Here is a 65162-nt window from a genome sequence, read left to right as displayed (position 1 = left end):
CCAGCTCCAGGACCAGCTCCAGGACCAGCTCCAGTCCGGCTTCAGGGCCAGTGGATCCCTGAGCAGCTCAGAAGACTCAGAGGACGAGGGACCGGCTGCCTGCTGCACACAGCTCCTGGTCTTCGTGTGACGGTCTGCGGTCTGACTCCAGGTCTGAGTCCGGGGGCTCAGAGGCAGGAGGGAGGCGGAGCACGGTGCATGCTAATGCCGCCGTCACGCCGTCCTCGGAGCGCCGGCTGTGTGAATGAGAACACTGTGTGCCGATCTGCCGGGCGCCGCTCGCACCGTGACCTTTCTCCACGGCATTCAATAACAGCTCTGTTGTCACGGCAACCGTCTCCGGCCGCTTTCTGAAATATCCATCAGTGCCGTCAGCAAACGGTGGGCACAGCCTGCAGCTTCTTCCTCCTCACTGCAGTATTTCTGCCTGAAATCACAGCAGGAGGTCAGAGGTCATCAAAAGGAATTTCACTAGTCCTGCTTTATCACGAACCACTGAAGGAAAACAGAAAATCATCATTTCTGATTGGAGATCAGGAGAAATTCTGTTAAACAGCTGGAGATCCGGAGATCAGGAGTCGTCCTCTAGACGCCGTAGAAGACAGGAGTCGTCCTCTAGACGCTGTAGAAGACAGGAGTCGTCCTCTAGACGCTGTAGAAGACAGGAGTCGTCCTCTAGATGTGACTCTGTCCTCCAGCCATGTGTCCTCAGACTCTCAATGTTCTAGATTCTTGATGGGATTTTACCTTCTAGAACATTCGTCCATCTCCTGTATCCGCCTGCCTCGGGTCTGGAGGTCTGGATCATGTCTCCGGAGGCAGCTCGGACCTGGACATGTCCCCAGTCCACCACAGGGCTGAAACAGAGACCAAGTCGTCCTCCTGAAGGTACTGAGGGCGTCTGGCAGTGAAGACTGTCCGCCGTGCGTCCTGTTGAGACGGAGAGGAGACGATAGACTTTGATCATGATGAGAATCAGCTTTGTCTGACATAGTGACTGCTCCAGCAGTCTGGACTGGACCAGGACCTGCTGACAATCAGACGATGATGAATCCAAGAAGCCCAGAGCTGGGACCGGGTTTGGACAGAAGCCCAGACGGTTCTGATGAGGGAAGTGTGAGCTTCTATCGAGGTTGGACCGACTGGATTTCTTTTTTTTAAGTTCCTGCTGTCCTGCCGGAGCAGCGAGCCGCCGAGGCTGAATCTGGACTCGTCTGCAGCTCCGTTAAAACAGAGGAGTGAGACACCGGGCCTCGTCCCTCAGTCAGCTGGTCGTCTCTCTGATGAGCCAGTCCAGCTCAGGGAACCGGTCTCCTTACGTGGACTAAGAGGACCAGGGTTTTGACGCAACGCAGCCAAAGCTGCATTTTAACAGCTTCTGACAGCCGGACAGACGGCGAGGGAGGAGGACAGGAGGACAGGAGGACAGGAGGACAGGAGGACAGGAGGACAGGAGGAGCATGGAACCACTACCAACACTCACACACTCACACACACACACACCTGGATTACCTGTCATCCAGCCTGCACTGATGGCAGCCATCAGGAGTCTTCTCTCCGTCAGTCTGCCCTCATGCTGTTTTCCCATCAACCCCCTGCCGGGGTTTGGACCTGCTGCAGTTTATTTGTTTAAATTAGACACATTTCTATCTTCCTCCATTTTTGAAAATGGATCCTCGAAATCCTCGAAAACATCAGTTTTCTTCAAAAGGCCAAAAAACTCCAACATGCAGGTCAAAACTTTCAGAAAGGATCAGCTGAAAGGAAGAAGACATTATTCTGCTCAGCAATCAAGGAACAACAGCATCCATCCATCATCCATCCATCCATCATCCATCCATCATCCATCCATCCGTCTGTCCATGTATACATCTATACATCCATCATCCATCCATGTATACGTTTATCCATCTACCATCCATTCATCCATCTATCATCCATTCATCCATCTATCCATTCATCATGTATCATCCATCCATCCTTCATTCTTCTTTCCTGTGTGTCTGCCTCACTGAACCAAACAGCAGCGCAGCTTCTGCAGTGTGATCGTCTTTCCTCTGTATTTCCTCTGAATAGGTATTTTCTTGCCTGGGTTGGTTGGACAGGTGTAAACATGGAGCTCTGTCCATGAAGATCACATGACTCACTTCTCAATGAAGAATTTCTGAATTCCCTACTAAAGCTGGACTGTGGAGCTCAGAAGCCAAACCAAAACATCTGAATGTCAAGCCAGCGTGGTTTTGGTCGTCATGATTAATTTTTAGTTTCAAATGGCAGCCGTTTAATCGAGTGCTGCCTGGTCTCCTTACTTTAAGTTCATTCCAGCCGTCCCGTCCCATCTGTGTCTCCACTGATTCATTTTCCCGGCATAAAAGTGCTGTTAAACACATGGTGGTACAGGAAACGGTAGAAATGCTCATTTTGTTGGAGGAGAGCAGTTCAGTTCTAAATGAACTGTCCTCTATTTGTCTCTCTCTATCCTCTAATGCAGGGCTATTCAGATAACTTTTCACAGGTGCCAGTTCACGAAACTTAGGAAAAATAAGTGTCCACCGTGACTTCTTCTCCTGTATGTGGATTTGTAGCAGATACATGTTTACAGCACACTGCCCCCTGCAGGTTCAGGGTGGTCGAGCTGCAGGGAGTGCATAAAGCACTCGGGTTCTCTAATGGGGATATTACAAGAGGGCAGGAAGTCTCCTCTGGGTCTGGCTCTGCAGGAAGTCTCCTGAGTCTGGTTCTGCAGGAAGTCTCCTCTGAGTCTGGTTCTGCAGGAAGTCTCCTCTGAGTCTGGTTCTGCAGGAAGTCTCCTGAGTCTGGTTCTGCAGGAAGTCTCCTCTGAGTCTGGTTCTACAGGAAGTCTCCTCTGAGTCTGGTTCTGCAGGAAGTCTCCTGAGTCTGGTTCTGCAGGAAGTCTCCTCTGAGTCTGGTTCTGCAGGAAGTCTCCTCTGAGTCTGGTTCTGCAGGAAGTCTCCTCTGAGTCTGGTTCTACAGGAAGTCTCCTCTGAGTCTGGTTCTGCAGGAAGTCTCCTGAGTCTGGTTCTGCAGGAAGTCTCCTCTGAGTCTGGTTCTGCAGGAAGTCTCCTCTGGGTCTGGTTCTGCAGGAAGTCTCCTCTGGGTCTGGTTCTGCAGGAAGTCTCCTGAGTCTGGTTCTGCAGGAAGTCTCCTCTGAGTCTGGTTCTGCAGGAAGTCTCCTCTGGATCTGGTTCTGCAGGAAGTCTCCTCTGGGTCTGGTTCTGCAGGAAGTCTCCTGAGTCTGGTTCTGCAGGAAGTCTCCTCTGAGTCTGGTTCTGCAGGAAGTCTCCTGAGTCTGGTTCTGCAGGAAGTCTCCTCTGAGTCTGGTTCTGCAGGAAGTCTCCTGAGTCTGGTTCTGCAGGAAGTCTCCTCTGGATCTGGTTCTTCAGGAAGTCTCCTGAGTCTGGTTCTGCAGGAAGTCTCCTGAGTCTGGTTCTGCAGGAAGTCTCCTCTGGATCTGGTTCTTCAGGAAGTCTCCTGAGTCTGGTTCTGCAGGAAGTCTCCTGAGTCTGGTTCTGCAGGAAGTCTCCTCTGGATCTGGTTCTGCAGGAAGTCTCCTCTGAGTCTGGTTCTCATGTTCCTTCCTGTTAGGAGAGTTTGTCCTCTTCTCCCTGCTGGTTAATTGTATCTCTCTTTAAATCCGTCTTCAGAGGACTGTGTTGGATTCAGTTCTATAAAAATCAGATTGAATTTAAATCGGCGGGGGTCCTGTTCCGTCCTTCGTTCCCGTCTCTCCTGCTGCTGCTCAGATTTGCTTCGGATCTTCTTTTCTTGTTTTTGAACAGCGTCTGCGGCTCGAACCCTCTCATCTGCAGCCATATGCTGAGTAATACTCGATGCAGGGTAGGAAGTCTCTCCGGTTGGCTTCTGCTCTGCCTCCTCGCAGTGAACCCGTTCATCTCTTCCCTATCAGTATCTCCTGAGACGAGAGCTCCGGATCGGCCGTCCATGGTCTCAGCTACAAAACACAGCTGGTGGAGTCGGCACTGAACATCAAACATGAACTCTTGTGCCATTTCCAGTCAGTTACTGATAAAACGTGAGGAGAACATCCAACAGGTGACTTTACAGCAGGATTAAAATGTAAACGTCAGACCTTCTCCCAGTGAAACAGAGCTGCTCGTTTCTGAATCCTCTGAGGCTATCACTGAAGCTGTAGAGCAAAGTGAGCTTTGGTTCCTCCCACTCCGAAGACCTGATCGGTCCTCCATCAAGACTCCATCATCCTCCCAACCAGCTCCTGCTGGAATCGCTCTGCAGCTGTGGAACTGAAGCCACACAGGAGTGTTTCAGGATGAAACACAGCTGGAGCCACTAGAGAGCTGTTTTCATCTTTCAGGACACGTCGACACCGATCGTGGAGTCTGAGGACGCAGAGCCAGAAGAAACACCGCCGGCAAGAAAACACAACCGGAGGTTAGAAATAGTGCACAGTTTATCTGGAGTGAGATTCTAATGGCGGCTGAAGCTCGTCTGACAGAGTAGCTGTGAACTCACCACCAACGGCTGACTCTTTTAGAATGGGCAGCAACAGGGTCAGTTCTCGTCAGTTCTCAATGCATTGTGGGCCGCGGTGGCCAAGCTGGACTGAGTTCTGAAGGCTCGGTGCCACCAAAACCTGTCACGGTCCAGCATATCTCCAGCTCTCCCTCGTCACACACGGGGGATCTATCTGATCTGATCTGATCAGCTGTAATCTGAGAATGAAGCTCCTCCTGCAGAGAGCACTGATAAAAGAGAGGTCACTGTCCCAGAATGCACTGCAACATGACATCACCCTTTAGAGCCGTGATCGCTGGCGTCCAAACCCAAAACCCAGACGTCGGAATGTTGGTGAGCGACGGAGGCATGCACCCGCCGACTGGCGGGGGGGGGGGGCGTCAATTCGGGGTGCGTGCATCTGCTCGAGGGCCCGAGGTAATGCGTCCGTGCGTGCAATGGAATCCTCTCGCGGGCCGGATTGGACGGTTCGGCGGGCCACATTTGGCCCGCGGGCCGCTAATTGCCGACCCCTGTTATAGAGCATCATGAGTTTCCTGAGTTGTCTTGTATTTCCTCTGTGTGGCTTTGCTATAAGACAGAGTGAAAGTAAAACTACTTGAGTAATCTTTGGGCCTTTTTACTGATGAACAACACACAGTAAAACTGAAGCTTCCAGACATGCTGAATCAGCAGTGGCTCCATGAGTGCATCAAACAAGCGAACATCCATGAATAAATCCGGATAATCATGTGTGTGCAGGATTTTACTGTTCTTCATGAAACCGTTCATCTTCTTGTGATGAAGAAACAAACAGTCAAAGTCGAGTCCAAGGACACATTCAGCAGCTTCCAGAAGTCATTTCACGAGGCTGAGCAGTTTCCATGGCGATGGCCTGCCTCTCGTCCCTCACGCTGTGGCCCATCGCTGTGTTTGGTTCACTGTGTTCAAACAGACCGCAGCAGCAGCGCTTCCTGTAATGCTTCTAATTTTCAGCCCGCTGTGACGACTGGAGGTGTTGGTGTTGAAGCAGCCTCCATGCAGCCCGGCAGTACGGCGGCGTCCTGGATTCCTCTGGAGCTACGCTCACTCTCACACAGCTTCAGGCTGGTTCCTGGTTCCTGGTTCCTGGTTCCTGGTTCCTGGTTCCTGGTTCCTGGGCATGGCGGGGTCTGAGGCCCGGGTCTCAGTCAGCTGTCTCGCTCTTCAGCTCCACTCCAGGTCGGACCGCTGGCCTCAGAATGCAGGTGGAGCGTTCACAAACAGCCCTGACCCCCTTCCTGAGACCGACCGCCACACTGCAGTCCAGCAGCCAGAACATCCAGAGTCCAGCAGGAGAAACCAGTCTTCACACAACGCTTTAGTTCACTGACACACAACACGTCAGGTCAGTTCAGAAAACTATTCAGAAATCCTGAAATAAAACCGTCAAACTGCCAACAAGGAGCTCGTTCATCGGTTTGTTCTGAGTGTGTGTGTGTGTGTTCTGTTTGAAGTCTTTTTTTTTTGTGATCAATTTTTTATTCACTTTTGCATATTTTTACAATGATACATTGATTTACATTGCTTGTATTTTTATCCCCGTCCCCCCCTCCCTCCTCCCCTTTTCCCAACCAGACACCCTCACACCCACCCCATGGGACATTAGAAGACTGTAAATGATGGCAAAATAATAAAAATAAAACAAGTAATAATAATAATAAAAAAAACAAAACTAAAGAGAAAAAAAAACTAAAAAAATGTAGGGAAAAAAAAAAAGAAAATTAAGAGTTATGGCAGATTATTAACAGAACATTTGAGAGAAAAGGGTAGTCCCAGCCCACCCACCCCTGGCTGTCCAGGCATTGGAACAATAACAATAACCTTTTCACATAGATACAAAAAACCTAATACTGCTAATTTCCTCCGTCATTGACATCCACAGAAACAGCTCTTCATACATAGAATTAAGTACATCACAATAGGAAACAAAAAGATATTATGGCAGTGTGTAGTATGTAGCAAATTGCTTGTGGAATGCAGAGGTTACAATAGTGCCTCAACAGCAGAGTTAATTCTAGACACTACATTAGACCAGCATAAAATATTTGAGCTTTTGGCTCCATGAATCCGAGCTGCTGATAGTTCCAGTTGTGCGATTTCTTTGAATGACCGGAGCCACTGCCCCACACTCAGAGGTTGTCTTGTTTTCCAGCGGCATGCAAGCATCTTTTTAGCAGCTGTAAGACCAGCTAGAACATGACGGCGTTGATTAATGGTTAGTTTCAGATTTGTTGTGTCATTAAGTAAGAGAAGCCTCTGTGTGTGGGGTATATGGATTTCCATGATCTTTGATAAAACATTAGCAACATTTCTCCAAAGATCATAAACCTCTGGACATTGCCACACCATGTGGAGGAAAGTGCCAATGGTATTGTCCGTGCAGAAATCACAATAAGGACTGTCTTTCACCTTCATCATGTGTAATCTCTTAGGATATAAATAAGACCTGTGAATAATTTTATAGTGAATCATTTGGTGGTTTGGGTTTCTGGATGACAGAGAAATATTAGACCAAATACTTGTCCAGTCCCACTCAGTTTGATCTTTTAGCTCTGATTTCCAGAGTTGCTGAATGGGCAGATGCTTGTATGATTCATTAGTTATAGTTTTATATAGATCAGACACAATACCATAGCGTTTTTCTCCACTTAAAATGGTGTGGAGGGGATGGTCTTCAAGAGCACATCCCCATGGGACGCCATGGGCACACATAGCTGCTCTGAGCTGCAAATAGAAAAAGAAGGATGTAGCAGGTAAATCATAGGCTTTCTGAATATCCTGAAATTCTCTTAATCCACTTTGATCAATTATGTTGTGTAGCGTAAAAACACCTTGGCGTTCCCATGGGGAAAAAGCTATTGGTTTCTTGTCTATTGTTAACAGTTCGTTATGAAAAATTGGAGATTGCATAAAATATTTGTCGTTAACTTTCATAAACCGATTAACTTTGTGCCAAACCATCAAGACATGGGCAATAATAGGGCCATATTTGCATTTTGCTGCCTTGGTGGGTATATTAGAATACAAGAAATACTGCAGATCATAGGGCTTTAGTAAGGTCTCTTCTATTGGTCTCCATGATACTGGAATAGAGGGTTTGAACCATAGAGTAAATGCACGTAATGTAAAGCACCATGAATACCATTCAAAATTAGGAAGACTGACGCCACCTGATGATTTGAAGCGATGTAATGTTGAAGCTTTAATTCTTGGCTTCCTTTTATTCCAGAGATAAATGCTGACAATAGAGTGTAATTTCTTCCAGAATCCTTTTGGGGGAGTCAGAGGCAACATAGAGCTTAAGAAGTTTATGCGAGGTAAAATATTCATTTTTATGACTGAAAAGCGAGACTGAAAGGATGTTGGAAGGGAGCACCAACGATTAGAGTCATTTGTAATAGAGTTTAGAGTTTTGTTAAAATTATTCTTTGCCACTGCGTCTATAGTGGGATATATGGAGATCCCAAGATATTTAAAGCTTTTGACAACTGGGATTTGTGAGGGTGGCAGATTGGCTGTGGTGTCACTCAAGGACATCAGAGCTGACTTCATCCAATTCACTTTATATCCAGAGATTTTCTGTTTGAAGTCTTGTGGATTTACATGCTGCACATCTTCAGGCTGCTTCCTTATTCTTGCTTTAATCAATACAGTGAAACCAGGAGGGACCAGGGACCGAAGCCTTTCCTCCTCCAGGTGCTCTGATCATCCAGCGTCTCAGTCTCTTGTGTTGATCGTTATCCAGCAGATCGGCACATGGAGAGAACTGCTGCCAAAACTCAACAGGGAGCCGAAAACTCTCAAGGACAAGAGGGAACACCGACAGAACAGCCTGCAGCAGTTTACTGTTCTACCTGAACACCACTCTGCGGGTCAGGTTGGGTGGGGAGGGGTGGGGTTGGATAGGGTCGGTCAGGTCAGCTCAGCTCAGGTTGCATTGGGTCAGATTGGGTCTGGTGGGGTTGGGTGGGGTCATGTTGGGTCAGACCGGGTTGTGGTGGATGGGGTAGAGTCAGGTTGGGTGGGGTTGGTCTGGTCAGGTCTGGTGGGGTTGGGTGGGGTCATGTTGGGTTGGGTGGGGTCAGTCAGGTCAGGTTGGGTCAATATGGCTCACCTTTCTGAGCCTCCCCTCATGATCCAGGTCAACCTCTGGTCCTGGTCGATGACTCAAATCACAAAGTTCAGTGTGTCCCTCATCCTGCTCAGCCTGAACCAGCCCGACTCTTCTCAACTTCGGTCTTCTTCCTTCAGCACCTTCCCAACAGTAAAACGTGTTTCTCTGATTATCAAACATGTATCTAGATGACCAGCGCCATGCAGACAGCCAGGGGACTCAGACGGGACTGGGACAGGACTGGGACAGGACTGGGACCGGTCTGTCCACCCTGCTGCCCTGCCTGCTGACCTTTATCCGCCCTCTCTGGACTCACGTCTCCCCCCCTCCTGGCCTCCGGTCGATATTCCGGATTGCTCTGGACCTCGGGGGACGCGCTTTTGCTGGAACGAAGTGTGTGTGAGTGTGTGTGGGCTCTCACATGTTCAGAGTCTGCTCCGGTGTTTGGACGGGTAATTAAAACTTCAGTCTGAGATTTACAGCCAGACTCCCAAACACTGACAGAGCTGCTTTTAATTAAAAGAAGATGTAGTGCAGTGCTGGCGCCCCCAGCTCTCTCTGAGAACATCCCTCCTTCAATACGTCCTTCACTCCGTGTTTTCATTCTGACGGGAAGATGTATTCCATGCATGTGAGCGTGCATGTGTGTGTGCTCAAACATCCTCAATGAGCACGCCACAGATCCTGAAAAAGTCCGAGACAGTCAGGGACAGACGGGTTCTGTCCACTGTGTGTCGCAGCGTCCCTGTCCTCCCTGCCTCTGTCCAGGCTGAGCCGCCTCCCTCTCCACTCTGTGAACATTGATTTATTTTAATTTTCCACAGAAGAGATTAGTGTGAGTGTGTTTCCTGTCGGGGTGGCCTCTGATATGAGAGGATGAATTATTCATTCCGGCGTCTTCCGTGGATTTTCCTTCAGCGCCACGCCGACCGGAACAGCAGCAAGCAGAGACTAAGACCCATTCTCTAAACCGATCTTTATTCAGAAGAAACAGAAACTCCCCTCTCAGTTCCTTGGTGGTTAAATAAAAGAGTTTGCCGCCGGGGGACACGGACCAGAGGGTGAGAAACACACGTCCTGATCCGAGCGGCGGAAGTTTGTGGACATGGTCTAAAATCCTCCTGGAGAAACCCGGCTGCTCCCCAGATCCCGAGCCGCTCTGATGGAGTCCATGTGGACCAGGAGGTCAGCAGCAGTCCTCGTGGGGGGGTCGTGGGGGGGGGGGGGTCCTGACGCTCAGCGGTTCAGATGAAGACCAGACCACGAGACTCAGACCAGCTTCAGACTCTGCTGACACTCTAGAGTCAGACTGTTGGCATTTTTAACACCACAGTGGAGCTCAGAGCCGCTGAAGGCAGCTTCACGAAAATCCCCGTCTCAGTGGAGACGCTGGAAAAGTTGCTCCTGATCCTGGTCCTGGTCCTGGTCCTGGTCCTGGTCAGGCCCAGCAGACGGACAGTCAGGACAGTGTCCCCCTCCTGATGTCAGGACTCTGTCTCTTCCTCACTAGACTGACCAGTTAAACCTGGACCCTCTTGTTGTGGACCGGATGAGTCTGAACCGGTCTTGATCTTGGACTCTGTTGCTGTAGCAGCCAAGCTGTGAGCCAAACGAGTCCTCTTCCTGTTTCACCAAACAAGCTTCAGCGAGAAACCTTCTGAGGATTCATCCTCTCATTGGCTCAGAGAAACGACCCGGCATGTCCCAGAGCTCACCAGATGTTCTGTAACACATCCGTCAGAGTTGTGGAGGACCCAGACAGAAGACCAGGACGTGTTGGTGTTGTGCTGGACGGCGAGCAGAGGACGTCGTTATTTCATCTCCCTGCTGAGGATTCAGAGCAGCAGCTGGCCTCAGGACCGATTCCTGCATCTGACCCCGGTTTAGAGCAGGACGTCTGACAAAAGAACAGGTTTCCTTCCCTGTGTGTGTGTGTGTGTGTGTGTGTGTGTGTGTGTGTGTGTGTGTGTGTGTGTGTGTGTGTACTCCCCAGCCGCCTCTCCTCTGGTTTATGTCTCCTGATGTCTCTTCATGATTCTCCTCTCGGTGACGGTCTGGATTAAAAAGCAAAGTCAGGGATGGACATTCAGGGACAGTCCAACACAGGACGCCTTCAGACTGTCTCCAGGTCTGCAGGTTCAAACAGATGACGTTACTTCAGCTGTGCAGCACGAGCTCCTGGTGTGTGGAAAATGTGTGTGTGCATGTGTTCTGGCTGCGTCAGCCGCTATGAAACCAGAAGTTAACGCACGTCAAATTAACATTAAGAAGTTCTAACAAATTCTCATTTTGTTCATTTTTTCTCCATAAGGAGGTCAGCAGCCATTCACCGCATGACAAGAACAGAAACTCTTCCCAGCAGGAAGCCACTGCCATCTGAAGCGCTGTCCTTGGTGCTGAAGATGACCGTGGGTCTATACTCCAAAACTCACTGCCTCTGAGATGACGAATAGATTAAAAAAACATCAACAGATGAACACAAGTCACACAAACAGCAAGTGACGAACACATGAACAACAAAAATGCATAATGTTGCCTTTTTTTCTACAACGAATAAATGATCTCATCTTAACGAGCAGCTCAGAGAAATGCAGTAGATTCTGCAATTTTCGATATGATCACCACCACTTCAGTAATGTACACTACCGGTCAAACGTTTTAGAACACCCCAATTTTTCCAGTTATTTATTGCAATTCAAGTCACTCAAGTCCAATCAGTAGCTTGAAATGATCCAACGGTAAGAGGTGAACTACCAGAGGAGAAAATAAAAAGTAAAGTTACCCAAAACTGAAAAACAGAGTAAATTTCAGAACAATAACACAAAATGGGTTAACGATTGATAGCTGTCCTGCAGCAGCGGAGGGAGACCAAGCCTTAAAAAGCTGGTGCTACTAATTCCTACAGGTGTTCCAAGTTTACTTGATTACTAACAAGCCCCTCTGTCAGCATAGAAGCAGTGTTAGAACACAGTGTGGTACCAGACCCTCGTGAGCATCAGTTGAACAGTGTTGTACTGCAGAAAGTAGGGTGTTGCCACAGAAATGGCAAGAAAAAGGCAATTAACAGTGAAGAGAGACAGACCATCATGACACTGAAAAATGTAGGTCTTTCCTACAGAGAAACTGCAAAGAGAGTCAAGGTGTCAGTGAGGACAGTTTCCTTCACCGTCAACAGGAAGTCAGAAACTGGGGCAAACTTTGACAGGAAGAGGTCTGGCAGACCCAAAGCCACAACTGAATCAGAGGACAAGTTTCTGAGAGTCAACAGTTTGTGATAGGCGGCTCACAGCTTCAAGCACAGCTTCACAGTGGTCGTAGTAAGAAAGTCTCTGTTTCTACTGTGAAGAGAAGACTTGGAGCTTCGGGTTCGACTGGACGAGCTGCAGCAAGAAAACCACTGCTAAGACGTCAGAATAAGACAAAGAGGCTTTTCTGGGCCAAGAAGCACTGCCACTGGACTACTGAAGACTGGAAAAAGGTATTATGGACGGATGAATCAAAATTTGAAATCTTGGGTTCATCAAGAAGAATCTTTGTACGGCGGAGAGCAGGTGAAGGAAGCTTCCACAGTGTGTGGCTTCAACTGTCACACATGGAGGAGGAAGTGTGATGGTCTGGGGTTGTGTTGCTGGATCCAGGGTTGGTGACTTGTTCAGAGTGAGAGGCTCCCTGAACCAGAACGGCTCCCGCAGCATCCTGCAGCGCCATGCAGTACCCTCTGGGATGCAAGATAATGACCCTCTTCTGAGGAGACGTGCTGAGCTGCTAGCTGACGGGACTTCAGTTTCAGGCGCCACAGTGTTGTTGTTTTTACCTTTGTCATCCTCGGAAACATTTAATTTAGATTTTTTGAAAACACTGCCTGTGAAAAAATCTGCTATTCTCTTCTGCTGCTGCCTGCCATTGGTGTCGTTTGATTGCGAAGAAGCTGCTTCCGGGTGAGGGAGGAGTCTCAACAAACAATTTAATTTCTTTTGAAATAGATTTTTCCACATATCCCCGGCAGCACCCCCCTTCCCGCGTGAGTGCATCAGCCGCTGTGAAACCAGCAGCTAGCACACATCAGCTGCTATGAAGTAAATGTTTCAGGTGGTCTGGATGAGCGCATGCTCCGGTCTGTAGAGGATTAGAGGACCTCCGTCCTGTCTGTAGAGGATTAGAGGACCTCCATCCTGTCTGTAGAGGATTAGAGGACCTCCTTCCTGTCTGTAGAGGATTAGAGGACCTCCTTCCTGTCTGTAGAGGATTAGAGGACCTCCATCCTGTCTGTAGAGGATTAGAGGACCTCCATCCTGTCTGTAGAGGATTAGAGGACCTCCATCCTGTCTGTAGAGGATTAGAGGACCTCCTTCCTGTCTGTAGAGGATTAGAGGACCTCCTTCCTGTCTGTAGAGGATTAGAGGACCTCCTTCCTGTCTGTAGAGGATTAGAGGACCTCCTTCCTGTCTGTAGAGGATTAGAGGACCTCCTTCCTGTCTGTAGAGGATTAGAGGACCTCCATCCTGTCTGTAGAGGATTAGAGGACCTCCATCCTGTCTGTAGAGGATTAGAGGACCTCCATCCTGTCTGTAGAGGATTAGAGGACCTCCTTCCTGTCTGTAGAGGATTAGAGGACCTCCTTCCTGTCTGTAGAGGATTAGAGGACCTCCATCCTGTCTGTAGAGGATTAGAGGACCTCCATCCTGTCTGTAGAGGATTAGAGGACCTCCATCCTGTCTGTAGAGGATTAGAGGACCTCCTTCCTGTCTGTAGAGGATTAGAGGACCTCCTTCCTGTCTGTAGAGGATTAGAGGACCTCCTTCCTGTCTGTAGAGGATTAGAGGACCTCCTTCCTGTCTGTGGAGCAGTTCCAGTCAGTCTTCCCCTAAGGAGTCAGCAGACTGGGAGGAGCCTTCTGAATTGACGGATATGTCAACATGTCCTCATCAGATCAGTCCTGCGGCTCCGGGGACAGGTCTGCAGCTCTGGGACAGGTCTGGGGACAGGTATCTGGGGACAGGTCTCTGGGGACAGGTCTCTGGGGACAGGTCTGGGGACAGGTCTCTGGGGACAGGTCTGCAGCTCTGGGGACAGGTCTGGGGACAGGTATCTGGGGACAGGTCTCTGGGGACAGGTCTGGGGACAGGTCTCTGGGGACAGGTCTCTGGGGACAGGTCTGCAGCTCTGGGACAGGTCTGGGGACAGGTATCTGGGGACAGGTCTGGGGACAGGTCTCTGGGGACAGGTCTCTGGGGACAGGTCTGGGGACAGGTCTCTGGGGACAGGTCTCTGGGGACAGGTCTCTGGGGACAGGTCTGGGGACAGGTCTCTGGGGACAGGTCTCTGGGGACAGGTCTCTGGGGACAGGTCTGGGGACAGGTCTGCAGCTCTGGGGACAGGTCTGGGGACAGGTCTGGGGACAGGTCTCTGGGGACAGGTCTGGGGACAGGTCTGGGGACAGGTCTCTGGGGACAGGTCTGCAGCTCTGGGGACAGGTCTGGGGACAGGTCTGGGGACAGGTCTCTGGGGACAGGTCTCTGGGGACAGGTCTCTGGGGACAGGTCTCTGGGGACAGGTCTGCAGCTCTGGGGACAGGTCTCTGGGGACAGGTCTGGGGACAGTCCTGCGGCTCAGTCTGCTGGCACAGCAGCCAGTCTCTTGAAGAGACTCTTATCGTGACGTCTGAGAGGACAGGAAGGACACTTGAGACTGATCCAGCGGCTCGCTGCCGCTCAGCTGACAAATGTTGACTTTCCAGAGTCTCCTCTTGGTGAGAGAAGCCGGATTAAATTCAAATAAAGAGCGCTCAGGTGAATAAAGAGGGTTTCCCTGAAAAGCTGCTGCTTCACCTGGAGCCTTGCCAAACGGGGAGAAAGAAAGAAAGAAAGTCAAACTCTCCAAGTTAAAGAGAATTAAAGAGTGAACAGCTCCAATGACAGCTAAGTTCTCTCTTCTGATCTGTAGTTTTAACATGCATATACTGATTTTGACTCACAATAATATTAGGTAATAATATTCTCTTCTACTCAGACAGCACAAAGGGTTTAGGATTTTACTCATTTCAAATCTTTTGTTTTGGATTTGAAGAGAGGCTCTTTCTGTATTTTTGTTGAGGTTGCTGCTGCCCTGAAGGAAGGTACGATCAGATTCTGAACCTGGTCAACACACCGATCATCTGATCTCTCAACCTTCTTATCAGCCCCAGACCAAAACAAAAGTCTCTTTTATCAGAACTGAATACAGAATCCAGCTCCGTTTGCTGCTGTTCATCTGCAGCTGCAGACTCTCAGCTGATTTAATCTGGATGAAAACTTTACAGCGACTTTAACTTTTATTGTCATGCTTGAATTTCAGCCTCAGTTTTGAAACGTGTGACTTTCACGAAGTTAAAGGTGCAATAAGTAATTCATTCAATTTAAGATAACTGAAACCGTTCCTATTGGTCAGCTGGTATTGCAGAAACATTCCTGGTGACCAGTGGTTCCCAGAGGGAGTGCTCATCAGGAGTCCGTGCAGCTTGACTTGAAATGTCTGCAACTGTGACCAAATTCAAGGTCTTTATGTAGCTCCATTTGTAGATGTGATGGAGAGCAGCTCCGAACTGAGAACAGCTCCAGCACCTTTAAACCACAGTCCGTCTTTATCTGGTTGCTAGTGTTTGGCTGCTGTCCTCTCACGGCTCCGCCTGGAGGAAAAGGAGAGAGTCTGAATCCATGAGCGCAGACTCGGGCTCATTGCTCTGTTGCCTCTGGGAACTCTTCATCGCTGCGTTCAGCTGCTGTCAAAGAAATGCAAAGCTCAGACTCCAGGCAAGACAGAAAACAAGAGGAAACGTGATACTCCTGTATTCCACTTCATCAACAAAGCATCAGACTGGTCCTTCGAGTTGCTGCGATCGGAGATCAGTTGCTCCAACGGAGACTCCGTCCTCAGCAGTTTAAGCTGCGATGTGTGTCTGCAGAGTGAAACTCAGAAGCCTGTGAACATTTCCTTTATTGACATGTTAAATCTAATGAAGACTTCGCAGCAGCAGCTCAGCACTCCATTACCACACGTCTGTGGTCGTATCAGGTCAGAGTTCAGCTCAATCCAAAGGTCACCGATTGAATTATTTTACCACAGTTCAATCAAACACTCATTATTTATGCACATGAAGAGAGTCTGGTGCCTGAAAGCTCTCGTCCAGTCAACAGACCAGGAGATGGAGCTCTGGTGTGACGGTGGTGAGTTCTGCAGCTCCAGAGGTTCCTGCAAAAACCGCTGAACCATACTCTGAAATGACTAACAGCATCCTGACAACAGCTGTGGTCAACAGAGCAGGATCTGAAATGGAGTCTGACAGAACATCCTGCTGTACTGACCCATCAAAACCTGAACTCAAGGCAATACTCACCTCAGAGGTCAGGTCTGGACCCTCAGAGTCAGGTCTGGACCCTCAGAGTTCAGGTCTGGACCCTCAGAGTCAGATCTGGACCCTCAGAGGTCAGGTCTGGACCCTCAGAGTTCAGGTCTGGACCCTCAGAGGTCAGGTCTGGACCCTCAGAGTTCAGGTCTGGACCCTCAGAGTTCAGATCTGGACCCTCAGAGGTCAGTTCCCAGTGTGTTTCTTACTTGTGCAGCAGAACCGACAGCAAAACTCTTTCTCTCTCTCTGACCTTGACCTTGACCTTGGAGCAGCAGTTCCAGTCGGTGCACCGGGGCTTGAACCCCCCCCCCCCCCCCCCCCACAGACGACAGCACTGTAACTGCTAAGCTGCTCCACCAGTCTGGGTCAATGATGGATGGATTTCACATTAAGAGCGTTTTCTCGGCTTCCGCTCATGAGTTTGTTTTCCCTTCATCCACAGAACACGGCAGGATCAGTAACTGAAGCTGTGAAGTGGTTATTCATGTGAAACCAGCTTTGTCTCCTAAAACAAATTTGCTTTGGAGATCGGGTGTGGAGGCTGGTTTCTCCGCTGCAGCAGTGGAACCTGAAAGCAGCTGCAGCTCACGGTGAGCGGAGGTCCAGCTATCCGGCGTCTGATGTCAGGAAGACAAACAGCACGTCTGAGGAATCCCTCCTGTTTATCAGCTCATGATGGGATGACCTTGGCGCCACTCCGGAAACGTTCCCAGAGTGAAACGAAAGGCGGCCGGCGGCGGCAAATAGAGACGGACGAGGCTGGGAGGGGCTCGTTACTCCGGTCGCTCTGGCATTATCCCAGCGTCGCAGAATCACACGCCGCTTCGTCTTCCTTGGCCTGGCCGATCGTCTCCATTCATCAGCGCACCGGCGGCAAAATGAGACGACAAAACACAGATGAAAAATAACCGCAAACAAAGCGTTTCCTGGAAGACACGACGCTGTGTCTGCAGAGCCGAGCATAGGAACTCAGACTGGAACACCCCCACCGGCTCAGAACAGAAGCAGGAGAGAAAGAATCTACGGAGAGAAACTCCGAGCAGCTGTGTGGACACGAGAGCAGAACAGGAAGTGGACGTGCCGAGGCCCCATGCGCCCTTCAGACTGAACGATGCTGCTGTGGTTCAGGGATGGTGACCCCCCCGCTGAGCGATGGTTCCACTGGCGCTCTTTCAGGAGGGGACCCCAGGACGGCGGCGGCGGCGGCGGCGGCGGCGGCGGCGGCGGCGGCGGCGGCGGCGGCGTTACACCAGCAGCCTGCAGATGAAGCACAGGGAGTCGGAGTCATGGCGGCCCTCATGGAGCTGGCCTGGGCTCTCATAGAGCCTCCAGCATGTGGGTCTCTGCTGTACAGAGGTGGGGCTCGTTAGCGGTCCTGGAAAACCTTCACTCCATCCATCAGTTCAGACTCATGACACACACTGCTTTATCTGAAAGAATGCTGGCAGATGAATGGATGAATATCAGCAGCAGCAGCAGTGACGGCCGGTGCTGCACACCGTCAGGACAGCCGCTGCTCTGCTCTCTGGCACACAGTGAACCGCAGCAGTAAACCTGCTGCTTTCTTTAATCTGGGTTTCTTCTGGTTTACAGAGACCGTCGGTGTGAGTAGACCAGTATCCAGACAGAGTGTGTATCGGTGTGTGTGGCGTACGGCCTCCTGCCTTGCTCTGAAGCCCCTCAGAAGGATCAGCTCCCTCCACCTCAGCAGAGTAAAGCAGCCTCTGAGTGATGAAGACTCTGCCGGGTGGAGGGCCGGCTCAGAGGGGGGCTTCACCCCCGTGCTGATGGCTTCGTCCGGGCCGGGCCGAGGCGGGTCTGGAGAGGACGGGCAGATTCCAGCCTCATCAGCTGCACAGTGAGCCACTACCGTCCAGACCCCTTCAGAACCAGAGACACTGGCTCAATGAGGCGATTCAACGATGTCTTCTGATAAACAGAATCCTCTTCCTGATGGACCGTCCCCCCTGCTCCCGGGTGCCTGGACCTGGACCAGCACTGGGACTGGAACTCCTCAACTCTCAGGTTTAAATATCTACGTCATCTGCCTGAGTGTGAAGTTCACCTTTGGAGGGGATGGTGGTAGATCCTGCAGAACCCTCCAGGTCCAGAACTCTGGTAGATCCTGCAGAACCCTCCAGGTCCAGAACTCTGGTAGATCCTGCAGAACCCTCCAGGTCCAGAACTCTGGTAGATCCTGCAGAACCCTCCAGGTCCAGGCCTCCAGCAGCAGGATGCTTTCTCCTCCAGGACAGCCTGTCCTCCTGCGGCCTCCGTGGCGAGACGTTCACCAGGAAGCCGCTGGCGTCTGACCGCAGCCGGCAGGCTTCCGGAAGCGTCTTGCTGCCTGTTCCATCATGAGGGGGAGTCCAGGCCTTCCGGCTGGAGGCCCAGGCCTCACTGACACTCACTGACGAAGCTGGTGCCAAATTACCTGCATGCAAACCTGAAAAACTGCATGATGTTATTCAGAAAACTCTCCTGAACGACAGGAGGATCGGTTTGTTCCAGGAATCCTCTGTCAGGTTTTCCTGTCATGTGTTCATCATGTGTTCATCATGCGTTCATCATGCGTTCATCATGCGTTCATCATGTGTTCGCCATGGTGTATTCATGAATGTGTGTTGCTCTGTGGCCTGGCACTGAGATTAACAGGGACGTGATGTGAAACGCTCTCTGGCAGAAGCAGCTGCTGTTAGCTGACTCCTCTGAGGGGAACCAGCAGAAACCTTTGAGTCTTTTGGGAACCATTTCTTGCTAATCCGTGTTTTCAAAGCGAGCCAAGCGGAGCAGTTATTGTTGGATAGAGAAGGAAAAACAAAGGGATCAATAGCCCTCAGTCTGCAGCAGAAATAAAATCCTCAACACCAAACGGCAACGATTTTACAGCAGAAAGCAGCTCTGCTAATGAAGAGTCTCACGTCTGTTTCCTCTGCCTCTCCGGAACAGAAAGCCTCCTTCATTTGCTGGCTTGATGGTCTCATTGATTACTGCGGCGCCGGCTGGTCAGGAGGCCTTCACCCTCAGACCCGAACCTGCTGCTGGGATAAACCAGGACCCCACAGGAGCAGGTCAGACATGAAGGACTGGCAGGCTTCAGACACTGAGAACCCAGTGATGACCAGAGACAGGCCTTCTTCTAATGTGCTAACTTGATTGGTTACGCCCAGTAGGAGGGGCTTAACAAAGACAGGGCAGCCATGTTGGCTTGTCTCTGCAGCTGGTCTGTTGGACGGAGTGGGTCAGCAAGTCAAAGTACAAATGCAGGTCCTGAGAGGGCTGGTCTGAGTGGAGAACCGGGCTGGAGAACCCGGCTGGAGAACCCGGCTGGAGAACCCGGCTGGAGAACCCGACTGGAGACGCCGACTGTCTCTGTGGCGTTCTGCTGGCGTTCTGCTGGTGTTCTGCTGGTGTTCTGCTGGCGTTCTGCTGGTGTTCTGCTGGCGTTCTGCTGGTGTTCTGCTGGTGTTCTGCTGGCGTTCTGCTGGCGTTCTGCAGACGTTCTGCTGGCGTTCTGCAGGCGTTCTGCTGGCGTTCTGCTGGCGTTCTGCTGGCGTTCTGCAGACGTTCTGCTGGCGTTCTGCAGGCGTTCTGCTGGCGTTCTGCTGGCGTTCTGCTGGCGTTCTGCTGGCGTTCTGCTGGTGTTCTGCTGGCGTTCTGCTGGAGGAAGGAGCTGAGGTGGGCTCCAGCCAGACGGAGGACCTGGTCTGGATCCGTCAACACGTTGTTCTTTCTCTGTGTCGTCTGGAGGAAGGAGCTGGAAGACCTCAGGGAACATCTCAACCTCAGCTGAGTCTGGAAATACTTTCTCTTTCTTCATTTCTCGACTTTTCCAGTATTTTCGTTTCACCCCTGGGATTTTAGAGCAGTGAGATGAACAGTCTATCTCGGTTACAACAGACTATATTTGTTTGAAAGAACACTGTCCGTCTCCTTTTGGTGCTCAGTCCTGGATGAATCCGGGTTAGAACATTCATTCAGTGTGTTTTAAAGACACTTTAAAAAGATTCAATCCTTCATTTTCTCATACAAACACCAAGCTGATAGATATATTTGGAATTGATTAATTCAGAATAAACCAATCCTCAAGTAAAAACGCCATGAGACTTCTGGAGAATCCCCTTGGTTTTCATCACGATTATTCAGAGAAACAAATCTGACTCCAGATCACATCTAGAATTCAGTGAAGTGAACATTAATGTCCAAACAAACTGCTTCTGGTAAAAACATCATGGAACATATTGTGACTCGTTTACTCGTTAACATTGTAAGTGAAGGAAAAACCTGCTGCTCCGGTGTTTTACTGTCAGAATTTTGTGAAACACTGAAGACCATGCAGCTCTCCTGTCGGTCCACTAGTTGGTGCTAGAACACAGACATTGACATGGACAGAACGCCAAGCTGGATTGTTGTTACTGTCAACTCTAAAAATATGTAGTCCAGGAGAATCTGGACTGGAACCAGGACCAGGACCAGGAGCAGGAGCAGGACCAGGAGCAGGACCAGGAGCAGGAGCAGGACCAGGAGCAGGACCAGGAGCAGGACCAGGACCAGGAGCAGGACCAGGACCAGGAGCAGGAGCAGGACCAGGAGCAGGACCAGGACCAGGACCAGGACCAGGAGCAGGACCAGGACCAGGACCAGGAGCAGGACCAGGACCAGGAGCAGGAGCAGGACCAGGAGCAGGACCAGGACCAGGACCAGGACCAGGAGCAGGACCAGGACCAGGACCAGGACCAGGACCAGGACCAGGACCAGGAGCAGAGGTTCAGGACCAACAGCAGAGCGTTGACTGTCTACGAGTGAAGCCTGAGTGGTTTTAAAAAGTTGTTCTCAGACTCAGAGCAGCAAATCCCTAGAATTCAACAGTTTTGCATTTTCATTTCAGAATGTTCTGTGAGCAGGGCTTTAGAAGTATTTTAATAATTCTCTCTTCCTCTTTGCTCATGAGCTTTGAAAGTTACCAACCCAATCTGAGTTCATCTTGGATTTGTAGTGTGAGAGAAGTGTGAATGAATGAATGAATGAATGGATGAGAGAGGTGTTTCCTCATCTGGAAAACAGATGTGACTCTACCTGAACCCAGGACCGGTCGGTGGTCCTCTGTCCTCCTCCTGTCCTCACTGGGTCCAGCATTCAGCTCCCTGACTGGAGGTCAGCTGCAGGTGTTCCACATGATGGCCTGAAATGCCGGAGTGCTGGAGGAGGATGAGGAAGAGTCTTCGGATTAAGAAACTCATCTTGCAAAGTTTTCCTTGAAGCGAGCATCCTTTCCCCAAAACAGAAAGGCAACAATAAAACAGGCATCCAGCAGACACGGCTGGAGCTCAAGGTTCCCTCAAACACAAAGAAAGTGTCTGTTAATATGAGACAAAAACTGTTTCTGATTCAGTTTCAGGGTTTTTGATTGATGTCAAATTACAGCCGTCAAATTTGGGAACCATGCAGGAGGATTCTGGGAAACTTCAAATTCCAGCTCATGGTGACTGACGGCTGGTGGAAAATGAGGATCAGCGTTCAGACCTCCACCCTGGACACCATGAGGCCGCTCTGCTGCTGCTGCTGCTGCCGGGACCAGAAACACCACTGACACCCTGAAAGCAGCAGAAGCTCAGAGACGCTCACCCCCTGCGGTGCGCCGGACTCCGCCCTGATCCTCCATGGGCCAGGCTTCACCTGAGGAGCACACCTCTCATCTCAGCAGGACTCGCCCGGTGAACAGAGGCTCAAGGAAAGCTGGAACCCATCCTACTGTTCCATCCTGCACTTTGATACTGACTGAATAATAAACGACGGAGAGCCGGACTCGGCGACGCTGCTGATTCCTCTGATATGAGAGGATGAACCGCCTCCGGCGCCGCGTCTTCACAGCAACGCCGGTTTATCAGCGAGGACTGTTATCGTGACGGCGTCTGGAAGAGGCGTCCTTATCTCTCGCTCCACATTGGTGAATCAGGGAGCGTCGCTCTGAAGGGCCTCACCCTCCTCTGGGCTGCTGCCGGAGTCCAGGGAGGAGACAGAGTCTCCATGTCCCCTCAGCTGCTGCATCCTCTCTGCACTGAGCTGCTGTCTCTCCAGGTCCGGGTCCGGGTCCAGGTCCTGGTCCAGGTCCAGGTCCTGGCCTGAATGCACATGTTGTGATTGTTCATATCCTCAGCAGCAGCTTCCTGGTGGGCAGAAGAACAGAATCCTTCAGATGTCTTCGGTCACACGGCGCCGTTTCTTCCTCAAGGAACAAAGAAACAATTTAGAAAAAAAAAATCTACTATTCCTTCCTGTGTCCTGCTTGAAAATGGGATTCAGTGTTTCTGCTGTGGATTATGAGGCTCTGGGCACAGCGGGCCAACCGCCACTGAACAGCAGGTCTGAGCTCTGGAGGTCTGGAGGTCTACTGGACTGGAGTCCTCCTGGTCTGGAGGTCTGGGGGACTGAAGGTCTCCTGGTCCTGGTCACAACTATGGATAACTAATTAATCAATAAGGAATTTTGACTTAAAGTTAATAATCTCTGGCATTCCATCCATCCTCCCCCCTCCCTCCTCCATGCTCAGGGTTTCAGGGTGTAGTGCTCAGCAGGTGACCAGTCCGTCACTGATGGCCGTAACTTCATCAGATTAGCAGCATCAGACTGATCTATGTGATAGATCTATGTGATCGATAGCCTGAGTGAACGGTCGCCACGGTAACGCTCCACCGGTCAGCGTGCTCTACACCCAGAGACATGTTGCACCACAACAGCGATATGAACAGATAAAAGACACAAAACAAGAGAAAAGAGAGAGAGATGAAAATAGCAGAAACTGTTTAAATGGCTGAAACTGTTCAATCCTGTTGATCCAGAAATGTTCCTGAATGTACTGATAAGTTTCAAACCGTTCCAGTAAACATGGTTGATTTTCTTTTCATAGGTTTCATTTTTTTAGTGATGGGATGGTATCATATTTTCTTCCTCCAGATGCATCAATCTGCTCATAAAGAGAAGAAAACGAGTCATTATTGCCTGAGTTAGCAGATGATCAAATCAAGACAATCTGTGTTTTTATTTCCATCCTGAAGTTTCTTTGCCCTGTAATGAGAGTGGAGTCAGCTGGATGTGGACTGAAGGTCAGGGAGCTCTGCTGGAGGGGAGTTTGACTCTATTCACACTGCCTTTGTTTCCCTGCTTCTTGTTGGTATTCAGCTCTTTGAACGTCCAGTCCTTCAGCAGCCTGGTGATACACTCCTCTCCTGTGTGAGCGGAGCTTTCTTCATCACTACGCACTCCATGAATGAATAAAAGATGAGCAACTTTCAGAGTTTGTTTAGTTTCCTCAACAGACTGAAAAAAAAAGATCTAAAACTGTCCCAAATTAGAAAAGGTGCCGCAGCACCAGGAGCTATCAGTGTTACAGCAAGATACAAGCTACGAGCTCCAGCGAGCAGGAGCTGAGAGGAAAACCCCTGAAGAGACCTTCAAATGACTGACAGGCTGGAAACATGGTGGAGTTCACACATCAGGCTGGCTGTTGGAAATGTCTCATCACAATAACAGCAGATGAAACTGATCATTAATACCGCCTGTACTCTGCACGATCTTTTAAAAATGTCTGATATTTTATTAAAAAGAATAGAGACAAACTCGCCAGACGTCCCATCCACTTTTACACAAGCTAGGTTTTAGTAGAAGTTCAGTCCAACATGCTGCAGAGGGCCTGTGAGCAGCTGGCACACACTTTACCTTCAGTCCAGAAGTTTATTATGAACTTGATGCTCTTTATTATTGCTGTTGATGCTGTTTTGATTCAGAACTGATGTCTAGCTGTTGATCACACCTCGACCCGACAGTATTTCTCAGTGTGAGTCAGTTCCAGTGTTTTGCTCTTCCTCCTCTCCATCAGGTAAATGAGGGACTGAGCGTCCAGATGTTTGACAGTCAGTCCTTCCAGTTTCAGCTGAGCAGCTTCACCACTCCCACATGAAGACGTCCAGTCAGTGGAATCTGATTGGCCCTCAGAGGAGCCGCTGTACTGCTGCTTGTTTGAGGCTGAGGTGGAGGCCGGTTCCCATTAACGGCCTCCAGCTGTGGACGAGCTGAGCCGGCTGCAGTTTTCTGTCCACCGGCTGTTTGACAGCGGCCGAGGCAGAGGCCAGCTTTGTGGCGTGCTGAGCTGGGATGTGTGAGGAGCAGCTCAGAATCCACAGGCTGCCGCCCACCACCGCGCACAACAAACACAAGAAATCAGCGCTGAATTCTAAACACCTGTGAAAACTGATGCTCCAACTCCACAGCATCACCTGCTGAGTGCTGAGCTGAGTGCAACGGTCTCAGTCCTCAGGGGCGACCGCCAAACCGTCAGCTCATCAGTTCACCAACGCTCCGCTCTCTGCCACCCTGGAAATGAAATGCTAATGAAGGCGTAGCTATCGCAGCGAGCCCATCCTAAAGGGCAGCTCCCTGAACTGATCCAGTCCAGATTGGTCTTTAGGGGCTGCAGCCTTAAAATGTGATTGGCTGAGCATGTTGGGACGACACCTCGGTCCAGAGTCTGCCTGCCTTCCAGTGGTTTACATCTAGAGTTCAGCTCATCGGTTCACCTCACATTTCTGCTGAGTTCCATCAGAACACTGTGATGAAGACCGGATCAGGCTCAGGATTCAGCTGGAGGAAACTGAGAGTCTGACTGGTCAGAGTCAGTTTTGTTTAAACTTAAGCTGCTCTACATCTCCTCTATAGTGGCTCTACAGCTCCTCTATAGTGGCTCTACATCTCCTCTATAGTGACTCTACATCTCCTCTATAGTGGCTCTACAGCTGCTCTATAGTGACTCTACAGCTGCTCTATAGTGACTCTACATCTCCTCTATAGTGGCTCTACAGCTCCTCTATAGTGGCTCTACATCTCCTCTATAGTGGCTCTACAGCTCCTCTATAGTGACTCTACAGCTCCTCTATAGTGACTCTACATCTCCTCTATAGTGACTCTACAGCTCCTCTATAGTGACTCTACAGCTCCTCTATAGTGGCTCTACAGCTCCTCTATAGTGACTCTACAGCTCCTCTATAGTGACTCTACATCTCCTCTATAGTGACTCTACATCTCCTCTATAGTGGCTCTACAGCTCCTCTATAGTGACTCTACAGCTGCTCTATAGTGACTCTACATCTCCTCTATAGTGACTCTACATCTCCTCTATAGTGGCTCTACAGCTCCTCTATAGTGACTCTACATCTCCTCTATAGTGACTCTACATCTCCTCTATAGTGACTCTACATCTCCTCTATAGTGACTCTACAGCTGCTCTATAGTGACTCTACATCTCCTCTATAGTGGCTCTACAGCTCCTCTATAGTGACTCTACATCTCCTCTATAGTGACTCTACATCTCCTCTATAGTGGCTCTACAGCTCCTCTATAGTGACTCTACATCTCCTCTATAGTGACTCTACATCTCCTCTATAGTGACTCTACAGCTCCTCTATAGTGGCTCTACAGCTCCTCTATAGTGACTCTACAGCTCCTCTATAGTGGCTCTACAGCTCCTCTATAGTGACTCTACAGCTGCTCTATAGTGACTCTACATCTCCTCTATAGTGACTCTACATCTCCTCTATAGTGACTCTACATCTCCTCTATAGTGGCTCTACAGCTCCTCTATAGTGACTCTACATCTCCTCTATAGTGACTCTACATCTCCTCTATAGTGACTCTACATCTCCTCTATAGTGACTCTACATCTCCTCTATAGTGACTCTACATCTCCTCTATAGTGACTCTACAGCTCCTCTATAGTGGCTCTACAGCTCCTCTATAGTGACTCTACATCTCCTCTATAGTGACTCTACATCTCCTCTATAGTGACTCTACATCTCCTCTATAGTGACTCTACATCTCCTCTATAGTGACTCTACATCTCCTCTATAGTGACTCTACAGCTCCTCTATAGTGACTCTACAGCTCCTCTATAGCGACTCTACAGCTCCTCTATAGTGACTCTACAGCTCCTCTATAGTGACTCTACAGCTGCTCTATAGTGACTCTACAGCTCCTCTATAGTGACTCTACAGCTCCTCTATAGTGGTTCTAATACAGAGGAGCCATAGAGTCATGATTTGTCTGGAAAATTATTCTTAAAGAAATGTTAAAACATTGCATTATGGAAAGAGGTGGGCTCATTTGCTCAGTGAGTCGTTGCTTTTCGGTGTCGGTAGAAGAACCAGAGAACCCTTCCAGAGGATCCAGATCAGGAAGCATCTGAGCCCCACTGTGAGGAGGCGGGGTTCAGAGGAGTGGATGGAGAGAGTGCCTCTGGCAGAGCTCCTGTCTCATTCATCCAGAATCTTCACCTCTCAGCGCGGCTGCAGCTCAGAGGGAACCGGGAAGCGTCACCTGGCCTGGTGGCGGAGCTGCGTGGCAGACTCCTCTGCTGGCAGACTCTCAGGCTCTAACTCAGCAGCCCTCCTGCTCTCCTCATTGTCGCACCTTCTATTTTACATTTCATGGGCTTTTATGCCTCATTTCCATATCGGGCTGTCAGCACCCAGCTGTGACAATATTCCCATAATTCTGCCGTATTATGACTTCCCGAGGTGTCATCCTGCCTTAAGTTTCTTTGCCGGTAATTAATCCGTCTCCCAGGTGACCCGTTTGAAGCTGAGCCGCTAACGGCCTCGTCTGCCAGGATTCAGATCTGGTTATGAAACCGCAGAAACAAACACTCCGTCTCACACTCATTCGCTTCCTGCCATGTTTGGCACAGACCTCATGAACGCCGTCAGCACGCCGCTCGATAAACGCCTTTGATATATTGGAGCGCTGCCGCTGTTTGACTGGAGTGTGAGTCAGCCCAGCGCGCTCGCCGCCGTGGCTCCTCACGGCTGGCGTCCCCGCCGCTCTGATCTTGCCGTGCCCTCTAATGTCCGCTTGGTGACAAATGAACCTGATGAATCAGTTCCAGAGCTCCGGCGTTATCTAAGGCGAGCCGAGGGTGGCTGGAGGTCGTGGGGAGTCTGAGGCGGCGCCCAGAAGTCATGACGAAGGACGAGCGATTCATTCTGATGACTCACATCTAAAGGCTGAGGAGGAGGAGCAGCCCCCCAGCTGCTCGGCACATTTCCACAGAAGCTCAGGACTGAGTACGACTAGCAGAACCAGGCCGCCTGTCAGCACCAGCCTCACAGAGAGTCCAGGCTGTGGACCATCGTCTTCCAACAGGACAGGCTGAGGAGGTGGCTCGCTGCCACCTCTCAGCCTGATTCTGCAGGTTTCTCCTGCACACACACACACACACACACGCACACACGCACACACACACACACACACACACACACACGCACACGCACACGCACACACACACACACACACACACACACACACACACACACACACACACACACACACACACACACACACACCTTGGCCTTGGGACACCAAGCAGTTGGTTTGCTCAGAGAGGCCTGATAACGTCACATCATGTGAGATGATTTCTCTCTGTGGTTTTCTCAGGTTAATCAGCGTGTTTCATTCAGTCTAGATGGTGGTGTTTCACTAATCTATTAAACCAAAATAATAATAACCTCTTGAATGATATAATTATTAAAAACCAAAATAAACTCCTGCATAGAAAGTCACAATATACCTAAAATGATCGGCTCTATTTTTAATCCTTATTGGACAACAACACAATACAAAATATAGAATATCGTTCTGAATGACTTTTCTGTTTGAGAAAATCCCATTTCTTTTTTTCCCCTGTGTTATCAGGTAAACAATGAAACAGCTTTCACCGAGAAAAAGAGGAACCCTTCAGTGGTTCCTCAGAAAAGCAGCACTTTGTGGGCAGATTAAAGGGGCTCACACATCTATTTGTCAGGTGTTATTTTCTCCAGGAGCGCTTGTGAGCGCAGTCTCCCGGGGATTACGTCTCCAGAAACAAATTACAGCTGTATTCTGTGTAAAGCGTCAGTCAATTCAAATGTATGCCTAACAGAGCTTTTCATTTCAATTTCATTTCATTTATAACAACAACAGACTGAAGGCGCCGTGTACAGTAGAAAACACTGAGCAGCAGGAGGGGAACACGTTCTGTTGATCAGATTACTACAGCCAGACCTGGACATGCAGGTCACCTGCCACCTGGACCTGGACCTGGACCTGGACCTGGACCTGGACCTGGACCTGGACCGGTCATCAGTCCACCTCAGTCTGGATCTCACTAATAAATAAAAACACACGGAACATAAAATAGAAAGACAACAGATGAAGTGTGAAGTGGGAGAAAGCCTTGTGGAAGTTAGAGGCTTCAGAACAACACCAACTGACACACTCTGCTGTCAGTGTGTGTGTGTGTGTGTGTGTGTGTGTGTGTGTGTGTGTGTGCGTGTGCGTGTGCGTGAGCGTGCGTGCGTGCGTGTGTGTGTGTGTGTGTGTGTGTGTGTGTGTGTGTGTGTGTGTGCGCGTGTGAGCGTGCATGTGCGTGTGTGTGTGTGTGTGTGTGTGTGTGTGATCACTCCCTTCCTCGTGACTCCCCGCCACGGTTCACCCAGATGCGTAGAGGGAGCACGCCTTCTCCTGCTCTCCTTTTGAGCTGTGGCAGATGTTATTGGTCCGATTCCCTCTCCCTCCAAACCACGAGTCAAAGTGTCCTTGAGCAAGCCCGTGAACCCCACACTGCTCTCAGTGAATGGATTGAGCTACGAGCATGGCAGTGGCCTCCACTGGTGTGTGGATGTGTGTGTGAATGGGTGAATGTGACTGGCAGCGTAAAGCTCTTTGGGCTCTCGGTAAGTCCATGTACCACCCAGGACCGTTATTCCAACCCGCTGGATGGATGATTCATCTGCTTTATTTCTCACTAACATGATTTCAGTGAATAGTTTCGTAGCAGTCACTTCCTGCTTTAGGACTGAGGACAGAACCTGAAGAACCTTCTTAAACACTCAGGTAGAACATGCTTGCTGCACACAGAGGGGACCGGCAGGCACTCGAACCTACAACCTTCCCTCTGTGAGGTGAGCAGCTCACCACTGAGTGACAATAACAGACGGATGAACAGAATTCATATCATTTATCTTCCATCTACTTTCCTTAGTGCTTCATAGTGATAACATGCCGTATGATCTCTTATCTGTGACGAGAGGCGCTGCTTTAACGAGTCCACTTAACCAAAGAAAAACACACTTTCCACTCAGACACAGTCTGATGTTTAATGAAGATGATGACAAATTTGTGACTGGATGATGAACCAGTTGGAGATTTAATTTCATTAGCAGTCCACCACCCGGCTCTGCGGTTCTCCACCAGCCGGCTGGCTGCAGTGTCGTGGATCTCAGAAGGTTTTCATTGGGATTCGGAGCTGCTTCCAGCCGTCTGCAGCGCTGAACGCCGGGCTGTTATGTCTCGGAGGCATGCCGGAGGGAAGCCGAGTGAAGGACGGAAAAGCAATCCGTAGGAAACAGGAGTTATGATTCACGGCACAGAGAGTTTGGTAAAGAGGAAGCGGCTCAGTGTTTCTCAGGAACATGCAGCATACAGACGAGCGGCAGCCTGGCCCAGTCCTCCGCCTGCCTTCACCACGCTCACAGAGATATCATCATCCAGCTACTCAGTATATTAACATCATCTGTCTTTGGCACTAATGGAGCCGGTCCTCACTTGACCTTTCACCCAAGTGATGTGAATACTGAGACAAAAGAGAAATAAAGCCTGCAGAAAAATGAATGACGAAGACACATCCTCTGTAAACCTATCAGAGACTTTTCATTGATTCACTCATTTATTTTTCCTTTTCATTTCATCTCCCATGTTCATGTTTAAAAGAAAAAAAGGACTTTATCTTGTTATAAATCTTGTTTCTGGCTTTTGGAGTGCTTCCAGTTTAATATAGAAGCCACTGAACTGAATCATCAGATATGGAATTCTAAGTGACCTAAAAAATGTATGTGATCGCAGAAACAGTATAGCGCGGCTGAAGAGGCCTGGCACTGACAAAATACAGACAGATCAGCACCACAGACAGCGACATACCACAGACAGCGACATACCACAGACAGCGGCATAAAAACTTCAGCACCACAGACAGTGACAAAACACAGACGGATCAGCACCACAGTGACATAAAGACTTTAGCAGTACAGACAGTGACAAAACATGGATCAACACCACAGACAGTGACATACCACAGAGGGATCAGCAGCACAGACAGTGACATATCACAGACGTCAGAACAACCGACAGTGACATATCACAGACGACACAGCACCACAGACAGCAACAGTAAGACAACAGCATCACAGACAGTGACATAACACATATGGATCAGCACCACAGACAGGGACATAAAGATTTCAGCACCACAGACAGCAACATACCACAGACGGATCAGCACCACAGACAGTGACATAAAGACTTTAGTAGTACAGACAGTGATAGAACACGGATCAACACCACAGAGCTCGACATAAAGACATCAGAACCACAGACAGTGACATAACACTGATGGATCAGCATAACAGACAGCGATATAAAGACATCAGCAGCACAGACAGGGACATACCACAGACGGATCAGCACCACAGACAATGATATAAAGATATCAAAAACACAGACAGTGACATAAAGACATCAGCACCACAGACAGTGACATACCACAGAGGGATCAGCAGCACAGATAGTGACCTAAAGAAATGATTGTCTTCACCCTCTTACTGCTAGACTTCAGAAAATTTCCTTCACCGTTTACTTACCGTCACTTCTCTTTTTTTTGGTGTGGATCGGAAAATAAACTTGCAACTTAGTTGATCTGAAGGTCAGTCATCACCGCTGATCTTCTTCACCAGTAGTGTTTGTCTAACACCCTCTGTGACAGTATCCTGTTTCAACTGGAAATGTACATTTGATTTAATGAAGCAGCTTCAGAGAATCAGTCAGCATATGTCTGTGCACACAAACAGGAAAACATCCTCCATCTACACGCTCTGCAAACTCAATTTGAATGTCATTATGTTCATTGTCATTCACGGCACACAGAACACAAGTCACATCATGTGGAATGATATGAAATCTCCTTTCTAATTAGAGGAGCATTTGTGCAATTAGCTGCTTGACCCCAGTCAATTTCCTATCTTAACTCCAGATTTGTTTTATCCGGCTTTCCCAGAAGATGTGTTTGTGTGTGTGTGTGTGTGTGTGTGTGTGTGTGTGTGTGTGTGTGTGTGTGTGTGTGTGTGTGTGTGGCAGGATCCTGCACACAAATTATGCAGCTCCACAAAGCAAAGAACAAGCCAGCAACTATTTTTGCCCCATGCAGCAGAAGATATATTGCTCACCATTTACCTGCTGGTGTTGCCTCAGAGAGAACAAGTGGCATCATGTCTGACTGAAAGTGAAATGAGCGCGCGTGTGTGTGTAGATATGAACATAACATAGGAGCAAAACAAACTGATGCGTGTGTGTGTGTGTGTGTGTGTGTGTGTGTGTGTGTGTGTGTGTGTGTGTGTGCATGAGCGTTCTCGTATTTCTATCCTTGTTGGGGCCAAATGTCCCCACAAGGATAGCAAAACGTGGAACGACGTGCCTTGTGGGACCTTTTTCCGGTCCTAAGTAGGAGAAACAGTGTTTTCTTGACCATGTTGTTGTTACTGAAAAAAGTAAAAGTGCAAAAACATTTCTTTAGGGTTAGGCTTTGTTGTGGTGTGGGTTAGGGTTAGGGTAAGGGTCAGGGTTAGGGGCTAGACATGAATGGGAGTCAATGGACGGTCCCCACAAGGATAGAAATACAAGACTGTGCGTGTGCGCATGTGTGTGTGTGTGTGTGCGTGCGTGCGTGCGTGCGTGTGTGTGTGTGTGTGCGCGCGCGCGCGCGCGCGCGTGCGTGTGCGCGTGTGTGTGTGTGTGCGTGTGTGTGTGTGTGTGTGTGTGTGTATGTAAATGTCTTCTAGTAAAATCCATTTGTCTGAGCTGACATTAGTTTGTACTCAGATGTGGAGATGCACATTGCTGTGTATAGAGGTTTGAATGTGTGTGTAACATATTCTGTTTGTGTGTAACTGAGACTAAAGAGTGATTTTTTTCTGGTCAGATCTGCTCAGGAGATCTCGGAAGGAGAGATCGTAGAAAATGAACATGTTGAATATTTTCGTCTAGACATCCTGTGGAGCTCTGAGAGGAGCCGTGTTGCTCAGTGCCGGTTTGTCCACACCCTCCTAATAAACCCCATTATTCCTCCCCTGATTGGCTGGACAGCTCCAACTCACCAAGGCGATGCCTGTAAACATCCCCGGTTCTGCTGTCAGTGTGTCTGGAGACAATGCAGCTCTGATACCTGGTAGAGCTGAAAGTGAGTCGCTAATCCTCAACGGTCATGTCGCTCCTGGATGTATTTCCACCAAACAGTTTTAATTCGTTCATCTCCACCTGCTGTCACAATGCTCAGAAATCCCAAAGTTTTCATTCATCTCCACTATTAATATTTAGAAGAAGGAAGTAAACCTCAAGAGCAGAGAGCGGTTCAGGGACCACAGAAGGTAAAGAAAGAGATAAATGAAAACCCCATGATACCTGAGATCAATCAATCAATCAATTTATTTTTGTATAGCCCAGTATCACAACAACAGTTGCCTCAGAGGGCTTCAAGATGTTACATTTGTCGGTAAAAGTAAAAACAGTGAATAAGCATAATGGTAATATGTCAATATTTACAGTAACGAGACAGAACGAAGCAACCACCGCCTTCGACCCTCACATCCGGCAAGAAAAAACTCCAAAAACCCAGTGGGAAAAGAAGAAATCTTGGGGAGAACCACAGTATGGAGGGATCCCTCTCCCAGGGACGGACAGCTTTGGCAACAGCTAGCATGAGACAATAAGAAGTAAAGCCTAGGACAATGTTGAGGACAGTTCGTTGGACGGTCCAGCACAAGAACCACGGATCCCAGCAGTAGAACCGAAGCCAGTCCACGGGCAGGACCGACAGGGGTGTCCTCCCGGTCCGGACGGAGCTTGTTCATAGGCCTTCGTAATAGTGGAGTCAGCAACTGAAACTGGAGAAGACTCCCCCTCGAAGGGGGGGACAGCAGGTGAAAAGCAATGAACGGACTAAAGGGAATAACATTCAGACATTAGAGGACAGGGCTCAGTGCACCGTACTTCCCACAGCATTCTAGCTCCTGGGGCAGCTTTGTGGATACTTAACTGTTTAAACTAGTATTTAGTTAGTATAGTTTAGTTTAGTTTAATTTAGTTTGGTTTAGTTTAATTTTGTTTAGTGTAATTTGGTTTGGTTTAGTTTAATTTAATTTAGTTTAGTTTAGTTTAGTTTAGTTTGGTTTAGTTTGGTTTAGTTTGGTTTACTGTAGTTTGGTTTACTGTAGTTTGGTTTGGTTTACTTTAGTTTGGTTTGTTTTAGTTTAGTTTAGTTTAGTTTGGTTTACTGTAGTTTGGTTTGGTTTGCTTTAGTTTAGTTTAGTTTAGTTTAGTTTGGTTTACTTTAGTTTGGTTTAGTTTGTTTTAGTTTAGTTTAGTTTAGTTTAGTTTAGAATCCCTAGCTGACCTGATCATAGGCTGCATCGAAGAGAAACGTCTTGAGCCTCACCTTAAATGTGGAGACTGTGTCTGCCTCTTTGACACCACTTGGAAGCTGGTTCCATAAAAATGGTGCCTGATAGCTAAAGGCTCTTCCACCTAGTGTCCATTTAGAGACTCTAGGAGTCACCAGTAACCCTGCATTTTGAGAGCGAAGTGCTCTGATTGGTTGATAAGGCGTTAAAGCATCTTGGAGATAGGTCGGAGCCATCCCATTTAGGATTTTGTAAGTGAGGAGAAGGATTTTAAATCTAACTCTAAACTCGACAGGAAGCCAGTGAAGAGATTTTAGAACGGGAGTAATGTGTTCACGTCTTCTAGTTCCAGTTAATAATCTGGCGGCTGCATTTTGAACCAACTGAAAGTTTTTTAATACACTTTTTGGGCAGGCTGCGAGAAGGGAGTTGCAGTAGTCCAATCTCGCAGAAACAAATGCATGGATGAGTTTTTCTGCATCGCTTCTAGGTAGAATGTTTCTTATTTTAGCTATGTTGCGCAAGTGGAAATATGCTGTTTTACAAGCCAGGTTGATGTGTGCTTGATGTGATATCTCTTTTAGTCTTAAAGTCTATGGTCTCTAAATCAGGAAAGCCTTGAAGAATCCTGCAGTGTGTACCAGGCTGGATAAGAGCAACACGCTGATATGCACAAAAAAATAAAAAGACACTGGTCGTGCAAAGAAACATTGAAATGTATGAATCTGAATTTCAAGTGACTGGCTGTGTTTCAGAGTTTGATTTTTTTGTATTGCATCCTTTCCTCCCTTTTTCCTGGTTGAATAACAGCAGCTGTGGTGGAAATGATTTGGAGGATATTGAGATGGTGACAGGAAGCAGCAGCAGCACTGAGCTCCTGAAAACACTGCTGTTCAACCCAAACCACACGTTTTCCATAAACCTTCCCATAAAGAGGTGTGATCGTGCACCAAGTCATCAACAGCCTCTGATAGTGCAGCTTCATTAGACACGGGATCAGTGTTATCAAAGGACGCCGGCGTTTGATGATGTTTGCAGTGGGATTGTTACTCTGCATATTACAGGCACGGCGCGTTCACACGGGACTCGGATCACAGACGCGCTCTGTGATTAACGTAAACCACCAGTGAGAGCTGGCTGACGTCTCTCTCACTCCCGCCACGGCAGCTCAGCCTCAGTCAGGCCTGCAGGCTGACCGCCGGCCGGCTGGGAGGGGGGCAGCCTGCAGTGGGGACCAGTGGTCCAAGGAGTACAGCTTGACAGAGACATTTCCCACAATCCACCTCACCCACATGGCACATCTCTCCAGTGTGGCAACAAATTACCAGTTACAGTCTTTACCATTGGTGTTTAATACCTCTGATGACCAGTGGGGGCAGTGTTTCATACCCCTGTTGACCAGTGGGGGCAGTGTGCAGCAGTATGACTCATATATGACCAGAGAAAGGAACAAAGAGGAAACATGAATGAGGATCTCTGAGGGAAAGAGTGTGTGAATGTGTGTGTGGAGACAAACAAACCTGTCCTCAGCTGGATTCCAGGATGAAGACGCTTCAGACGAGTCCAAAGTTTAGAAACGTCTTCGTGTCAGAAGGTCTTAACAAAAGGACAGACCGGACACCACCTTTTAGATAATATGAGGGCAGCGATGCTCATTACAGCGGTTTGAACAAGTTTTATCATTGTTTGGGTCAGAAATCCAGGAAAGAACACTGCCCCCACCTGGATGGACGGATTAACACCCACAACAGCACGATGACCGAAATATCCTGATCCTGTCCGGGTCCTAGGTCCCGTCTGGGTCCAATCCAAGTCCTGTCCAAGTCCTATCCAGGTCCTATCAAGGTTCTGTCAAGGTCCTGTCCATGTTCTAACCAGGCCTGGCCCGGGTAATACCGAGGTCCTGTCCAGGTGCTATCCAGACCCTGTCCAGGTCCTGTGTCACAGAGCATGCCTGCTGTGCTACTTGAGCTTTTTCACACCAGGATAGTCCGGGACTGGTGTGGGACTGGTCCAGGACTGGTCCGAGACTGGTCCAGTACCGGTCCAGGACTGGTCCAGGACTGGTCCGGGACTAGTGTGAGACTGTTCACGGTTCACTCTGGTGACTGAGGACATGAATTTTCACTCTTTCATTTGGTTTGGCTTTCTGCTCTCTAGAGAGCAAAGCAAACACACGGACAGCATGCAGTTACAGCAGCTGCTGGTTTGGGGGCGCTCTCAGCCCAAATGAAAGTAGAAGTCCATATAGTTCTACCATATATGGTCGCTGCCGGCTAACGGCTAGCGGCTAACCACAAGCAGTCATGATTTATAGTCTTCTGGCCATCTATCAGTGAGCGCCTGCTCTTCCTCACTAATCCATGTTTGACCTCTGACCTCCAGACAGTTGGTCCGTCTGCTTCTTCTGACTTGTGTTGTTTATTTTTCTACCCAAATGCATTGTGGGCCACGTCACCTCCTCTAACTACGGCAGCTGGAGAGTCTGCTCCAAGACTTGTGCTTTGTAGGGGTCCAGAGTTCACTTGAAAGATCCAGATCTGAGTTCAGGGGAGCTTTCACACATGCAGAACTGATGAGGACTTTCCCAGAAGGTCCTGAGGTGGTCTCAGGTCCAGATGATAGAGGGCTGGTGTTAGAAGACATTCTTATGCCACTGAGTACGTGTGCTTTCTCGTTGCGCAAATGTCCCAGTTAGGCACAATATGCTATCATGATGGAACAAGTTCAAAGAGTACGAACACGTGTAACATTTTACCTGTCTCAGCGTATGACGTACAGGATGAAAGTTCACTGTTATCTAAAGACTCGCTCTGTATGTCTGTATGTGACGCCTTCGCAGTAAAAGGGGAACCGCTGGCAGACAGAGCCAGAGATCAGTCTGGAGGATACGTCCTTCAGTTAGGCTCTTCTTCCGACGGAAGTAAAACCTCAGTCAAGTCTTGTGTCTTTTTGTAATGTCTGTTGTCCATTTTCTATCAGGTTTTGAACCTGACAGCTGGTGTCAAAGTGTTCCTGGAGGAGGGAAGTTTCTCTACCTGACAAGAGACAGCGCCGAGCGAACGGCGTCCAGTTCCACTCTGCTGGATTGTAATGAGGGACACAAACCTGAACTTTCAGACAAATCTCTGTCAGGGCCGAATGAAATCCAGTCCTAGAAACGCAGCCTGTGTGAAGGTCTGTGTCTAACATATTACACACAATTTGTGCAACTCACACTAATCTGTACATGGCTGTAGGGGAAGCGGATCGTAAATGTGTCTTAATAATAAACCCCTGAGTGTTTCAGATCAGATTGCAGGGCGTAATCGACTCTGATCCATAATCCGTGCTTCATGTAAACACAGGCAGGCCGTGGATTGTGTCGTACAGGTGGATTATTGGTTCCCTCGTACGGAGTGACGTCATCAGCAGAAAACTGCAAGCAGGAAGCAGGAAACAGGAAGCAGGAATTAGGAAAGTCAAACGAGCAGCAGGACTGGATGGTGGTTAAGAAAAACTTTTTAATAGTGCTGATAAAAGTATCGCCTTAACGGTCTGTGTTCATGTCTCCAGTGGAAAACATTCTGATGTTTTTAACAATGTATTATTCAGAAAGGGGAACCAGTCACCACCTCCATCATTTCCATTTCCTGTGGCTAATGCTAAGCTGCTACACACGAGCTAATGATGTTAAAGAGAAGGAACGGTGAGCCGTTAGGCTCCTTGAAGTCCTGGTGGTCTCTCAGCGCCATCTGCTCGACCAGGCTCTCCTCACGATGAGGGGAACCTCGCTCTCCTCCAGTCACTGCAGTCTTCCTCTGCCGCTCGGTTTCCTCTGAAGTCGTTCTCCTGACCTCCGGCGGGACTTTGGAGGCTTTTCTCTGCAGCACGACGGTCTGCTGAACCTGTTCTTTCCCACCTGGACCGAAGGTTTACGTCCAGGCTGCGTTCTGCAGTTTGGGTCCAGAGGTCTGAAAACCTTCAGCATCATTTAGATCCGCCATGTTCTGGTCCTGCTGGTCTTAACTGTGCTTTTGATCCTTCATATCTGGTTAAACAAAGGCAGTAACTGATCTCATATCAGGAGACACACATGGCCCTGATCACCTGACATGGAGGACTCGTGCTGAACCTGCAGAGAGGATCAGAGTTTAAGTCCTGTGAGACTCTCCTCATGTTCTCCTCTTCATTATACATTCATAGACTAATCATCCCTGCATCGGCATCATTTTCAAACAGGTGTTACTGTCTGTTCATATCATGAGTTGAGTCTGATCCTTCGACAGAAAACACACTCAGACATCATCCCACACACTCCTGAGCTTCTCAGCTAAAGACGACAGCAGGACGAGCAGCCGAGCGCCGACGTTCCTCTGCTGTGGATCTGAACAGCTGACGGCAGAGCAGAGCGGAGGACGAGAGGCGATAGGCACTGCTACCCAGCATGCACCTCTCTGACATGTACATTCATCATGACGCACGCTGGATGGAGCTTCAGCCTGTGTGTGTGTGTGTGTGTGTGTGTTTTGTCTACATGTGTTCGTTGTGCACGTAGCCTCTGAACGCCGGACGCAGTGCGATTAAAGCTCATGAAGATCGTCTCCTGAGAGCCGCAGCAGCAGCAGCAGCAGCGAACACACGGCAGCTTAGATGGAAACAAATGAAGACACACAGATGTGTGTGTGTGTGTGTGTGTGTGTGTGTGTGTCACAGCCACTGTTCAGCTTTGCACAGAATTTAGAATATTTGTATAAATATATACAAATGAACTAATTTATATAATCTGAAAACACACACACACACACACACACACACACACACACACACACACACGCACACACACACACACACACACACACACACACACATTTGGTTTCCATGACTTCTGGGGACATTACACACACTCCCAGCTTTAACCCAGAGATGTCAAACGGCAGGCACGCGGACCGAAACCAGGCCGCCAGGTGGGTGCAGGGTGCTCCAGAGGTCTGATGTGATTGTGATTAATCACTGTAGGCCTGCAGATTAACTTTTTAATGATAATTAATCCAAGAAGGGTCAAAGTTGGCAAGTGGCTGAAAGAACAGAAGCAAGAGAGAACGTTCTGGATCTCAGGTCCAGGGAGTTCTGTTCATTTCACTGTGATCAGAACATTTTCCTTCAGCCCCGAGAGGCTCAGCAGAACCCTGGGATCAGGTTCTTCATGTGAGGCCTGGACCGTTCCACAGCCCCTCCTGGACTGTTCTGGACTGTTCTGGACTGTTCTGTGTTCTGGACTGTTCTGTGTTCTGGACTGATCTGTGTTCTGGACTGTTCTGTGTTCTGGACTGTTCTGTGTTCTGGACTGATCTGTGTTCTGGACTGTTCTGTGTTCTGGACTGTTCTGTGTTCTGGACTGTTCTGTGTTCTGGACTGTTCTGTGTTCTGGACTGTTCTGTGTTCTCTTCAGCCTCTCCACTTTGAGCACTTTGATGGTTTAAATTCCTCTCTGAGTGTTTTTTGACATTCAGGTAAAACAGAATATAAACTGGTGATTTTATGTTTTGAATACAAGTTCAGTGATTAATCACAATTACTTATGGTCTGATTTGTGATTAATTAGTTGGGTTTTTTTATCGATTGAAACCAGTAATTGCAAAATATCTGAAGTAATATATTAAATATATTGTCCTGCTGTGAGGAGCAGAGAAACAGGACGAATCACTGGAGACTCTTTAACTCACATTAACCTCAATGAAAGGCGCGCGCACACACACACACACACACACACACACACACGCACACACACACACACACACACACTGAGGATCTGACTGTGTGATATCCCCTCTGCAGGGCCTGCAGCTCTGTAGCTGCTCTGTATGTGCTGAGTGTCGCCGCCGGACTCCTGCAGGAGGATCCTGGAGGCGGCGCCCTGCAGAGGAGGACGGCGGCGGCGTGGCGAACATCCTGCTCCTCCAGCCAGTCTGGAGGGTTTTCACATGTAGAGCAGCTCCTGAGGACAGCCGGCATGCTGCACCTGTCTCTCCCAGAGCAGATCAGAGTCCGTATGAAGTGATTATTGGCTTAATCTCTACAGAGTAAAGGCCACAGAGCCTCACCAGGACCTGCTGATCTGCAGTAATAAAGAGGATTCAGATGAATCCAGCTGAACATCTCCTCAGCCCCTCCTCCGTCAGTCACAGTGAAAGCTATCAGCACAGAGCGTGGTGCGAGCCGGCGGCGGCGAGCGCCCAGTCCAGATCACGCCTTTTCATTTCAATCACTGCAGCTTCACCACAGTGACATGGATGACAAAACCCAGAAGGCCGCGCTGACAAACGGCGCCATAATGGATTCAGCGGCGCGCCGCCGAGGACGGCCGCCGGCCCGGGATGATAAACGCAGCCCGGCCGTCCAGACGCAGGAGGAGACAGCTCATTCCACTCACACACTGTATACCTGGAAATGACACACCCTGTAGATCCCACTGAGCGGCTAATGGACCAGGACACAGTCCAGACAGTGAACAGTGTGTGTGTGTGTGTGTGTGTGTGTGTGTGTGTGTGTGTGTGTGTGTGTGCAGCTGCTCCCTGAGGTGATCCTGAGGTGTGACTCCTCCTCCAGCGTCTCAGGCTGCGAGGAGGGTGAAGAGTCTGAAGGAGGGAAACAGGAAGTGGCGGAGTCTGACGGAGGGAAACTACTCTACTCCATCCCCGCTCTACATGGTGGTCATAATGTTCTGGCTGACGGCAGACGTCTCAGCTGTTGACTTCGTTCTTCTCGTCTTGGTTTTCTCGGTTCTGCTGTTTTGGATCTTTTGGATGTGGATCAGAAGCAGCCATTGTTCTCGGTGGTGGTTTGAACCAGAAGGTCACACAGCAGGAAAACACCGCCGCTCTCATCCAGCAGCACTTTCATCAGCTGGAGACACGTTCTCTAGTTTTTTAAAAAGACATTCTTTTAAAATATGTGAGCAGATAAAATACAGAAATCCAAAACGGCTCTCCAGCCAAAGGAATAAAAAATGGATTTCATTATTTCTGAGAGGCTCCATGCATCAAACGCAGGTTTCTCTCATCCTGAGCTTTGCAGGAGCTTCACTGACAGATCACAACAACAACAACAACAACAACAACAACAACAACAACAACAACAACAACAACAGCAGCTCCTGCTTTTATCCACACAACCATCAGACCCAGGCAATAAACATGAGAAGAAAGTCAAGTCCCCAACAGCTGTAACTGAGAGACACATCACCTCACAGACCTGATCAGCTTTCATTTGGCTTGTCTTTACCAGGCCGTTCTGCAGGTGACCGCAGGGCTGAGCCACAGCTCGGCTTTCCAGGGAACCTCCTGCATAAATCCTGGAGCCTCTGTGGTCATTTTATTGATTTATTCACAAACTGATTCACAAACTGCTTTATTTTTTCAAGCTCAGGTGACGTTTTGCTCTCTGCTGTCACGTCCTCAGGTGTACCTCAGTAACAGAAACACCGCAGGCTGGTGTGTCAGAGGCAGACGGTCAGAGACTCGTCCTGTGGTCAGACTGTCGTCAACCTGAACATTATTAGATGATTAAATCTGCTCCTTCGTCTTACTGCGTCTCGTCTACATTTTAAAACAAGCCCCTCCCTCTGCACGATAGCTGCTCCTCATCAGAGACGATGTCGCTGCGCCTCTTGACTGAGACGTGTGTTCTCTCATCAGCTGGAGCTGAGTGTGAGCAGGGCGATGAGAAGCAGGCCGCGCTTCACCGTGTGACCGTGACGGAGTGTGTGAGGCTCTGCGGAGGATCTGCACCGTGTCCCATGGTAACGCACAAGAATGAGCAGCTTTCTTCCAAAGCCCCCTCTGCTCCCCACAGCCTGGAAACATCCAATCACCGCACAGTCCCGCCCCCCCGGCCGGCAGCCGGCAAAACCCGGAGAGCCCGGGGAGCCCGGAGAGCCCAGGGAGCCAGCACCTGCTTCAGCCACAGGAATAACATGCAAACTTCAGACAGAACAAAAGTCCTCAAGTAGGAAACGGAAGGTGACCAGCAGGGAGCAACATGTCACTCAGCCATTCTCTATAGATCATATTAAAACCCCTTAAGCTCGGGCCGGTCAACTTCTCCCGATGCATTTATCAATTATCCAGACGCATTTTGCATATTCCACAGACGTACTATGTACCGTTAGAAAGCTGATATTCTCATGAATCCGCTGGTATAAACCACTTTCAGATGTGATTACCACAGCGGGTAATATAAACACATTTGTCCAACATACAGCAAATTAAGTAAACAGCGCAACTCACCTTTGGAGGCTCATAACTGATCACAGATGATCCATAATCCAGATAATCCAGCAAAAACTGCCACAGTACAAGCGTATGCATCCAGGCAAAGCTAGAAAGTATAGCCTTTTGTCCAAAACATGTCTTGAAATAAGCAAATAATCCAGAATTAGACGCGCCACCACACGCGCACGCGGCGCGTCTCTCCGCGTGCGCGTCCGATAATAATCCATTTTTTTTATCAGATAAAAACATCCAGACGTCTCTCCCTCACTCTGAGGATATCCAATATGGCGACTGATCGGTTTCCGTTGCTTATTCGTCATATTTCAACCAATCAAGTGACTCATCCCAGCCTCCGATGGCTAACCAGCCAACCGCTGCCGAGACTGATGGACCCACGTCATCGGTCGTCATCACTCGTCATCAACGTATTCTGAGCCAATCACGTCGGTAGAAACGTTTGACTGACAGGGCTGGTAGCCAATGAGCTTGCTGAATGGCTGGCTGGCCCGCGAGCGGGGTTTTGTGACTTCTCTGATATCTGCTGAGAGATGCACCTGCTGTCTGTCCCTGCTCCTCTCAGTCTGAGGGCCTTATCCCACACTGAAGCCTGTCTGAAGTGATTTTTTGAGTACTTTATGAGTTTTTGGAGTGAAAATAATGTAAAAATGGGCCAAAAACCAACATATACCATTGTACAGAGGGCATCCAGAGGGTATACAGAGGATGTCCAAAATCGACCCCGCCGGGGCATAGCAGTACAAATACATGTGTGAAACACTCATTTCTTGTAGTACTGCTCTGACATTTTGACCTGAACTATGTAAGACCCCAGGCTTTAGCAAAATTGTGTTTTCAAGCTCGCACAGTGCTTCCACACTTATTTGGTGTTTTATGAGGGAAAAAATTCAGGCGAGAATGAAATTCATCCTAATTCAGTGTGCTGCAACATAAATAAATCTGTGCCAGTAGCACCTAGAGTAATTCTGACTGGTCTGGGTGAAAATACAGGTTGTCAGCTTTCAAATGAGACCCCAACCATGCATGTACTCCAAACAGTTCAAGAACAGCATTCAAGTTTACTTTGGGTACGTCTTTAGTTGAACTTTTAGGCGAAAATGGCCCCCGGGTTAACAGTCCGCCTCCTCCGGATCGAAGCAAATGATCAGTTATAGCTAAAAATACACAATCTGTTTAACCAAAGACACATTCAGACTTTTCTCAAACGTTACTCACTAGATTTTATTCTGCCATTAAATCAAAATCTCAATGGCAGAAATAAAACATCTTCAGAGCAGCAAATAAACAAGAACAGCAGCAACAACAACAACAACAACAACAACAACAACAACAACAACAACAACAACAACAACGACAGGTCAGCTCAAGGCTGACCAAGCAAACAGGAAATGGAAATAAAATATTCATTGACATTCAAATTTAGTCTTTAGCTTAGAAAAAAGTCCAGTTTTGCAAAAGTAAAAAAAAAACATCTCAATGTAGTAAAGAAATAAGAAACAAGACTTTAATTGCTTTATAAAAAAATTACAACATTTTATGTTTATCAATTATGTTCATTCAATATGAGAGCAAACCATGAAGAAGATGAAAGCAGCTTTAAAGAGAGAGTTTAGCCGTGGAGGTTCAGCTCTATACGTCATCATAACAGAGTCCGTCTTCACTCCGGCCCCGCCGACTTCCTGTGGACTTCCTGTGGACTTCCTGTGGACTTCCTGTGGACTTCCTGTGGACTTCCTGTGGACGGCCCGTCCATTACGGGACAGGTCAACTGGAACTTTCCACAGCCGCTGTTCGACAAGCGAATGGAAATGTCTTCACTTAATATCCACCTTCCTGGGCGGCTCCATGATGGATGGCTGTGAAGTGAAGTAGCTCAACCCCCCCACCCCCCCCACCCCCCACCCCACCGGAGAGTAATGAGCGGCGCCCCCGGCTGGTAATGGTGGGCACTGACCTCCAGAACGAACCTCTGTGCGGCTGCAATCTGCTGGACACGTCCACCCGGACAGCAGGAACACTACCGACGGCCATGTTAACGCGGAGACGAGGACGAGCAGTGAAGGAGGACGTCAGCTGGAACCCGGACACACCAGCAGCCCAGTTTTATTCCGTACAACTGGAAAAATGGGTCCATTAAATCAGTTTCAACACATTTCACATATGACTGATGTGTTGAGATAATCTTTCACCTAACAGGAGAAAACTCCTGCTGACTGTCTTTGGAGTGGGATTCTGCTGCTCATTCACTCATCACAGCTGGATCGCCGTCCTCCATCCTGTCCTGTCAGCTGTGTGACCCAGAATGCTCCTTCAGGGTCCGTTGATCCAGACCCTGACTGGGTTTCCTGCGATGATGAAGATGGGCTTTTAACACGGTGCGTTACAAACAACACTCCACTTTGGCTTTGACTGGTGAAACAGTCTGGTCATGGTTCGGTTGGATAACCAGACAGTTTTAGTGCTAAGATGTTTTTCCCTGATGTTTGAAGTAATTAACTCCCTGAACTGACTGTGAAGACGGAGAATGGTTACCAGGCAACATGCTCACACTTTGGCCTGATTTTGCCGTGACAGTGGTTCCTGGTGAGACGGTCTCCGGCTGTGCCTGCTGGGATCGTACTTTACACTCGGTGGACAATCGCTCACAGAATTGCTTGATATGCTTGATCAGCCTCACATAAGGCAACGTCCTGCTCCCCAAGAAACAGGCCTGACATCCAGACGTCCTCCTCTGAGTCTGGCTCTGCACGCTTCTTTCTTTTTAAAGGGAGTTCTTCCTTTCCTTTTCTACTTGCTCGTGTGGAACTCTTGTTTTTTTAGGTGAAATTGGCACAGCCCTGTGACAGACCGGCGACCTGTCCAGGGTGACCCCGCCCACAGCAGCTGGGATTGGCTCCAGCCCTGAGGGACTCTGAAAAGGACAAGCAGCAGAAAATGGATGGATGGATGTTGTGGTGTACATGGGACTTCAGTCATTCTAGCATCCTGAGCAGGTTTAGCTGCTGAGATCTTTTGCTGGGTGACTTGTTGGGTGTGATGGACTTTATTCTGTGATTCAGGACTGACACCAAAGAGAAGAGCAGAAAGCAGCTCGGTCCAGATCATGTCTCCCTCTCAATCAGAGAAAAGTCTGCAGGTACCTAAATCAGAAGTGGCAGATATTTTTCAAGTACAATAAAACGTGTCACTTTTATTATTTCATGGGCTCAGCACAGCTGCAGTGTTTTATTTCCTGTCAGATGGAAAATGTGAGCTGGCTCCTGGGATTTAAAGTGATGGACTGCTTTTGTTGCTCAGTAAACAGGAAGGTGTGGTTCCTAAAGCTGAACTCATCATATCTACTGTAATGCAGTGCAAAGCCGTTTGGGCTCTGCTCGAGCTCTGTAAAAACACCCATATCAGTGCAGTCCATTACCATTTAGCAAGTTTATACTGTATATATCTATGTTGCCTACGCGGCGCCATCTTGTGGAAGTTATCAGTGAACCAGCAGTGCATGGAGGTAAGCATAGACTGGATCCCTACATGCTGGGTCCAGGTTCTTTCCAACACTTTACACTATTGGAACACTGGGGTTGCTACATCCATCACTACTGCTCTCTTCTCCTGGTTCTCCTGGTTCTCCTGGTTCTCCTGGTTCTCCTCCACCACTAGGTCAGGCTGATCCTCCATCACCAGTTAGTCAGTCTGGATCTTGAAGTCCTTCAGGATCTGGTCTTGGTGGTTCTCCACCCCTTTCGGGGGGTTCTCCATCTAGACTCTGGGTTCTCCAGTCCCGACTCTCCACAGATGTTCCTGTAAACTCTGCCTCAGCCTGGTTCTGGTTCCATGTCTGCCTTTCCTGCAGCATCTGGCCCCCTGCTGTGATGGTCTGTGCTGTTTCAGGGCTTCCTGTCTCAGTCTGGTCCTGGGGTCTGGTCTAGTCTGGTCCACCCTGACCTCTAATTCTCTGTCAGCCACTTCTTCAGTCTGTGGTGGAACATGCCCTGTAGGGGTTTGTCTTCCCATGATCCTCCTCTGGCTCCTGGTTCTCTCGGGGTTCCACTGTCTGAGGCATTCACTGAGCGGGCTCTCACTGGGTAATTTTCTGGATGTGTTCTTGGAGGGATGATGGGTTAGGGTTTATCCTCCTGGATGGCGGCTTTGACCTTTGACCCTCCCCAGTCCTCGGCCTCCAGCCTCAGGACCTGGACTTGGGGTGGAACCCTCCTGCATTGTGAGGAGGTTCCTGGTCTTGATGTCGGTAGCTCTCATCTCTTCCAGTGTCCAGGATATTATACCAGCTGGGTAATCTGATTACTGGTAGGACAGACATGTTAATGTCCTGGATTTGATTCCTGCCACTCATCTGACTGCTCAGGACCTGTCTCACCCTCTGGAGGGATCTGGCTGTGGCTGACCTCTTGACCTCTGACCTCCGGGCTGCTTCATCCTGTGGTTCTCCAGGTATCTGGAGCTTCTTCCACAGCTCTGATGTTGCCTTCAGGTGGTTCAGCCCTTCAGTAGTGACCATCGTCCCTCTGCTTGATACCATCCGTCCACACTGATCCAGTCCCAGAGACGTCCCCATGTCCCTGCTGGATGTCCTGGTGAGGGGAATCGAGTCCATGTCCCGCTCAGTCTTGGCTATCAATCAATCAATCAATCAATCAATCAATCAATCAATCAATCAATGTATTTTTGTATAGCCCAGTATCACAACAACAGTTGCCTCAGAGGCTTCAAGATGTTACATTGGTTGGTAAAAATAAAAACAGTGAATAAGCATAATGTTAATATGTCAAATTCACAGTAACGAGACAAAACGAAGCAACCACCGCCTTAGACCCTCACATCCGGCAAGAAAAGACTCCAGAAACCCAGTGGGAGAAGAAGAAATCTCCACAGTATGGAGGGATCCCTCTCCCAGGGACGGACAGCTTTGGCAACAGCTAGCATGAGACAACAAGAAGTAAAGCCTAGGACAATGTTGAGGACAGTCTGCTGGACGGTCCAGCACAGGAACTATGTATCCCAGAAGTAGAACCGAAGCCAGTCCGCGGGCAGGACCGACAGGAGTGTCCTCCTGGTCCGGACAGAGCTTGATGTCGTCCTTGTAGAGGAGGTGACTGACGACTGTTCCACTGTGGAACCGGTTCCTGTATCCAGTCCTGGTGATGGTCTGGCTGAGGGGGTTCAGGTCTCTGCAGGACAGCAGGGGGGACAGAGCGTCTCCTTGGTAGCTGCCATCTTTGATGCTCTCCTCTGCCGCTGGCTCCCAGTCAGCTCCCAGAGTTGTCTTCATAGCCTCATTGAGTTTCCCAGGAAGGTTCTCAGTTCCCTGCTGATGTTGTAAAGTTTCAGGCAGGAAGTTTCTGGAGTTTTTCTCTGCAGATGGAAGCTTTCTTTCCGTGCGCTCTACATGCTCTGTACTGCAGACTGAGTCAAACACAAAATGTCAGTCCTCTCAAACATCATGATGTTCCGGGTCTCTCCCTCCAGTGTCTGTTCATCACCACATGTCTGGTGTTTCCACCGGCTCCAGCTGCACAGCAGCTTGCATGTCTACATGTATATGTCTGTATGTCTGATCCATAAGTCTGTGGTTGTCCACCGCTGACGTCACGCTGCTAATGCGACTGTCTCATGAACCAAAATCTCGGTTTAGTGACGCAGCCTGCCTTCAGGAATGTAACGGTAATTTAATTACTCTATTTGCTAATGTAATCCCTTACTTTACTCGTTACATGAAAGAGTAATCAGATTACAGTAACAGGTTACTGTAACTCGTTATTGCCCATCACTGAATGTGATGGGCTGAGAACATCTAAAGGTCTTCTGTACATCATGTTTACACTCTGGACTGATAGCTTGACTCACCGCCAGCCTTTCTGGGTGGAGTTTTCATGTTCTCCCTGTGCAGATGTAAATTCCCTCCAAAATCCACGGTGGAACTGAAGCATGCAGAGCCCCGGACTCAAGGAACCAAGCAGACAGTCACTGGTGTCATTCTCCCTATTTCATCTTATTAAAACTGCTTGAAGGACGGAAACATCAGACAAACCGACGCTATTTGACTGTGTGGAGCTAACCCCCTCCTTCCATTCCCCTTCTCTCATCACGGCTCTGCACTTTCCAATCATTCAAATGTAATTCCAACGCCTGTCAGATGACTGCTGCCACGTCTCGCCCAAAACAATCAAACCGCCGGCCGCTCCAGCACGCCGTCTTCATCAGAATGAGAGGCGAGGCTGCGGTCTGCGCCCGTCTTATTGCTCTTTCATTAAAACGCTGTAGGAGTGTTTGCAGTGCTGTCAGGATAAGGGGTGGGGGGTGGGGGGGCTTCAGGAAAACCCTCGTCAGGGAAGTCGGCGTCCTGGAAGACGAGATGTGGGCGGATCCTGCAGTCTGGATGAAACCACGGCTGTCAAAGCTGCAGACCTTCAACCAAACCCCATTTGCATCTGACATTTCCAGGAAAAGCTCTGATGGAACATTTCCTTCAGGACTGAGGAAAACGTCAGAGTTCAAAGATATCAGATCAAATGAATCCACAATGTGCTGCCATGTCTTGAAACCCTTAATCGTAATTTAGAAAGTCATTAAAACAGTTTAGAGGTCAAAGTTCAAACCAGTACAAACAGAGCTGTAAATCACAAAACTCAAATGTGAACGAATGCATGACAAACGTGTGATTTTAATGAATTTGTAAAGTTGTTGTTGTTCATAAGCTGTTTCCATGCTGTCCATGTTGTGTTGTGTAATTTGTGTGTGAACTATTCCTGTTTGAGGTTTTCTTCTTTGACAAGTTCTTGATATGTTCTTCTTAGAGAAAGTCTGAAGAAGCTCCTGACTGGGATGAAGCAGGTTCCAGGCCTCCAGAGAGGTGGAGCTGTCCGCGGTGCTGAAAGTCAGGACGGGTGAACCGGGACAGACCAACAGCTCATCTAGCCAGGCCACTTCACTCATCCATTAATCACAACCTGACATTATTAACACTGTCAGTGACCGCAGCTGGCTTCTTATCAGACCAATATATGTTTTACTAACAATACACACCAGGAAAGAAACAATCACAACCACCACAACTCTTGGAAAAAGGCTCAAATAAAAGCAACTCATGCACCAAATCCATGTCATGACAGCGCTGTCCTCTGGATTTCTGAAGCAGCAGTGAGATTCTCATCCAGGCATCGTCCAGCAGCTGAAACAGCACCTTGCTGTCGTTGTTGTCTCATAAAATCCAATAAAATGTTCCTCTGGATCCAGACTTTCAGCCACAACAACAAAATAAACTGATGTCTGTTCTCTGATTGAAATGTCAGCAGTTTCATCGTTTCTATCGTCTCCTTTCAAATGTCACCTGAGAGCCACTTCTTCTTCTGTTCAAGCCATGAGTGTAGCTCAGGAATATCCTGAGCAGGTAAAAGCGGTGGCTGGGCCGGACTCCTCAGCTGTGGTTCCTCGTCCGGCTGAACCCTGACAGGAGAGAGTCTCTCTGGACTCTGCTGGTGGATGTTTTTGGTCCGGTGTCCTGCCATTCGCTGTCAGAGAACCATCATTAGCAGCAAACTGAGAGCCCACAGCAGAGACCCTCTGACCGACACGGTCACGTGACTGCAGGTCATGTGTCGAAGGTTACTGAGATGATGAATAAAGATTTCCATGTTGTGGAGCGAAATCTGGCTGAAAGGCGATCAGAGGAGCAGGAAACTCAGCAAACGTGACATAACCACACACATCAGGAAGTTCCACACTCTGCAGCATGGTGTGTTCTGGTCAGAGTTTCATGAGCGCGCTCACACCTTGATCTGTGAATCATTCAGACTGGAGGAGTTACAGAGCCGAGGAGAGGAAGAGTGAAGTAGATCTTTATTCATCTTAATGAGCCGCTCAGAAAATCCTACTCCCACACCTCTGCACTCAGGAAAGCTTCTCTCTTCAGTTGTACCTTCATCAGAGTTCATTCTGAAGAAATGTACAGTTAAAAACCCGAGAACGTTGTATTTATTGTTTTTAGCTTCTGAAGCATATCAGGCAGGATGAAAAACCAAAGAAACAGTGAAGACAGCAAGTTGACCAATAACCTGAACAACAGCCTGAGTCACAAAATGAACAACAGTTTGATAAACAACCTGAACAACAGCCTGAAAAACCCTGAACAGCCCAGTGAGGTGAAGATACAAAGACAGCCAGTGGAGCGGCGTTCAAACCAGCAACCCTCGACCAGAGGTTCAGGCAGAGGCGTCGTCAGTGAGCTACATTCTGAATAAAGGAACATTTCTGTATGTGAGATGTACGTTCACAGGATTCCTTCTGCTATCTGCAGCTCTGGGACTATTTTAGTACGATAATAAAAGCGAGCAGCTCATCTCCAGCCGCTCAACCTTCCTTTAAGTCTGTAGCAACAGGCTGCAGCGCAGACTCACCGAATGGACACTACGGATTATGTGGAGCAGAGAACCGGACATGGAGATATCAGGACATGTGGCTGGAAGACAGAAATCCTCCAGCAGCTGCAGACCTGGAGGAAGAGCAGCGTCCGAAGCAGAATCAAAACAAACCGCCTGAGAGAACTCAAGGCTGATCGCTCACACAGGTTCTGCTTGTAAAACCCAGGTCTGCTGGAGGAAGGGGGTAAAGTCACAGCCCTCATCCCAGGCTCTGACAGTTACAGCTTTATATCTTCATCCCTGATGGAAGAAATGCAACCCATGCCGCCTGCTGAAGATTTACAGTCAGTGTGGTTTCCTTATTCTGTTGGAGGGGGGTCCACGCTTCCTAAAGAATGCTACAGAGGAATCCTAAAAGCTTGTGTCCTGCAGCAACATCCGTCCTTCACTGATTCATTGTAAGTCCTCAAACTTGAAGACAAGCCTCAGAAAAGACTCAGCAGACTGTGGAGTGGCTGGTCTGCGGCCCAGTGGTGTCATGAGACTGAGAGTCACGTGGCTGTGCTGCAGCAGATCGATAACTGACAGACAGAACAGACAGACACCTCCCATCTGCTCCGTCAGGCTGACCGGGGGCGGGGGGGGGGCTGGCTCTGCTCCACCCATTCACTGACCCAGATGTCTTTTTATTTCGCCCCGGTCATCATGGAGAAGCTGCTTCTAAACTCATGAGGTGTGGATTTGTTTGGGTTTAGAAATTGATTTTAACGTGAAACAGCAGAATCATGCAGCCCCCCGAACCCCCCCCCCCCCCCCCCGAAATCACCCGACTCATCACCTCTCCTCCACCCAACAGGAAGCTGATGGGTGAGCAGAGTGAGCCTCCATTACCTCGCAGGATGTCAGGTGGAGGAAAAGTTGAGTGGAAGTCCCATCAGCAGCAGCTGCAGTACTTTGTGGTGAATCGATTCTCATTACCCAGAACCATGTCACCTGGGCCGAGGCCTCCGGGTGGAGCCTCACGGTGTTGTTTCAGGCTATCAGGGTGGAGCGGGGTGGGGTGGGGGGGGGGGGGGGGGGTAGATAAGACGTCCCCAGGCTACAGAATGATGGAGTGTGTTATTGACAGTGGTGATGGCAGCTTGGACGCCATGTGACTGCTGGACTGCTTCTAATTCTGGCTCGTGGAGCTGGACCTCATAGACCTGTGTGTGTGTGTGTGTGTGTGTGTGTGTGTGTGTGTGTGTGTGTGTGTGTGTACACTCCCTGTGAGGACAAGCAGAAGGAATGGCTGTGATTCCAGGAGTTATTGATTGCTCCTCCATGCTTTGATTGAATTTGTGAGTGTGTCGAAACACGTCTGATGACTTTTAATCACAACCTCATAAAAAGTGTTTCTGGACTCAGAATGAAGAGTGTGAGTTCTGGAGGGACCAGGAAGCCTGTGAGGAGTGGAAATGGTCATTTCCTCAGAGACACTGAGTAAATGAGTGAAATATGTGTGTTACCAGTGAACTTGTTGCTAGTTTAGGCCTGACTAGTCCACTAGAGGGAGAATATGTCTGGAACTTGTCAACTGGTGATGTGGTTTTCACATGAAGCAGCAAAAACTCACAAATATCAACTTTTACGAGTTAACAAGTGAATCATGTGAGTCTGACAAGCTTACCAGTGAGAAAAAACTATGTATACATCTAGTCCGCATTCTTATATACCCAATAAATAGTTCTGACTTTGCTAGTTAACTAGTGGATCTCATGCCCTCACTAGTTGACCAGCTAAGCCCACAAACCTTCCCTTGGCCTTTTCTCATCAACCACACAATTTTTGAGCTTCACTATTTAACTTGTCAGGTCCAAATTGGTCCAATAATATACCAGTAAACCAGCTGACATGTCCATTGTGAAAAAAAAAAATCTGCTAGCTTAATGCTAACTGCTATGGGAAAATCCATTGACATGCTTATAGTTAGCTCAAAAGTCACAGAACTTGCTGGAAAAAAAATAAACTGAGTAACATTTCACTGACTGAACACGAAGCACAAACACTGATTGTTCCAATAATAACAGAACATATATTTACGTAGGAAGAGGCTCTTGGGGTCAGAGTTTGCAGCAGGATCCACCACGTCCTTCCAGCTCCACATCAGAGTTCCTCATGATGCTCCAGGACTGGCAGGCCAGGAACCAGAGCCGAACACCTTCCAGCAGGTCTGGGACAGAATGACAGAGGAAGAGGAAGACCAAACCAGAGAACCTGGAACCGTGGGAGGCAGCTAGACCGCCTCCTCCACGACTCCTGATGAATTCATCAGAGCATGGACGCCGTCCTTCAAACTGGAAGTCATGCAAGATATAAAACATGATCTGACAGAACCAGGACTTCATCCACTGACGTTCTGCAACAGTTTTTAGTATTTGAGTAAGTTATTTGTTCAGTTTTCACATTTCTCTCTGTAGGAGACAAAACTTTAGTCTTTCCATAATCTGACCGTTCTGTGTCCATTGAATCATCAGTCTTTCTTCAGTGAAACAAATTCATTTTGGTATATTAACGTAATTTGGGAGGGTTTTATCTTTCATATGAGCCATTTCTAAAAGCAATGGATGAATTCAAAGTCAGGTTATAAACTGTTGTTTCTACAAAATGTAAAAGTGACCAGACTGTAGTCAGGGGCTGTGTTTTTTACATTTCTGTGTGCATGTAAATGGGGGGGGGGGGGGGGGGGGGGGGGGGGGGGGGGACAGCATCACAGCGAACACATTTTAAGGAAAAAGAAGGTAAACGTATAAGTGTGTAATTCTGACTTTTGTGAGTTTAATATATTGAGAGTAATTCCACTAAATTACTATCTAAGGAATAATTTAAGTGAGGTTTCAGAGCAGTGTAATTTTAGGTAACACTTTACTTGAAGCCCCCCTGCATAACACATTATAAGTACATTCATAAAGCATTATAATGCCATTATAACATGTGTAGCTATAGTTATAAACATTCATAGATGATCACAATGCCAGGACCAAACCCTAACCCTAACCTTAATCCTATGCTGTATACTGCTGTATAGTGAGTTATAAAGCATTGTGATCATGTATTAGTGTTTATAACTACTTATAATGTGTTATAAAGAGGGGCTTCAAGTAAAGTGTTACCTAATTTTATTTTACACTTCAAAAGGTCTTATGCATGTCCTCCATAGTGGACATCAGGATGCGCTATTTCTCCACCAGTTTTTCACACTACAACAGGAACCAGCTCACTGACTGAGGCAGAGAGAATTCTGATCAGAATCACTGATGGAGACTAAGACAGGTTTGTCAGATTATAAAGTTGAGTTCAGGGGAGGCATCGACTGAGGAAGAGGAGGATCCAGTTAAAGGAAAAGGGCTCGTCGTCCACTCTGGGCCAAACCTAACACTTCTGAGAGGTTTAGATCCAGCTTTACTAAACCTTCAAGGATTTCTGCTGTCTGAGTATCGTTCCTTCATAACATTTTTAAGTAATAGTTCACCCAGAAATGAACATTTGTCAGTTGATTTCTTGTTTTATTCTCTTCACTGATGGGGTGCAGTCATCCTCTTCCATCAGATCTTTTCTTGACATTTTTGTGATTATTTCAACTTCTGATGGATCCACAGCCAGTCCGTTGCCATCTCTAACATGACCAAGAAACTTGACAGGAGATCACATCAAGTGACACTTTTTGGGACTTGGTTTAAAGTTGTGAAGTTGCAGTAGCTGAAACACAACCTCAAGCCTCTCCAGAGCTTCTGTGGAAGGAAACACAAGCAAATCCTGGATGTAGCACAACTGCTGCTGTTGCTGAAGTTCAAATCACCAGACATGCCAAGCATCATGCACAGAGATGAAGCAAACTTCAGTCTTCTACAGCTAAGCAGGGAGACACAGCTGCCAGCGTACCATTTTACTTGAGGGTTATCGGCTTGTTATTTACTTTTCATGGGAACCCGTCAGAGTGGGGAATGACCCGGCCGAACATGGTGCTGCGTGGCATGGACTCTGGGGAGGTGGGCTGGATAAAACTGTGATTCCTGGTGACATCGGGACGTTATCGTACAGCTTATTAGCTTGTTAGCTTACCCCACAGGAGATGCTCTTGTCTGGCCAGTAGGGGGACTGGCTGAGCTGATCTTGTCCAGGAGCCGCTCTGCTCTCTGGATCAGTTCACCATGAGGTCAAGAACCTGCTCACACCCAGGGAGGAGACTCCCACTGGAGACGATACGCCAGCAGTCACTGGTTATCTTCATTGGTCCCTATGATTAAATCCACCAGAGGAGACCAATCATTATCCTCCAGGCTAATGAAGCCCGGGCTCACTGACGAAAACACTCTTTTTCAGAACTGTACTCAAAAGCAAAAAGTATGCTGCAATAAACTTCTCACAATTCATGCAAGAAGTGAATAAATGCAGGAGAGGAAACATTGGGTGTTGCTGCCAACAGCTGCTGACAGCGGGAACGATGCAGGGAACTGGTGTTGGACTCCGACAAGACGAGAACACCACTGATCCACAGAACAACACTCTGTCCCTGGAGCAGCCGTCCTCATGGTCCTCATGGTCCTCATGGTCCTGGGAGAGAGATGGTCCAGCAGGTCGGACTGGAGGAACCAGGGCTGTTCCACTGTTCTTCACCTTTTCCGTGGGATATCGGGGGATCTGCTCCCATGAGCGCCTGTGATGTAGAGTCCTGTCTAGCAGCATCTGAAACAGTAAATCAGCCTCACACACACACACACACACACACACACACACACACACACACCTCCAGCTGAAGTGTGTCTGTGTGGAGTAAGTTCATAAATACTAAAGCGCCGTTTATCGCCCGCCCAGCCGTCCATAAATCTGTGTGTGGCAGGTCTGCTAACAATACACACTTAGAACGTTCTCCAGGTCCGCCGCCTGGAAACACCTGTCTGAATGTAGGACGCAGTGTGTGTGTGTGTGTGTGTGTGTGTGTGTGTGGTGAATGCAGATGTGGGTCAGATGATGTATCGACAGAAGCAGGAACTGCATCTGCTTGTTCTGCGGCTTTGGGCTGAACACGGCGGGTCGGGTGTGCGTTCATGCTAACGGCCTTCCTCCCTGTGATTTGGACTAATGCTCTCCGCCGGCCTGCCATCTGCTCTCAGCCTCTCTCAGCCTCTCTCAGCCTCTCTTCACAGCGGCGGAGTGTTGATAACTGGGACGTGTCTGGATGGCGGCCGCTGTGATTGTGTTCGCTGCTGGATGGACACGTTTCTGACCGTCTGACAGTCGGACCGAGGAGCCTCCATGTGGATTGACTCTGAACAACCTGGAGTCAGGACTCTGATGCTCTGAAATCCACATTTGTGTTTTTTTTCTTGCAGTTTTAGCTTTCGTACACTTGTACTTGTTCACTGAAAACACCAAAACAATGCTCCCAGTGTGAGAACTTTAAATATCTGAAATCAAAGACTGGGATATCAGGATTACTGGAGGTAGGAGTTCTGCCAGATATCCCAAAAACAAGATGAGACCTCAGTATGAACACACAAATCACCAGATTCATTTAAAACACATGGCGCTTCTAGAGTGAAGTGATGCAGCTGCAGTTTAATCTCTAATAATGAACAGAACAATGTGTGAAGATAACCTGCCACAGGTTTGACTGCAGGCTGCTCACGACTGACCAAAATAAATATGTTTCACTGTAATGTCACTGTAGGCCTTTACCACATCCAATGAAACCAGTTTTTCTCTTAAAAAAATCAAACCGATCTCTGTAGATTTTCCTCTTTAAAAAAACCCTAATAAAGCAGCTGAACTTCGGTTCCAGTGAACCAGATTCATGGATTATGAAAGAAAACTAAAGTTTGAAAATGAAAACTGGAAAAACACAGATCAACGCAAAACAATTTAGACTTGTGGGACTTGTGGAATAGTCAATAGATAATCGATGGTGACCTGTGACCTGACCCTCAGGCTTACCCATATAAACAGCAGTGAAATGAAAACAAATTTAAGGAACTAATCAGTCTCCTGAAAGCAGGCAGTGTGGGAGGATGAGCCGAGCATTGATCGGAGAGAGACCCAGCTAATGAGGCCATTACGCTGCGATTAGGGGGATTACGCCGCGGCCCGGGCCTCGCTGACATTTACACTCAACTTTTATCGGCACGCAAAACAGAATACTAATGACACTAATGGATGCCAGTTATTCTGCGGAGCAGAGAAACAAACTCCTGCAGCCGTGTACCCGACGCCAACATGACATTTCCCTCTCCGCTCATTTATTCACTCCAGCCCTGGATGCAGAAAGCCCCTCCTCGCCGGCGTTTCACGGGGATGAATAAATGGAAACGGTGTTGGAGGTCAGCCGCTCGCCTCCGGCTTCCTGCTCAGAACGACGGTCCACTGGACTCAGAGACGCCCGGCAGGACGGACCAGTCCAAACACAAGACATGTCAATGAAAGCGATCACTGAAAACACGGGTCTGTGACGGTTGGATTGACACTGCTGATGCCAGGTCTGCTGACTGGGATCCACTGGATCCACTGGGATCCACTGGGATCCACTGGGATCGACTCTGTGCTGCTGACAGTAATCCCCTCCGAGGAGCTGCTCCGGGGCCGGAGGAGCTTCAGGCTGTTTTGATTGTTTGTACTTGCTTGGAGGAATAACGGCAGCTGTGGTGGAAATGATTTGGAGGATGCTGAGATGTTTTCCTGAAAACACTGCTGGAGTCTGACTGAACATGTTTACTGTTGCCATGACGACTACACAACACGCTAAAAGTCATCTGTAACGAGGTTCTTTCTCTCACCGAGGCTGTGTTCGAAACCGCATACTGCCTCCTACATCCTTTCATACTCATACTACCCATACTGCATCCTGCATACTCAGTCCATCAGACAGTATGCAAAGCGTTTACACTACAGCATACTACATAATAACCCACGATGCATTGCACTCCTCCCCGAGCCGAAATCGACCTGCTAAAGCTGATTTCACTTTAGCTCTAAACTCGTCAAATGTAGAACTTCATTGAGATTTTTTTTTAAATTAGGCGACAAAGTGGTGGTTTAGAGCCGAGTGTGTCGTTTATTTGTCCGAATTCCAGCCGTTTAGGATTTTGTTCAGACGAATTCGGCGAAATGTGAGCCAGCCGGGGTGAGCGGCTCCAGCAGGAGGAGTCAGAGAAGCAGAGAAGCAGGAGAGAAGCAGAGCACACAGGAACCCCGGACCCGCCCCGCCCCCCCCCCCCCCCACGCGGTCGGGTCCCCGGTCGGGCTTTGGCGGGGGCGACCATGGATCACGCCGCCGGCCGCCCCCACCTCTCCGACCGGCTCCCCCTGACCCGCTCGGCAGCGGGACCGAGACGCCCGGTCTCACCCAGCGGTCCCACGGAGCGGCCCGCCCCGGGCGTCGCACCGAGTCGGTTCCGGAGGTCCGGCGGCGGACCCCCGGGCCCCCGGTGCGGCGCCACCCAGCGGCAGGCCCGCCGGCGAGCGCAGAGTTTGTCACACCCTCCAGGGCCGGACCCAGATCACGGGGCCAGGGCCCGCCCCCCTACCCGAGCCGCCCCCCCCACCACACCCACTGGCCACCAGGCGGCACAAGCTCTGTCTGGCGCAACCGCTGTCCGTCGCGTTGCATCTTGGGTAATTTCAGTATGAGCAGTGAACACACGATGTCTACTCAACATTTCTGGCGAATGCAGTATGCATCCGGGAACTTCTCGCACACTCAAAATGGCATACTGCCAGTGTGAACACACTGCATACTCAATAAGTTAGTAAGAGTAGGAGGTAAGTACGCGGTTTCGAACACAGCCAGAGTGCTCCGGCACAGAAAGCACAAAGTCCATGGTCGGTTCAGCCGTTCATTTCCCCAACTCACTCACACGCTGGAGGAGCTTCCCTCGCTGCTTCCCAGCACAGCGGTCTGTCGGCGGCTCGTCCGCCTGGTGTCTGACGTGTCCGACAACTCCCACCCTGAGCAGCAGAGTCAACCAGTGATCTGAAAGAACTGCCAGCAGAAGACACCGTCCAGCCAACTGCTGCTGTGTTTCGGCCTGGCGTTGAACTGGAGTCTCCAGTCCCCTGAAAGAGAGCTGCTCCTCGTCAGGCAGTGATTTCCACCGCAGGAGAAACAGACCAGCCCTCAGCAGCAGCTCCCTGCTTCTGCACACAGCCTGGCTCCGCCCACCTGAAACCAAAACACAGTAACAAAACACAAGACCACAGAGTCCACAAGAAAGACCGTCATGTACTAAAATCTGAATATTGGCAATAACCCAATGGCCATGTAAACACCCGCAAAAACCCGAATAAGCTCATATTCGGGTTTTTAAAACCCCGAATAAGACTGCTGGGTTACTCCTTTTCAAACCCGAATTTCTGTTCATATAAACGCGCATCGGAATATCCCGGTCGAGAGAGACATTAAATACTGTTCAGTGCATGTTCTATCTACAAGGAACCTGGTCTTCTGAGTACACAAACTACTTGTGACACAGTTTAGCTGCTACTAAGTAAATAAAATGTGCGGAAACAATCGTTCAGTTCTTCTCTTTTATTGAAATAACGGTGCATCGCATCACTGAACATAATACCACGTCTGGCTCACACTCTTTTCTAACAACATGCAGAGAGAGCCTGCAGCCTGCAGCCCTTCTTCCTCTGTGGTGTCTGTGTAAAATAAGGTTGAACATGCAAACAGCACACCTAGTGGCATGAAGTGCAAATGCAGTCATGGTGTCGTCTGTGCGCCGTGGTTTGAATGCGCTGACTTGTAAACGGGGTAACTCTCTGTCTGTTTAAGGAGGTAAACGGGTTATTCCGAATGTTTCAGAAACTGGAATATTGACCTTAACCCGAATACTGACTGCATGTAAACGTAGTATGGACAGACGGCCGGGGACGGAGCGGAGACGGCGGTCTGAATGGCCTGGCAGCTGCTGGTTGCAGCCTGGACAGGAGCCAGAGGCTGTCCTGGACTGTGCTCTGGGGGATTTTGGATTTTGTGTTTTTGAATAAAAGGATGGAAACACCGGCCAGGCTGGTGTCCTCCCTGCAGCCAAACCCACAGACAGGCAGCAGCCTGGCACACCGTCGTGTGTGTGTGTGAGCAGCGTTCAGCACACACTCGTAATGGCGGTGGATGGTGGAGGGTGAACAGACTTCACATCACGTCAGGTTGCAATGTCAGTACATTAAAGAAACAGTCCTGTGAGACGAGGACAGCGGAGTCCTCTGTGACATGGTGCTGCTTTCAGGAGATCAGAGTTCCTGCAGGACGGATGCAGCGCTGCTCATCCTTTAAACGGGATTCGGTGAAAGAGTTCCATCCTCAAAGAAACCAGGAAGGAGCTGTGCAGCCGACCGAGGACCGGGGAAACGCTGATGGTCTGGATGTTACTGATCAGCTGCAGTTGGCACTCTTGTCTCAAACCTTAAGGTGATGGGTTCAAGTCTGAGTCTGTGACACATCTTTAAATCCAGAAAAGACGGATCTGGTGGTGAAGCCTTCCCAAAGAAGCAAGTTTGATTCAGATCTGCTGTGTTATAAGTCACTGTGTCGTGTTGCGTCGCGTCGCGTCACGTTGCGTTGTGTTTTTGTGGCTCCAGGACAGCAGCAGGACTGATCCTCCCGGATCTGTCTGAGAATCCGCTCAGCACTGACAGATCCGGTGAAAAGTGGGCCTTCAGTCCGTTCCCTGGGAGAACAGAGGCCCAGATGAGAGTTATTCTCATTTCACTCCTCAAGCTGCAGCTCTTCATGGATTACGTTACACAGACAGTTTCACTTTACGTGTAAGGCAATTTACCGGCTGACGAATGAAGCACAGCCCGACTGTTCATGTCACGAGTGGAAGACAAACAACATGTGGTCTCAAGATAAACGGCAGCACAGAGAATCCCTCGTGATCCAGGCTGGCTTCTCCTAAACGACATGATAAAAACACACTTTACCATCTGCAGTGTCCCAAGATCACTTTACTGCAAACCCCGAGAACAAAGGACAGAGCCACAGCGTGTCTTCTCTCCCGGTCAGAGGAGCAGCTTTATGTCTTCGTTTCCCACTGAGAGGCGGATAAGGCTAGCGGCTGAGGCCGAGGCGTGGCAGCGCTGTGCTCTGAATCTGAACACCTGTGAGGTGACAGAGAGCAAGTCCTGGAAATCCAGCTGCCGGTTGAAACAGCTGAAGCGTAGATCCATCAGTAACGCCTTTAGTCCTCAGCCGTCCCGTCTCAGCGTTCCATGGCCCGGACCAGCTTGTTGTTTTACCCTTACGTCTTCGTGACTGCCGCTCATTACAGCGTCATCCTTGAGTCTCCATTTCCATTTCTGCAGAGAGGCTGCAGAGCCACATGTTTCCTGCATTCCAGCAGCTTCATGCTCCCCGTTCTTCCTGCTCCAGGCGTGAAGTTTACCCGTGTGACGCTCTCAGCATCACCTGCAAAAGACAAAACAGGAAACATTTTCACAGAAGTACTTTTTAAAATTGTCCACCAAACAGCCCCTGAACATGTGATTTCCCCCTGAGGGGCTGGAGAGCTGCTCCCGCTGCATAATTAATGGAGAAGTCACAGCATTATTCATCTGGCTGCAGTAATCTATATTAGAAATACACGCCCGAGAACAGGACCCCCTCCGAGGAACCCCATCAATAACCCTGTTGCCTTCCTGGAGGGAATGAATCAGAGTGAAGCTGAAGCAGAGTGGGGGTCCGCCGCCTTGCAGGGTTCAAACTGCCGCTGTGAGGAAATCCCAGAGGAGACGGAGCTCTTCCCCGCCAGAGATGCTCAGCCAGGAGGGGAAACGCAAACAAAAATCTTCGTTCTCTAAACCACGAAATTGATTTTCCCTCACGGAGGAAACTTCAGGGATCAAGCCAGACTTTTCCATCCTGTGACTCAGGTTCTCAGCTAACCGGGTAAATCCCCATGGTGACTTCCTCCGAACAGCGAACCAGCTGTGGAGCAGGTTATGTTCTGGATCAGAGACCAGCTGTGGAGCAGGTTATGTTCTGGATCAGAGACCAGCTGTGGAGCAGGTTATGTTCTGGATCAGAGACCAGCTGTGGAGCAGGTTATGTTCTGGATCAGAGACCAGCTGTGGAGCAGGTTATGTTCTGGATCAGAGGCCTGATAAAGTGGATGCCATTGAAAAGGTTCTCTAACAGGTTTTTGAATTTCTGGATTTAAATAAAAATGATTAGTGCATAAAAACAAGAACAAATTGCATTTCTCAGATGGTTATTGGGTGTTTCAGTGATTAACAGCAATGTGTCATTATTATTATTATATCTGAATAATAATCCTTTTGGATAATAGAATCCTTGGATTTCGAGGCCGGTATTGAAGTGTGGAGGGTAAAGAGGGTTTCTGGTCGGATGGGAGGGTGTCGCCTCTGGAGGAGGCCTGTGAGGAGGACGAGAGGCCAAACAGTTTTAACCCGGTAAAAAAACAAACAAGACAACATGAAGAGCAACGATCCTCCACAGAAACCCTCAGATTCAGCTCCTTTCCTCACCTTCACTCTTCAGATACAAACATTTCACCTTGTCTCATGAAACTTCTCCACATCCCGCTGAAAATCTGGTTTCAGCCGTTTTCTTCTTCTATTCAGTTACCTTTGTTTAGGATTTTATGTCAAAATACAGAAATAAACAAGCTAACTCCCTAAAAGTGCACACAGTAGATGATTAACTTCAGAGTTTTAAGGCTGTGAGTGAATCAATCAATCAATCAATCAATGTATTTCTGTACAGCCCAGTATCACAACAACAGTTGCCTCAGAGGCTTCAAGATGTTACATTGGTCGGTAAAAATAAAAACAGTGAATAAGCATAATGTTAATATGTCAAATTCACAGTAATGAGACAAAACAAGCAACCACCGCCTTAGACCCTCACATCCGGCAAGAAAAAACTCCAGAAACCCAGTGGGAGAAGAAGAGATCTTGGGGAGAACCACAGTATGGAGGGATCCCTCTCCCAGGGACGGACAGCTCTGGCAGCAGCTAGCATGAGACAATAAGAAGGAAGAGTGAAGGAAACACTCGGACGTTCCAGGATTCCATGAACTGGAAATGAGGCCGACACCACAGAGTTCATCCAGGGAATTAAAAGTGTTCATTGTCATGAGACTTTTTGAAAGAGAAGAAGATTTCTGGAGTGTTCTTGATGCTCCAGACTGGAGATGCTGCAGCAGACTGCCGGATGGCTCTGTTCATGTGTTCAGCGGTGAACGGCTGAACGGCGTGCTAGATGCAGTCTGCACTGCTGCTCCTCTCCCCCCTCCACCAGACCCTCAGTGGGCTGGCAGGTCTAGTCTGGCAGCGCCCCCTGCTGGTCTCCTGCACACACAGCTGGAACCTTCTTCTCTGGGCCTGACCGGTCCTGGAAACCCTCAAGGCAGCAAGAGCAGGGATCCTGATTGGTGAGTTCCCAGCAGCACACTGGGCGCTGCCGTTCACAGTGTACCGACCCGTTTCTGATCATGGAGGGGATGAGGTGGTGGAGGTGGTGGAGGTGATGAGGTGGTGGAGGTGATGAGGTGATGAGGTGATGAGGTGGTGGAGGTGGTGGAGGTGGTGGAGGTGGTGGAGGTGGTGGAGGTGGTGGAGGTGATGAGGTGATGAGGTGATGAGGTGGTGGAGGTGATGGAGATGATGTGGTGATGAGGTGGTGGAGGTGATGTGGTGATGAGGTGGTGGAGGTGATGTGGTGATGAGGTGATGAGGTGGTGGAGGTGATGTGGTGGTGGAGGTGGTGGAGGTGGTGGAGGTGATGTGGTGATGAGGTGGTGGAGGTGATGAGGTGATGAGGTGATGAGGTGATGAGGTGGTGGAGGTGATGTGGTGGTGGAGGTGGTGGAGGTGGTGGAGGTGATGTGGTGATGAGGTGGTGGAGGTGATGAGGTGATGAGGTGATGAGGTGGTGGAGGTGATGTGGGGATGAGGTGATGAGGTGGTGGAGGTGATGTGGGGATGAGGTGATGAGGTGGTGGAGGTGATGGAGATGATGTGGTGATGAGATGATGAGGTGATGGAGGTGATGTGGTGATGAGATGATGAGGTGATGGAGGTGATGTGGTGATGAGGTGGTGGAGGTGATGTGGTGATGAGGTGGTGGAGGTGATGTGGTGATGAGGTGGTGGAGGTGATGTGGTGATGAGATGATGAGGTGATGAGGTGGTGGAGGTGATGGAGATGATGTGGTGATGAGATGATGAGGTGATGGAGGTGATGTGGTGATGAGATGATGAGGTGATGGAGGTGATGTGGTGATGAGGTGATGGAGATGATGTGGTGATGAGGTGGTGGAGGTGATGTGGTGATGAGGTGATGAGGTGGTGGAGGTGATGGAGGTGATGTGGTGATGAGGTGATGAGGTGGTGGAGGTGATGTGGTGATGAGGTGATGAGGTGATGAGGTGATGAGGTGGTGGAGGTGATGAGGTGGTGGAGGTGGTGGAGGTGCTGGAGGTGGTGGAGGTCCTGCTGTACCCAGATCATTGCTTGTCTTGGACTTTCCCAGGTTTGGATGAATAAAGTAACTCACTCTCTCTCTCTCTCTCTCTCTCTCTCTCTCTCCCTCCCACCTCTCTCTCTCTCTCCCTCTCTCTCTCTCTCTGTCTCTCTCTCTCTCTGTCTCTCTCTCAGGACAGAAGCAGTTATTAAAATAGTTCTTTTCTGCTCAGCCACAGTATTTTCCGTCTCTTGATGTGTTCTGCTGATACGTTATCAGAGAGCTGATAAGAAAACGGAGAAGTGGAGAAAACCTTGCCTCCATTCGGTTCTCGTCACCCTGATAAAAACCGGCGCTGGCTGAGCGTCCCTTCAGCCTCCGGAGCAGCAGTGTGTCCTCTGGCGTCTCCTCTGAAGCTGCCTCCTGCCACATGTGACAGATTTACACTGAACAGTTAAAAGAAGGTTAACTCCGTGATGCTGAAGTCGGCCGGCAGTCAGCAGAGACTCAGATGTTCCAACATGATTCAATCAGCCGTCCAACCTCCTGCTCTTGTTTTCACTCAGAGCTGATATCCTCAAATTGTGTTGTCAATTTAGAGGTGTCTCCCGACACCTCAGTCTCATTTAAACACGAACACACACGCTGCAGAGGCCATTAGCAGGCGGGCGGCGGCTCGCCTCACTCATTTGATGCCCGTCCTGATAGCACTGCTCTTTAATTGATGCAATCAGAGTAATTTACCTGGAATCATGATGAGGAGAGACACTCATCAGGGGGACGAGCAGAGCTCTGAGACGGACTCACACTGCAGCGGAAACACAGCATCCAGGTCTGGTCTGTCCTCAGGATCTGTGTGTGTTATTTTTAACGGTGCACGAGCGAGATCAGAAAGATGAGGCTCACAGCAGAGTGATACCCGGTGCGGAACGTCAGGAAGTGATCCGAAACCTGCTGGTGAAGAAGAGATCTGCTGAGCTCGACCACCTTCTACCAAGAAGCAAACTGTCTTCTGTCCCGTCTGCAGCAACTTCAAACAAAACGTTCCAGAGATCCCAGACCTTCAGGCAGCTCAGACGGCCGGACGCGTCTCTCTGACAAGGCCTCCATCCTGGACCACTGGCCAAAACGCTCCGAGGCTCTCTTCACACCGAGTCGTCCAGAACGCCGCAGTTCTTCACGTTCCTCAACAACTGGTGGAAGCTGAGCGGGACGAGCGACCCACAGCTGAAAGATGGAAAAAGCAGCAGTGGTTGATGGGATTCCACCAGAGGTTTGGAAACATGAAGACCCATCTCCAGGAACACTTTGTCCACTAGTGTAAAAACCCTGCATGTGCTCCTGAACAGACTGGTTCCAGTCGCTGAAGACCACCAGTGTGGATCCAGAGCCAGCAGAAGTCCAGACATGGTGTTGATCCTCAGGCGGCTGCAAGACAAGTGCCAAGAGCAAAGCGAAGGAGTGTGTGTGACGGTCCTGCTCTTGCTGCCCCCC

General features: G+C 49.0%; 1 protein-coding gene and 1 long non-coding RNA gene across 2 annotated transcripts in view; one reads left to right on the top strand and one right to left on the bottom strand.

The window, feature by feature from the left end:
- Positions 1-808, bottom strand: part of LOC115404682 (formin-like protein 20) — a 49139-nt gene extending 48331 nt beyond the window's left edge. Inside the window, 2 exon segments of the mRNA XM_030114084.1 lie at positions 1-39; positions 748-808. The exon segment at positions 1-39 is cut by the window's left edge and continues 143 nt beyond it. Of these exon segments, the coding sequence (XP_029969944.1) occupies positions 1-39; positions 748-808 (100 nt within the window).
- Positions 809-4902: 4094 nt separating this feature from the next.
- LOC115404109 (uncharacterized) lies at positions 4903-23121 on the top strand. Its single transcript, XR_003933301.1, has 3 exons — positions 4903-5029; positions 6670-6674; positions 23110-23121. It is a non-coding gene; the product is annotated as an uncharacterized LOC115404109 (long non-coding RNA).
- Positions 23122-65162: the final 42041 nt, after the last annotated feature.

The sequence above is a fragment of the Salarias fasciatus genome, chromosome 17, assembly GCF_902148845.1.
Source record: "Salarias fasciatus chromosome 17, fSalaFa1.1, whole genome shotgun sequence".
Taxonomy (NCBI): Eukaryota; Metazoa; Chordata; class Actinopteri; order Blenniiformes; family Blenniidae; genus Salarias; species Salarias fasciatus.
Note: the sequence above shows the minus strand (reverse complement) of the source record. Positions and strands in the feature narration are given on the sequence as shown.